At 43.5% G+C, this 72089-nt stretch overlaps 1 protein-coding gene and 1 long non-coding RNA gene across 2 annotated transcripts in view; both read right to left on the bottom strand.

Moving 5' to 3' along the window:
- Positions 1-15155: 15155 nt before the first annotated feature.
- Positions 15156-41269, bottom strand: VDAC1 (voltage dependent anion channel 1). The gene is made up of 9 exons (XM_082211687.1): positions 41080-41269; positions 28941-29010; positions 27820-27869; positions 27511-27663; positions 27362-27414; positions 22003-22230; positions 21268-21418; positions 16859-16916; positions 15156-16163 (listed from the first exon to the last, which is right to left on the bottom strand). Exons 1-9 carry the CDS (start codon positions 41179-41181, stop codon positions 16072-16074), a joined length of 957 nt encoding a protein of 318 aa, XP_082067813.1. The 5' UTR covers positions 41182-41269; the 3' UTR covers positions 15156-16071.
- Positions 41270-67300: 26031 nt separating this feature from the next.
- Positions 67301-72089, bottom strand: part of LOC309525941 — a 5769-nt gene continuing 980 nt past the window's right edge. The window contains exons 2-3 of the long non-coding RNA XR_014216593.1: positions 70915-71000; positions 67301-67711 (exon numbers count right to left, since the gene is read on the bottom strand). This is a non-coding gene — a long non-coding RNA (uncharacterized lncRNA). The remainder of the gene's footprint in view (positions 67712-70914; positions 71001-72089) is intronic.

Below are 72089 nucleotides of genomic sequence, written 5' to 3' on the forward strand. Positions count from 1 at the left end.
TCAGCTATGTGGGAGAGTTATGTAGCAGTTTCCTGCTCCATCTGATCCACCCAGAACTTGCAATGGCTGGACTGGAAGGCACAGAGTTGCAACAATGGGTGGAGGCATCAACAGCCTTAGGAAAGAGGTAGAGCTACAGAGGCAAACTGATGGAAGAGAGATCTGGCCAAGCAGAAGCAAGAGCAGCACCAACCACAGTAGCTGGGCATGCTTGGCATGTCAACAGCATTGGAAATGACCAGAAGAGGAAAGAAACCAGTGATTTCTCCTCCCTCTGGGGGTAAAGCCTCCCTTGCCTGAAGGGGCGGTTGTGTGAGAGAGCTCCTTCATTGTAAGGTAAGAGGAAGTAGAGAGCTGAAACTTTGCCAGTCCTAGATTGACATCTAGTGGCCAGCAATGAGAAGGATACATCTCATTGAAAAATTGCTCTAAGAACCCAGGATGCTGAGCCTAAATCCCCCACATGCACCAGGAAGGTGTTTGAATATACTCCAGAACTTAACCAATGATTGCCTCCTTGAGATGTGAAAGCAAAGGACTTCCCATTAACCCACAGCTGCCAGCAGCAGGGCCCAAGACTTGCATAGCTTTCTCTCGCACACACTTTGCAAGCTGTGACATCTAGACCATGTGCAGTCAACTCACGTGCTAGAGAAGAAACCACCCACCATGGTCAGTGGATATCTGTTGCAGTCCCCCCAAGTGAACAGAAATAGCTGGTGAAATTGGGGGAGGGGGCCAAACTCAACAGAAGAGCACAGTAGCTGTGCAAAAAGTCCCGAGTTCATGTCTACCATTTCCACTTTTTAAAAAAATCCAGATAAAATTTCTACCTGAGGCCATGGTGAGTTTTTGCAGGTCAGGCAGCCTAGCGGTCTGACTCAGCCTAACAGCAGTGAGTGAGCATCCTGTCTGCCTGCTTGGCTCCCCCATGGGCATATCTACAGTTTGTAAGATAGGGAGCATCAGCTCACATGCACAGGAAGATGCCTAGGAGCACAGTTTTGCCTCAAAACCCACCTTTCCTTCAGGACCAGCCTTAGGGGTAGGTGAGTTCGCTGCCCACCCCTGGGCACCAAGCAGAATGGAGAGACTAGCTGAGCTTGGTACTGTCTGCAGTTAGCAAGGGCAAAACTGTTGAGAGGTAGCTCTGTTCGTTGAGATAGCTAGGAAAGACAAAGAGCAGTAGGGCCTGTAGGGTGAAGTTTTGCAATTCTGAACAAGCCATTCAATGCAGCAACACTGCAAACTGGGTGGGTGGCGTTGAAGGCACTCTTCAACCTGAGCACCATTTATCCTAGGGCCAACCCTGCTTTCCTTCTTACGACACACATGAGATCAGTTTCACTGTGGAGCCTGTTTAATGAATGCCAAAGACCGCAGAACTTTAATGTAACTCATTGTCCAGGAATAGCTACACAATAGCCCTTAAAAGGGACGCGGGTGGCACTGTGGGTTAAACCACAGAGCCTAGGACTTGCCGATCAGAAGGTCGGCGGTTCGAATCCCCACAATGGGGTGAGCTCCCATTGCTCGGTCCCTGCTCCTGCCAACCTAGCAGTTCGAAAGCACGTCAAAGTGCAAGTAGATAAATAGGTACCACTCTGGCGGGAAGGTAAACGGCGTTTCCGTGCGCTGCTCTCGCCAGAATCGGCTTAGTCATGCTGGCCACATGACCCAGAAGCTGTACGCCGGCTTCCTCGGCCAATAAAGCGAGATGAGCGCTGCAACCCCAGAGTCGGTCACAACTGGACCTAATGGTCAGGGGTCCCTTTACCTTTACCTTTACCTTTACCTTTAGCCCTTAAAAAGAAAAACCTCTCTAATGCAGGCCTTCTTGTGCTTCAGTCTCTGTTCTAGTTTCACTTTCTATACCATACAATAAGGCCTTCAAGATCACATTTCACTACAGAGCTATCATACCCTCTAGTGATGGGCAGACAGAGAGATGTCCTTGTGGCAGGCATTGAGTCCTCAAAGGAAGGATCAGACACCCTACAGGTTGAGAACCTTGAGGAGCATGCAGGGCCCCCCTCAATCCAACCCTTCAAAGATCCTCTTGAAGGACCCTCTGAATTGGTACCTGGTGAAGAACCCCATGGTATTCTAAGAGGAGGAGTTGGGGCAGCCCAACAGTCCTCAGGAGTGAGGCTGCCAGAAGCTTTGGGTCAAGACTGGAGTGCAACATCACGATATGCACCTACAGACCCATGCCATTGGTTTACTTGTGAGTAAGGGGTCAGCTCATGAGTAAGGCATTCCTGATACTCCTTCACTGCCAGCAGGTGTTGTTGAGGAGACCAGATTCTTCCAGCTTCTGGAAACAACACAGATCTCTGCCTCCTTGGTCCAAATTCTAGTCTTGCTGGCTGCCTACATTGTACCTTGCCTGACCTCCTTGTTATGTTGACTGTTTCCTAACCTTGTTTCTGGGTCACATTTGGACCTAGACTGATTCTCTGTGCTTGTCCTTGTTTTGTTTGAACTGTGCTGCATCAGGCTCTGCCCTCACTGGTGAGTACTTTGGTAGAGGCTTATATTGTCTGTAACTGGGACCCCAGCTCCATCCATTGGAGCATGGCAGGAGAATGCAATACATTCTGTAACCGCTAATCCTGAACAGTTATGATTCTGCATAATCCAGCTATTACTGCCCTGCTCTGAAGCAAGTCTGGGGGCAACCTGCTGATTTTTTGCCCCATTGCTTCCATGGATTGTAGTGGTAGATATCATTGGGGCAGCCCTCTACTTTGCTGTAAGTGTTTTACAAGCAGCATGGGGGTGCACAGCCAAGACCTGACTGCCAGTCAGCATAAATTTACAGTGGCTCCATAATTGAAAAGATCTGTTGTGTTAGCCCAGCAAATACTTTACAAACAAAAAATAACCCATTTTCAAGCAGTGGTTCAATAAAGCAGGACAAAATAATTGATCAGTCAGTAGCTGAACAAATTAATTAGCCACAGTAATTTTAGCAAAGTCTCCCGAAATCTATATTTGCTACAGGACCCAGCAATTATTTGTACATTGCTTTGGAAAATGTTGACTGTCACCGGGCAAGATTCATCGTACTATAATCTCATTACGAGCAACATTCAATCATCCTCTGATTTGTATTCTATCATATGAGATAATAAAGACTGGTGAGAGAGAACTTCACATGAGGCTGATTGAAATCATGTTGCTTCGATAGCAAATACAAATATGGATAGTTCAGAATAGCTTGGAGAACAGCTGGCCCTTTGTAAAAAAAAGGGGGGGTGACAATGAAACACAAAAAATATATGAAGGGATGAATCAATTTAAGGTTGTAAAAGAAATGTGTCCAAGTCAATAAATGGTGCTGAATCACTGAAGAGAATCAAACCTGCCAATTCCAAGGCAATGTACAAACCAGGCTGTTAATTGTGCACATGGGTCACACAGATCTGATTTATCTGTGTGCACTTTTGTGTATGTTTGTCCCACAAGTGATTTTAATTGAACTCTATTTTAGTGTTATCTGTCCACACTAGTGGGCAGAGCTTGATGGGGGTGAATTTGTTGTGTTGTCTCCACCCCTTGATTCCCCACCCTCCCTAAGTCCTGGAATTCTGAGGTCCATTGTGGGCATGTACAGACAAGGGTGCCAACTTGAATAAAATATTGGGGGGGGGGTGCCAGGTAAGCCCCACCCTGCATAATCAATTGCATGATGTGGTGCATGTGCATCATTTGAATGGCAATACCCATCAACTTGGGGGGACAGGCCCCCTCAAATATTTTATTGGAGGGGCTGAGGACCCCTTGGCCCCTAGGAGTTGGCTCCTATGTGCACAGTTATCTGTTTAATTGTGTGCAAGGCTTTTTTTTCTTATAAAAAAATTCCAGTATATCAGGCTTACATAAAAGAGCAGATTAAGAAGAAATGGCTGTATCACAGCCCACCCACCCCCACCTCAAATCTGAGGTTCATTGTGAGCCAGCGTATGTTTACCCATGCAGATGTCCAGGGTTTGGGTTTTTTGTTTTTACTTTACAAAGTTTCCAGTATACAAGATTTGCACAAAACAGTGGGTTAAAAATTAAAATTTAAATATGTATGTGTTGCAAGAGGCTCCACCACCAGCCCACAGCCTTGCTATTGGCAATAGGGGGTGCAGTGATAAGATAATGCCAAACAAAACATCACCACACACGTTGTTGCTGCTTTTAAAAAAAACCAAAACCCCTCACATAATACACTTCAGAACATCCACAGTTGGATAACATGCAATTTTATGCTAGATTCCCCCACCCCACCCCCCTTACTGCATTATCCGCAGATCATAAAAAAATCCAAATTACATTGGAGGGAATGTGTGCACTGCCACTTGGATGAGAAAAAGATATTGTGTGGGTGGCACACACACATCCCACATGGGATGCTTAGAGTCCATTGCAAACTGTAATGTGTACGCAGTCAGGGACGGTACCATGCTTTCTACAACGGCTGACTACCAAAAAATCAACAATATTACAAATGCTGTGCTACTTTGTATGTTAAAGTAAGTGACAGAAATCTTAACAAAGGTCAACTGTAAAACAATTAACACAAGATTCTAAATAGAGTCAAGAACTGGAACAGAATGTCCTCGGCTTGATGTCTGATAATGAACATAGCTGTCTGTATTGTATTCTTAAACAAACTAAACAATGGGAAGTACATGGTTGTGGCTGTAGACACAGGGGTAAGGCCAAAAATACTGGGGGGGGGAGACAAGGAAACGTCCTAGCTGCAGTCACTGTGGTCAGAAGAGGGGCAAATCCCCAGGGGGGGAGAAGGAAATCCCGCAGACTAGAGCACTGCATAGGCACAGAACCCAGAACTATAGCCGTGCTTCTTGTTGGCTAGTTTTGAGGTGGGGGTGTTTCATTATTTAAGAGCACACAAAATTATGCAAATATTTATATTCATTTGAGTCAGTTCTCTCCTATTGCTCCCCAACCTGCTGCTGCTTTTGTGCCTTTAAAACAAACAAACAAACAAACAAACCCTGGGCTCTCTTCTTCCTCAAAAGAGTCAAATGGGTTATCCCAGCCAGTGCGCAGTGTATTGCATCACAACAATGCATAGCCAATAAGAGTTGATTCTGATTTGAGATCACCAAGTACAAGTGTGGCAGCCTCCAGGATAGCTGACAGGTTTCATTTTCTTTTGATGTAATGCCTGGAAAATCGTTGAAAGGGAAATGTTTCCCAGTGCTGCCAAAAATATTTGCACAAAGCACCTTTTCTTTGGCTCAGCTCTAAGTTAAACACTAGTGTTTAAGTGCCTGTTACACTTAACAGTTACACTTAAGGAACCTGGTCACTGCATTCTGCACTGGCTTTTACCTGCAAAGAATCACCAAGGGTAATTCCGCAAGGAATGCATTGGAGCAATCATTCTACAAGTGCTGTGTACAGGATTCTAGTGCAGGGATGACTGTGACTCTCCCAATGGTCTTGGACTCTAGCTCCCATCAGGACCAACCAACATAGCCAGTGGAGAGGAAGGATGGAAGTTATAGTCCCAACAACATCTGGAAAGCCACAGGCTTCTCACCTCGTGTTAGAAGGTCTGTGGAACAAAGAAAAAAGAAGAAAAGAAATTATGGCTTAATAATCAAAATAGGGATCATAACGTGCTATTATATTCAGTCATAAGCATCATTCTACAACAAGAAGGAGAACGTACATGCTTTTCTGTGAACTGCCCTGAGACCTCTGGGTATAAGGAAGTATATAAATTCAATAAATAAATAATATTAACTTTAAGATAATCTATAATCTGGAGTCTCCTTCTTTGGAGGTCTTTAAGCAGAGGCTTGACAAACATATGTCAGGAATGCTCTGATGGTGTTTCCTGCTTGGCAGGGGGTTGGACTCGATGGCCCTTGTGGTCTCTTCCAACTCTATGATTCTATTCTAAGTCAGTGCCTGCCATCAACACCTTTTTTTTGTTGGGTGCAACCAACCACCCTTCTTTTCATTTTCCTTGCGCAACATAAGCTCCACTTCAAACAACTAGTGAACTGCACAGAAAAGTGCCCATGAGATTTGGTTCCTGATAGCAATGTATCTATAGACACACCATCTTCAAATGGTCGTTTATCAAATCCCCGTGGACTAGCAAGTCATCCATCTGTCTTCCCCAGGATCTTGTCTGTCTTAGCACCAAACCTAGATGTTTGAACAACTCCCCAATGGCAAGCAGAAGAATAGTCTCACTGCCTTAACACTTTGCACGTGCTGTTGTATATCTTCGCTAACTGGCCGTCATTGATCTCGGCATTGACAAACGCAAATCACACATTCAACAAGCCAGGGCTATTGCAGTCATAATCAATGCCAATTGTAAAAGACATTTGAAACTTTGTATTCAGTTTGCCAGAACTACTCCTCCGTTACCTGGGCAAACAATCTAGAACAAGAGGGTGTGCTTTATGTTAGCACACAGACTAGCGCACAATGTCAGCTTTTGTCTGAAGGGCTTTCAGTGTTTGTTTAGAAACATCCCTCTTTTTCAGGTTTTTAAAATAGCTGTGTGCTGTGCAGCCGCAGCGCCCCCTGCTGCATATTCAATGGAAATTGGGAGATAACACTCCAGAAAACTGTACTTCCAGGTGGGTGCTTACTTTAACACAGAGAGACACAACTCTCTTTCTTCTCAATAGGTATAGAAGTTTCATAAGAGCAGTAAGTCATATTCTGTCACACTCCCCCAAGAAGCTGCTCAATGAATGTTACACGACTCAAATCTTTCGAAAGAAAGAAAGAAAGAAAGAAAGAAAGAAAGAAAGAAAGAAAGAAAGAAAGAAAGAACCTTCCTGTGATGATAGGGCAATTAATGAAGTGGACATACTGCAAGAAGTAAAGAGGAAGGCTGGAACATCTCACTACACGCTACTACCATTGGGTAGGGTGAGGCAACTGCCTCAAATGACAGGTACTGGTTATACCTCCTGAGTCCCCAAGCTGTTTCCCTCACTTGGAATACAGAGCGGTTATTTATTAGATTTATCAACTGCCCATAAGATCATAGGTAGGTTACAACAATAGAATACACCATTATAAAAACAGGTAAAGCCATTACAATTATAAAACAAAGATGGGTGCCTCGTGGTCTGTCTTGGATTGCTTAACTAGCCTGATGCCTCAGGTGTGGTGAAGGATGCTATCCTGTGGACAGGGTGGCAAAATGTCTTCCACTGGTCCTTACTACACTAGACTTTGCTATGCATAACCTTAAAAAGAGTACACAGTTAACACACATCCATAAGTCTCATCTAGGAACTGAGACAGATACAGTTAGAAAGGTAGCATTTATATATTTACTATCAAATCCCAGGCCTTGGGCCCCTTTTTTCCAGCAGAAGGATGGGTTCAGAGAACTGCTGGGGCCATGCTAAAATGGGTAGAATAAGAGGTTTTCTGCCAACTCTTCCTTAGAAGAGGTCTATAAAGCAGCCACATGGGCTTCACCCAGCTCTTTCACTAGGCAATACAAAATGGACACTTCTGCCTCAGCAGAAGCCACTTTGGCAGGAGGGTCAAGGTCTTGAATCAGTAAACAGAGTCCTTTTCCCCACCCTCACTGAATAAGCTTTAGCACGGATGCCTTTTCTGCAGCGACCCCAGAAACAGTGCCGGTGCCAGACTATTTTTCACCCTAGGCATCCCCCCAAAAATAAAAAATAAAAATGGCTAACCTCAATTTTCCAAAACAGATGTCTTGTAGAAATGATAAAATTATTTGAAATATAAAATAAAAGTATAATGTTATCAGAAATGTATAAGATATACTAAGCAAAAACTAATCTGTATAAAACTGTGCCCCTCATGAGGTCAGCATGGCACTGCTCTGAGGTCTGGGCCCTGGATGGCTGCCTAATTGGCCCAATGATAGCATCGCCCCTGCCCAGAAAGAACCACTGGTTCCTGCCTGAATCAGTACTCCTGGGGTATTCTTGCAGCAAAGGCATCAGGCCCCAAACCCTTTCACAGCAATCCTTTTATTCATATGCCTTTACATACCTCACAATAATAGCAGCCACAAGCTATGCAATCATATAAAGGTCTATTGAGATTGAGAAGTAAACTCCACTGAGCTGGGTGGGACGTACTCCCATGTAATTATGACATTTAAATATTGCAGCCTAATCAGCAAGCAGCTCAAGTCTTGTCCAAATGAGCCATGTAACCTCAGAAGCCAGTCCTGTCTGATACTGATTGGCCCATTGCTTTCACTAAATGAAATGAAGTTCAATTTTCATTTTTTTTATAAAAAAAAGCATGTTACTTTAAAAAAACAACTTTTGACTTCAAAACAATTTCTTAACATCACCACTATTGTGGTTTTCTATGAAGAATCATGTCCAAATCTAGTTTCTATTTAATCTAATAAATAAAACTCTGAGGACTCCTCAGCTTGAACAAGGGGCCTTAATCTTCCCATTTTAACAAAAGACAAAACATAGCTACTGAAGTACATTTCAGTGGTTCATAATTCAATAGGCAATAGACCTTGTAATTAAAAATAAACGTGAAGAACTGTCTATGCAAATTCAATAACTGGACCAATTATGGGGGAAATTCTTTGCTAACCAAATACAGAGAACACTGCCAGTGTAAGGGCCTGAGCTGAATACTTCTGTACTACACAGAGTGGATTTACAAACCATTAAACTTGGAGATCACTAGGGGGTTGTTGTTTTTTACTGCTGGTGGGTTTTTTAGGAAATATAAATTTTTGCTGTACAGGAAAATATTGTGAATTGGATCCTGTGGACGTATTTACAGTACCCTCTACCCTCAGTCTCTCAAAGGCACTTCTGAGAGTCAGGGACCCTTCAGAATTATGTAGGAGGTGGTCCATGGGCTGTGGTTGGATGAGGAATCCGTTACCATCAGAAGAAAACATGCTCCTTGCCAGAGCAGAATCAAAGCAGTCCTTTTGGACTCAAGACCTTGTTTTTCTGTAACTGGAACTGCACCGTCATCTAATCATCTTGCAACACCATCACAATGGTGTCTCAAAGTACTTCCCTTTGCTTTTCCTCATAGGAGTGACTGTCAACCATGGGTGAAAGAGGTGCATTTGGGGATATCAGCGCCATGGAGATGAAGCCTACTTACAGTTCCAGCAGCTGCAGGCGTTGACAGCTGAGCCTACTCATATGGAGTAGGCTCAGCTATTTCCCAGCTCCCTCTTCTCTTTAGCTACATCCAGGATTATATTGCTGAGTCGTGGAGAGACAGAACTGTTGTGCACTTTATGTGGGGCTTCTCCCAAAACTGTCCTGAATATTCAACTGGTCTAGAATAAGACTGCTCCCTTTTGGGGGGACACAGGCCATTATGATTGATTGGTGTGTCAGTGAGAGTATACATAGAAGCACCCTTAAAGACCCAAAAAGAACCCAAAGTGTTCAGGTCAGGTCAAAACCAGCACCTTGGACTGGATCTGAAAACAAACTAGTACCCAATGAAGTTATTTCAAAATAAATATTATATGTTCATAGAATCATGACGGCCTGTGTAGATAATGTGTATGCTTTGCTTGGAGTTGGCATGCCTGTGTAGACTTGTGTCCACTTCTAAGGTCAGCACTTGGAAGTTATATCTTCAGGACCAAAGAATGTCAAGTTCAAGCATCTTTTACTTTGATTCTCCATAACTGTAAGCCTCCAAGCACTATTTTAAAAAATATTGTTGCTCTACAAAGAGTTACTTTTTTAAATCAGGCCAGCTGCTATTTGAACCCTTCCTTCTCAGGATCTGTAAAGAGGCATGATCCCTCTAGAGCAGTGGTTCTCAACCTGTGGGTCACGACTCCTTTGGGGGACGAACGACCCTTTCACAGGGGTCACCTAAGACCAGGGGTTGGCAAGCTTTTTGGGGGGTGGGCTCCTCCACCGATGACAGCCTCTGCCGCTCGTAAGGGCAGGCATGGGAGCTGCGCTTAGCAGAGCAGCAGCAGCAAACAGCTTGCTCCGATGAGGGACTGGTGGAAATGTGCTCAGCCAGCTCAGCCCAGCCCCCTCCCTCCTCTCAGCCATGCGCAGCTGCCGCTCGCCCATTGGCCAGGGCCTCAAACCTTAGCAGGCGATTGGCCGGTGATTTGCTACACTGGGAGGAGGGGGAGGTTCCATGCAGAGCTATGCTAACTAGACATGTTCAATGACAGGTGACAGAAAAGGGACAACATTTTGCTGTTTCCACAGAATCCATCGGTCTGATAACTTCAGCTTTCAGTTTTAAAGGGCACTTTTTAAGCTTTTAAACTACAAAGTATTCAATATTCAAGACTAGCAATGACATTCATGTGGAAGAATATTACTCCTTTGCAGGGAGATTGTGGCACCTTAAAGACCAACACATTTACTATGGTATAAGGTTTCACAGAGTGCAGTCTACTTCATCAGTTGCAATAAGTGCAATTCTTGAATAACATATATTTGTGCACGTGGGCGGTGAGAATAAAAAGTGATATCAGAGAGAAATAAAATGCAGAAAATAACAGACAGTGTTAATTACATACTTTCCTGTGATGAGAGACTTGAAGCCATCCTGCAACCTTGAATCTTAAACTGTACTGAGCATCATTTGCTTGAACTGTTTCATTCCTACTTTTTATATTCTACAAAAATCAAGAAAGCTTATATCAATAGGAGTTCTCAACTTTCATCTACTGAAAACCTCGGAGAATATTTTATTCCTTTCACCAGAACACCGATGAAAGGCATAATTCACTTTCATAGGAGAAAGTTCCTCACTTCAAGAGATGAATTCATCCTTGCCTCTGGTAAGCTAAGGGGGTTTTGATATTAAATTGATTTTTTTCCCTGTTTATCATTTCTCTCTTAATTTGACACATTTGATTACCTCTTACTAAAGTTTCTGCTTAAAAGGTATAATTAAGCAGAACGAAACAAAACCTTAAAATTCAATTCTGCTTAACTGGTCCCATTATATCACATTAAATAAAACAACCACTTTTAAAATGCAGTAAAGGCACAATCCTGTTCCGAAGTTCTACTACAGGGGTAGGCAACCCAAGGCCCATGGGCTGGATGCGGCCCTATCGCCTTCTCAATCCAGCCCACGGGCGGTCCGGGAATCAGTGTGTTTTTACATTAGTAGAATGTGTCCTTTTATTTAAAATGCATCTCTGGGTTATTTGTGGGGCATAGGAATTCGTTCATTTTTTCCCAAAAAATATAGTCCAGCCCACCACATGGTCTGAGGGACAGTGGACAGGTCCCCTGCTGAAAAAGGTTGCTGACCCCTGATCTACTAGCTGAGCAGCCTTAAGAATAAATGATTGGTGAATGTGTCAATCTTGGTTTCTGTTTCCAATCTTAAATCCAGTTCCAATTTCAAAGAATGTCTGTGTTTCGTTTCACGTATTGCTTTGAAAGGGCAAATTAGGTGGGCTCACCTATAAATATGAACTGAGTCAAATTTCTCATCTCTTCCTACTTAGGAAGCAGTGTAAGTGTCAAACACCAGTGGAATGATAGATATAGAAATGTGGGCAGACTGTGGGTGTGTTGTGCTTATCCCATAGCCTTTAATTTCTTTAATTTCTGCAGCACAGCCACAAGGATGATGCAAATTTACACCACATCGAGGGCTGGTGTGTTTTCCCTCCCAGGAAAAGCAATAGTTTTAAAAAGCAGTGCCAACAAAAGCAATAGAAGATTTAGCAAGCAAAGTTCCAGGTGTGGAGCTGGATTTGGCAACATGTACCACAGCGGACAAGGGGACGCGGGTGGCGCTATGGGTTAAACCACAGAGCCTAGGACTTGGCGATCAGAAGGTTGGCGGTTCGAATCCCCATGACGGGGTGAGTTCCCGTTGCTCGGTCCCTGCTTCTGCCCACCTAGCAGTTCGAAAGCACGTCAAAGTGCAAGTAGATAAATAGGTACCGCTCCGGCGGTAAGGTAAACGGCGTTTCCGTGCGCTGCTCAGAAGCGGCTTAGTCATGCTGGCCACATGACCCGGAAGCTGTATGCCGGCTTCCTCGGCCAGTAAAGCGAGATGAGCACCACAACCCCAGAGTCGATCACGACTGGACCTAACGGTCAGGGGTCCCTTTACCTTTACCTTTACCTTTACCACAGCAGACACTGTGCATGAACTGTATGAAAAGGTTCTTCCAAATAATAATAATAATAATAATAATAATAATAATAATAATAATACCTTTATTGTCAATGGACTTGTGTACAATGTTGAAATTAACTAAGCCTCTCTCCCCTCCACACACACACACAAACACTCTATCTCATTGCACTCTGTGTGCTTGTCGCACAACACACCAACCCCAAAAGTCAGTTGCACTATATTATTTTCCATTCAGCAGCCTAACAGCCCACAGATAGAAACTGTATTTTAGCCTGTTGGCATGACTGATTATACTTCTATATCTCCTGCCCGAGGGTAGAAGATTAAAGAGGTGCTGGCCGGGGTGTGAATCGTCCCTGAGAATTTTTCTTGCTCTCCTAAGGCATCGATCCCTTGTGATGTCATCTAGCGGGCTCAGGGGACAGACCTTGATATCATGAGCTGTGTTCACCACCCTCTGTGAAGACACTGTAAAAACATTGTGGATGTTGCTCTGTATCCTGGATGTTGCTCAGTAAAGGTCTGAGTGTTGCCAGAAGTATTCACCTAGAGGATGAGAGAGATTCTTCATCCACATCCTAGTTTGATTTGACTCCAGGATGGGAGAATGGGGCAGGCAGCTTGTTAGACTGCAGGTTGGCGTCTTTCTGCTTGATATCCTCTGCAAAGGCCTCTCAGTGGCCTGGGTGCTGCCTCTGGGGTGTACAAGGCAATCAGAGGAGGGAGAGTTTTTGCTTGCATACTGCCTGCTAGAGGTGGCCTATGTGGCACCATGTGAGTAGCAACTTGATTACGCAGGTTACAATGGAGGGTGCTGAAAGGACTTCTTAGTCCACGCAAAAGCCAAGCCACGCAGCAGCAAATCCTGACCAGATGGGGGCATCAGCTCACAAACTCTTTCAGATCTGATATTTCTGCACGCTCTATTAGCACACTCCCTTTTTTTCCAGTCACCCTATTGATCCCTGTTCTGCTGCTTGCTGCCTGCCCCAGAATTGGGCAGAAGATATTCAAAGTACAATCTCATGTGTAGCTTTTGTTCCTCTCCTCAAACACTCTTCCCTCAGACACCTTAGATGATTAGACAGCCATCAGTTTGTTCTTTTTTAAAAAATAATAATTGTGCAGTTCTGATTTAACAGACTTGTGCAAGATATGTAATAATAAAAACAAAATGCAACAACTTAGTGCTCCAAGTGGGGCTTGTGTGTGTGCCAATGCTTCTGCTAGTGAAGATAATTCCATTTTTGCTGCCTTCTCCAACCATTAAACTTCAGCTTTAAGCATCCAAGGATCTGGTCACGTTGCTGAGGCAGGAGGTAAATCAATTCAGTCCTCAGCCTCTCACTGATATTTTTTTCAAACCTCTCCACTACTGAAGGATTTGGGAGGTGGGGAAAACAGCAGGAGGCAGCAAGCGGGGTTGCTCTCTTGCCTCTTCTTTGTTTTTCCACCAAACCTTTCCAAAAGCCTGTTGCAGCAAACTCAGGGTTGATTTGATTCCCTTTCACCAGTCTTAGCACCACAGTTCGATTCGTGCGTGCTTTATGCTGAAGTTGAAAACTAGTCTGAAAAGTCCAGGTGGTGAGGAATTACCTTAATTTACAAGGGAAACAGCACATAAAGCAGCCCCAAACTTTTTACTATTATTATTACAGGCCTTGCACAGGTGGAAGGGGGCCTGGGGCAACAGAAATGTCACCACACATATGACAAACTGACCACTCACCCAAAAAATGCATTAAGCAGCTTTCACATCAGCAGTGATAGCAGATGGATAAGGGGTTTACTTACTGGATTTTATTGTCGTAAGGGGAAATCCAGATTAAAGGGAAATAAAATGTGGGCTGAAATTTTGATGATGTTGTCGTGCACGAGTCTGAAATAAACAGCCATGTGGAAACACCTCATCGCAGGTAGTTTGACCTGTCCCACTCCTTTTACTAGTGCCAGGTTGGCGCATGCACACACACACACAATTCAGACTGGGTCTTCAGTAGGGGTGGGGCTTGCTGCTCATCTGTGCTTGGTTAGTGCTTATGCTTCTCATCACATCAGCTTGGTTCATGTTGATGCTTAGATGGCTGTACCAGTTCGCACTCAGTGCATAGCAGGTATATCAAATGTGAATTTCTCTCTGCTGTCAAACTTTAGCCTGTTGAGCTGAAAATGTCAAGCTCTGGCTCAGCCAAGATTTGGACAGAGAGAACGTGTTAATCAGATTGGCAAATGCAAAACATTGAAAAGAACAGGAACACTGTAATAAAGCGTAGGATCAAGAACCAATGACAGACATCTGTCAAGGTTATTCATTTGCTGATAAGGCTATAAACAAACTCCAAGGAATGTACTTTTTTCCATCATGTGCATTGCTTGTGATGAAAGCAACTATAATCGTAGTGCAGGGGAAAGGGTAGATCTCTCAAACAGATGTGCAGTCCAATATGCATCTCTTGTGTCATCCAGGCTCTCGTTCCTTCCATTCCTCCATCTTCCACAATGCCTACCCCATACCAAAGGTTCCTCAAGACACAGACCTACATTTTTTGTGTATATTAACTCCATGTACACTGGGGGAGATATTGGCATGCTTTGGGGAATCCCAAGGTTTGCAGAATTCTTTTAAACAACTTAACAAGGAAAAAATGCACACACACCCCCCCAAAAAAACCAAAAACCTGAATCCAAATGAGGGTGGATTATCCCATGAAATGTTGAGGGTCAAACTGGAAAAGAAACCATGGAAACAGTGGGGAGTCATGAAGTGTCCTAGAGGAGAATATGACTGGTTAGCATACCTGTTAGAAAGTGACTGCAACATCGGTGGGTCTCATTTGTTTCCATAATAACCAAAAGCTTTCATACTGAGGACTTTACTGGGATATTCACACATCTGTTTGTTCTGTCTTACAACAGATGGGGGGGAAACACCTATAGGTTGTCAAGAGAAATGCAGCCATTGCATTTTGTAAGAACACAGATGGGGATGCTAAACCGTTTAGGAAAACAGACACAATTAGAGATGAAGTTTCAATGTTTTATTCAAGTTGGGTTTGCTTGTTTGTTTCATTTTAAGTGGTGTCCAGTACAGCATTTTGGGGTCTAATGCCACACAAAAAAAGATGGAAGACTGAAGATGTAACCATTAAACTGCTAAAAAGAGAGAGAAGAAGAAGAAGTGATAGAAACAAAGTCCATCTTGTTTAATGCAATGTCACTAGGAGATTACAGTTACAAAAGACTTCCCTGCTTATGGCTCTGTCGTACAAGCTTTTCCATAATGAGTGCAAGGGAAAGAACCACAACACGGGGTGTGATTTTTAAGTGGTGTTGGCTGAGTCACATCAAACTTTCTACACGCCAAAGTTATACGAAGTGAACACTCTAACGCACTCCAAGGACAAGCTGTTGGTGTAGGAAGAGAGCTGAAGGTGTAGGAGGGAGAACTAAGTAAGACTTAAACGTGTGTGATGCATCTGCCTGAGCAGCCCCTTATCAGACAAATTTGAACACTCCATCACAGAATGAAAGCCTGCTAATTCAAGTGACAGGAAAAGGAGCTTCCTGAGCACTTGGGTGGATTGGCATTCTCATAGCATGAATTCCAAATGTTTCAACCATTTCAGGAACCGTTATCTTAAGAAAAAGGTTCAAGACAAGAATCAGGCCTTCATATTAAGAGCTGGTAAGGATGGCGTTCTAATAAGCAACATTCCCCCAAAGGTCTGGAACTGGGAAGAAAAAATCCTCACCGGCCTTCTCTGAAAACACACACTTTGAAGCTTAACCTTCTTTAACCAGGTTCAACATGACTGACACATGGCAATAATTGCATCCCAGACATAAAACATTGAAAAGTACACTAAATTCGGAAGGTAGCTATGCTGTATAGTATTTCAGAATTAATCACCAGAAATAACGGTGGTACAATTCCTTCTTTCATGCTTCAAATTCCAGTCCTAGACCTAGTTTGTGGCCACCTGCGTTGACATTCTTCCCATCCAACAACGCTGACAATGTCAATTTAATACCTGCATAGCAAAACAGGGAGAGAGAAGATATGAGCATTCATACTTAGGAACATAAGGGCAATGCATACAATCTGACAGCGATTTCTGGCCGGACACAGTTTCCGACTGCCGTGTTCTGGCTATGTCTGGGAAATTCTGGACATATAGGAAGCCTATCTGAGAGATGTATGAGAACTAGACATACAATGGATATAAAGGGTTAATTAATACTTTCCTGATATAGGACAGTGGTTCTATAACTTCCATACAACTACCAAAACACCTCACTAAGCTATTTGCTCGCCATTCCTTGTGATGTCAGCATTAGCAACACTGTCCTTTGACTCACCCTCTTTTAGTATTTTAGATTTGACCCAAGCAAATGACAATAAAGCATGATCAATTATCCATAATTCTTACATAGACTGATCAGTTTCTTCTGTCAATTTAGATTTAATGTTTTTGGCGATTTATCTGAGGAAGTACAGGAAAAAATATAAAAACCAGATGGAGTGGCATTCAGTTGCCAGTTGCCTTCACAAGAATTCAAATTTAGATAAAAATAAAGCCTGAAAGAATTGATCACTAGGGTTGAAGAATAATCAGGCTTTCCACACAGCACAAGCATACAACAAAATCACTCATGTCATTTTCTACCATAACCATTTGGACAGAAAAGGTCAGCAGAATCGAATACAATTCTATTCCATACGTACCTGGCTTCAGAGTCTGAGTATATCCTAAACCAATCAGACTGGAATTATTCACTTTAGCCTGAAAAACAAAAGTGAAGATATCGTTCAAAGTTCTTGTTGCAGATCATAAAAAGAATTGTGGAAAACAGAAATGACAGTTTATTTGCTCAGGGGAAGAAAATTGGGAATTCGGAAAGCATGTGGATGTTTATTTGAAAATGCAGATCTTGTTGAGTTCAATAGGTCTCCCCCCGCCCTGCCCATCCCCATCAGCTAAATTTGCAAAAGACTACTCATGTATTTCCTAACAAACTCTTTACTTTTGCTGAACAAAAGTTTTCTCCAGGTGATCAGTACAATATTGTGGCTTGCAGCTCAAATGGCACAAGTAGAATGAACTTAGGATGTCGGCTTACTGCCAGTGTAAAAGGAAAGCAAACTGAAACTTATACCCCACCCATTTATAAATTTGAACCTAAGGCCAAGCATGATGTTTTGCTGCCAGGAATCATTTTAAAAGCTCTCTGCAAGTCATCCCGTTGCCAGTCAGCCTCTATACTGCAGCCAAAACACGAAGGCTGGCCTTGAACGGGAGAGCCCTCGCTTTCCACTCTCCAGAATAGCTACTGCAGGTGCCTCATGCATTATTCCAACCAAGGAAATAATTAATGAAAGGGGTCGTCAACTTCTACCACAGCTCTGATTGCCTATTGGATCCTGCTTTTCACCCTGCCCTCGTGCCTCTACTGCCCTTTCCCATTGCCCTCCCCAGTGGGGCCATGTCAAGCACCTGTTCACAAGTGGAACGAGCAGGATAGAGCCACAGCCACCATAGTAAAGACCAGTGTTTTAAAGCATCAGTGCCACTGAGGCTACATGAGGGGCTATAATAATGATGATGATGATGATAATTATTATTTATACCCCAACCATCTGGCTGGGTTTCCCCAGCCACTCTGGGTGGTTTCCAACAGAATATTAAAAACACAATAAAACATCCCCAGGAAGGAAAATGTTGAGGTTTTTTTCAGGTGCAGAGATTTAAAATAAAAATTAAAAAATGTTATTACTCAGATGTGTTTGTAGGGCAATGAGTTTTACCCAATTAAATTTTACATGGAGTAGTGGGCTTATGTTAGCCATGTCTATTCATTTCAACGGGGCTACTCAGAGTAGAACTAACATTGGACACAACCCTATAAGTCAGGCATGGGGGACCTTTGGCCCTGTAAATAAATAAATGTTTGTTTGTTTGTTTGTTTGTTTGTTTGTTTGTTTGTTTCCTGCCCATCTGGCTGGCTTTCCCCAGCCACTCTGGGCAGCTTCCAACAAAAGATTAAAAATACATTAAAACAGGACTTCCGGGGTTGGCGCGATCTGGGAATGGCGGATTCCCTCCGAGCTCCGGAGGGAATCGGCTCAGCGGGGGACGGGTCTTTGCCGTGCCGGCGACACGGGGACCCTTAAAACCGCAGGCACGAAAGCCTGCGGACTGAAGACTCGGTGGGTGCCTTAAGCGCCCCCCCTGATTCGCAAAGAGCCTTTTTAAAGGCTGCGGAGGGGATACGGGGGGTGGCGTGGCACCGAGAGTCCATCGCTACCTCTGCTGAGCGAAGCCGCGAGCCATGACCGGAGAGCGCTGACTTCCTTCCTTGAAATTCGGCTGAGAAAAAGAACCCGTGAGTTAATTGAATTTGGATTCTAAGAATTTTACCTATTGAATTTGAGACGATCGGGGGATGTGTTAAAAGGAAGTCCGCACCCCCCCCTTGCAGACGATCCAGAGCAACGATAAAAGAACCAAGCTGGAGTGCCTACCCTGTAAAGGGTGAGTTTAAAAAGACAGTAACTTCCAAGATTTCGAAAAGGAATCTCTTTTTGAGCAGGAGAGAGGAGTGTTGGAAGGGGTATATTTCTGTTGTAAGCAACCCCCCCTCCCGGGCTCGGGAGTGTCCTACTTTGGAGCTGGTATAAGAAGAGCAGAGTTTGACAGCTGTCAAAGCTGTCAAATGGACTGTTAATAGTAGAAAAATTGCTACTTAAGACCCCTCTGGATTAAAAGGAGTTATAATTGAACTAAAATTGTTGGAAACAAAGAATCAATAATAAGACAGAGGACTGTTGGAGAAAAGAACACTAAGTAACCAGATTCCCTCTAGGGGGAAATCTGTGGAATTACAATGGCTGTGGATGGAAAGATACTGGGAGAAATCGAAAGGATGTTTTATTTGGTTGGAATCTTACAGGAACAGACTACGGCTATGAGTGAACAATTGATGACCTTGAATCCTGAAACAAGTAGTTCTGTTCAATGTAATGAGAACCTGGCTGAGAAAGAATCCACAGCTGAGCCGGAAATGATAACCAAAGAAGAGGAGAAGACAAAACAAGAAAGAGAAGAATTGAAATGGGAAAATATTGTCCAGAAGCTGACATCTGTGGAATATAAACAAGGAGACTATTGGACTGAACCTACTACAAATCTACGAAAGATCCAGAAGATGAAAGTGGAGGCCCTGGGAATTTATGAAATTAAGGAATTTAAAATAAAGAAATATAATTGGGGCCTCCACATAGACTCTGACTTTGATTATGTTCAAAATTCATGCCTTGTGGAAATTCCTCAGCAGTTGCTTGCAAATATGGGAAGAGATTTTGGACTGATTGTGAAAGAACTCTTTCGAGACGTGAAGACCGACATAAAGGATTGCCAACTAGGCCAGCGGAGAGGGACTGAAAGAGATTTGAGAGCCTCGGACGTAAGGAATCCGGGCTAATAATTGCTATTTTGGACATGTTTTCGGAAGGGACACAAACCGGGGAAGGGAGGGAGGGAAGAATCTAGTTTTAACAACACTTAAGACTATGGGATTTAGCTAACAAGATTATTAATTAAGACAAAATGGGAAATCGTTGGAAGGGAATTGAGGTCCAACTTAGAATAAATTTAATTTTGCTTTTTTCTTATATATATATATATATAAAGGACTAATATTAAGATGGATAAGGAAATACCAATTTGCTGATACAAATTTGGGAATAGGGATGTAAGGGAGGGGGTGGGGGGGAAGTCAATGACCAGGGTTAGAAAATAAGTTTTTTTTTTGGAAACTATATATGTTTGTTGTTTTACTTTTCTGTTTGTTTGTTTTTATGTTTTTTGTGTTTTTGTTTTTGTCTTTGTCTATATAAAATGTGAAAACCCAATAAAAATTTTATGAAAAAAAAATAAAATACATTAAAACATCAGTCATTAAAAACTCCCCTAAACAGGACTGCCTTCAGATGTCCTCTAAACGTCAGGTAGTTGTTTATTTCTTTGACATCTGACGTCTGATGGGAGGGCGTTCCACAGGGTGGGAGCCATCACCGAGAAGGCCCTCTCCTCCTCCTTGCCCAGTGGCAGACTTTGGGCTTTCAAATATCAGCAGCGCCCTGCGTGACACCAAAATTCAGCGCCCCCCTTGCTTTCCATTCTAAGTCATTGTTGCGGCACCCTCTCAGCTTGGCGCCCAGTGCAGGCGAACGAGTCACACTCCCCTAAATCCGCCTCAGAACTCGAGTCGTCAGATGGAAGAGAGAATGAGTCAGCCGCAGGTGCAGCAGCTCATGCAGTACTGCCAGTTCAAAACACACATAAGTTAGGTTTGTTAAACCTTTTTGGCTCATTCTCCCTTCTACTCTTTAGCCAGTAGTTTCATGAGTCAAAGGAAACGATGAGGAGATTGTCTGCGCAACTGCCATAGCACAGCACTGAGTGAAGCTGCATACACATCTCTGCCCAGCAGCAGCGAGAAGGCATGTGGTAGTGATAGTTACTCACTATGAGCAACTAGGCAAAGTGCTAGATCTACAAAGCTGTATTGCTCAGATACAATCTGTTTTCTTGCTTCTTATTGATGTGTCCATGTTGTTAACACCCAATGTATCTGAATACAGCTAAATAACTAGGGGAAATAAATTAAGAAAGGTGACGTTACAGGGAAAGCAAATGGAAACAAAAAAGAATTTGTATTTATGAGAGGTGCTGAGGTGCAAGTGTCTCTTTTCTCTCAGGGCCGCTTTCCTTGCCTGGACTTCGCTTGATACGTGAAGCAAGAGGAAGCAGTGATTACCAGGTGAGGTCGGTGACCCAGCAGATGGGTTGCTGTTGCTCTCCAGGAGGGGAGGCGAAGGCAGCAGGAAGGTCTGTGCAGTGGCAGAAGTGCAGGACTGGCTCTGCTGATGCTTTTGCACTGCACCAACCTCCCCACCACCTTGCCCTATGCAGGAAGCAACAGAAACACACCTGCTGGGAAGCTGGCATAGCTGTTCCACCCCACCTGCTGAGCTGCTTCTGTTAAATGGTCTTGGAGTCCCAGGAGAATTAAGCAGTCAGCTTCTGTAACAGAATAAATCTCAATGAAAAGGAGTGTCCACATGTTACTCACAGAGAAAGATGCATCTGGGTCAATTTGATATTTGGCAGCTATTCCAAAGCGGGTGTTGCTATTTCCAGCTGTCCAAGCAAGATTGACAGCGGTTTCCAACTTATTATTCACCTTCTGATAAATGGAACCTCCAAATTCTGTGCCATCATTCCTGTAAGAACATTTTTCATACTTTATTGTACAGTAATTTGTGGGAAGAGTGCAAGCCTAGGCATGGTTATGTTTATGATTTGCTGCTGAACTGTTCTAATGGTTGGATGCTGGGCTTTTACTCTTTTTTAATGTTTATATTGTTTGGCTTTTCATCATTTGTATACTGCTGTGAGATCCTACAGGATGAAGGGCAATCTAAATTACAATCTATATATGGTGCTTAAAAAAACACATGAAGGAAATATATTAACAACATCCTTTCACATTTTTTATTTCTTCAATAAACTAGTGTGAACTTAAGTCTGTCATCCATTCCAAATCATTTCTGAACCCAGGTCTCCAAATCCTTCATCTGGGTTTTGGAGATTTGGATTTAGAAATGATCTGGAAGGTCCTATATAATTGAATAAATATAAATTTGGATAAGTGAAAATACAATCTCCCTCCTACCAAAACACTTAGTGATGTTTAAAGCATCCAAGTTATTCATAAAGAAACAGTACCACCTTCCTTTTCACCAACTTGACAGGCTCTTTTTTTTCTTACAATACTTTCCCAGTATGCAGTCTTCCCAGTACTTACACATTGGTGTGAAGCTGAAATTCGTCGGTCTTGTAACCAACAGCAAAATTGCTCTGAGTTATTCTGGACTTAGCAGTCTCAAAAGTCATTTGGTAACCAGCCAGCCAACCTTCGTAGCCAAAGACAAAGGCACCACGTATTGAAGGACCAGCGATGTCAAAATCCATGTCACAGCCCAAGTTGATATGTTCCCGCTTATATCCAGACTTGACTTTAGCATTCTTCTTCCTAAAAGGAAAACCATGCTTTACATTATTCATTTTCAATCACGCATTATAAAGCTATTTTCCCCTCACTGCTATGTACCAGTCCCATGCATTCTCCACAGTTGGAGGCAGAAATGTTTCTGAATATCAGTTGCTGGAAACTACAGGAGGGAAGTGCTCTTGCGCTCAGATCCTGCATGTGGTTTTTCCAGAGGCATTTTGGTTGGCCACTTTGAGAACAGAACACTGAACTAGATGAGTCATTGACGTGATCCAGCAGGCTTCTCTTATGTTCTTGCCACCACCAGAAACCTTTAGCGGTAGCATGGAGACTGCCAACACAAATTAACCTCTTTCTTTGTATGCTGAGCCGCTTGACAAGCTATAGTCACCATGCATAAGCTATCTTAAGATGCTACCTCATCATGCACCTGGTGGCTGAAACAAGTAGGCCAATTTTTTGAGCCTCTCCATTATTAGAGCTTTTAAAGCAAAAAATGGATGGCCACCCATCATGGAAACTACAGCAACAAATTTATTACATCAGCAGGGGACTGAACTAGATGGTTTTGAGGTCCCAATTCTATGATTCTAACCAGCAATCAGTCTTGTTTTGAGCTGTTGAAATAGGCACTACAATATTACAATACAGGGGACTAATGATCAATGCAGTAGGTTAGGAAAATTATTTGGAACATTATCTGAAGATATTGACTCAAAACTGATGGTTGGCAAACATTTTACTTGCAATGCCTTTATCACCAGGCACCCTTCCACATGCTGGTTAAATTAAGGACCTACTTTTTTACCTGCTATTAATCAACCGCATTATTTCCTCTCAATTCCTTCAGCCTTATTTTAACCTGGATATTTACACCGAAGCCAAATGGAACACTGAGATGATCCAAGACCGAAACCCCAGGTATAACAGCTCGTGGTTCGACGTGACATGCACCCAGTGGCGTAGCGTGGGGGGTGCAAGGGGGGCAGGCCGCACCGGGCGCAACATCTGGGGGGGGCGCGCTCGCTGCCTCCGGAGTCGCCGAAGAGCCTCGGGCGCAGGCTGTAGCAGAGCCGCATGTCTCGCGGCGCCCGGCTGAAGGCGCCCGGCAGGCAGCGGCTCTCAGCGCTCGCCACGGAGGACGCGCCAGGCAGCCCCTCCTCACAGCCCCGCCTCCGCCGCAGCTGCTGCAGCTGCTGGGCCATGTTGCATTTTCCTCGCCTCTCTGCCCCCCTCCTCCTCCGGGCAAGCGGCGTCGTTTGGGCAGCAGCGCCAGCGGCAACTCGCAGGTTAGGGGGTGGGGGGCACAAATTACGTGCCTTGCCCCGGGTTAGGGGGTGCAAATTACTTGCGTTGCCCTGGGTGCTGACAACTCACGCTACGCCGCTGCATGCACCCCAGGAGGTGACTGCTACATTAATCGGCAGACATATCCCTCTTTCACATTTCATTTCAAGCTTGGAAAAGAAGCAAACCTCAGAGCCACCTCAAGAGATCACAGTTCAAGGTTCACTGAAGGCAGGCGCTATCAGTAACGCACACAAGTCCTTGTCAAGCAACACTTTCAATACTTCATTTATATAAATGGTGTCACTTAACCACATAATTACCGTATTTTTCGCCCTATAGGACGCACTTTTTCCCCTCCAAAAATGAAGGGGAAATGTGTGTGCGTCCTATGGGGCGAATGCAGGCTTTTGCTGAAGCTTGGAGAGCGAGAGGCATCAGTGTGCACCGACCCCTCTCGCTCTCCAGGCTTCAGGAAGCTATCCGCAAGCCTTGGGAGCCCGGCGGGAGTTCCCACCGGGCTTGCAAGGCTTGCGGGCAACAGCCTGTTCTGGGGGCTGGGGTCGGGGAAGCTCGGACTTCCCCCACCCCCAGCCCCGCAAGCAAGCTCCAGGAGCGATGGCAAGGTTGCGCAACCTCGCCATCGCTCCCGGACCCCCAGCCCCGAGGCTAAAAACGAAGCCAGGACAGCTAGCGGGATCCATCCCGCTCGCTGTCATGGCTTCTTTGCTCTTTGGGGCTCAGGGGGGGAAATATTTTTTTCCACTTTATTCCCCCCCCAAAAAAAAAAGTGCGCCCTATGGGCCAGTGCGCCCTGTAGGGCGAAAAATACGGTAATTCAAGGGATGCTGGCATGCCTCCATTTTCCCTGGGGTTAATTGAAAGGACATGCGTATCTGACATTTGTGACTCCTGAACAGTGCAGTGTGGGTTTTTAAAGGAGCTTTATATGGGCAGGAACCTGCCCAATATTAGGCTAGTATATTTGTCCATCTAACCCAGAACTCATTAGACTGACTGGCAGTGGCTCATCAGAGTCTCAGGTAGCACTTTCCCATTACCTGTTATCTGATCTAGCTGGAGTTTGTTATGCATGCAAGGAACATAGGAAACTGCCCTATACTCAGATCCTTAGGCCAGTGTTTCTCAGCCTGTGGGTCCCCAGATGTTGTTGGACTACAACTCCTATCATTCCTAGCCAGCATGACCAGTGGTCAGGGATGATGGGAGTTGTAGTCCAACAACATCTGGGGACCCACAGGTTGAGAACTGCTGCCTTAGGCCATTAGGTTGGTGCTGGGCATTCATCTGGGTCCTTCTGCATGTGAAGCACAGGCTGTACCTCTGAACTATACCCCCTCCCTAAAGGATGCTTGTGTGGCACTGATGGAGAAAGGGACAGTCATGAACAGTCTCAACTAGCATCTCAGGAAAGCTGCCACCTTCCTTCTCTTCCCATCCGCCCTGCGGTCTTGCTTGGAAGCCACTGGGGAAACTTCCTTAGCCATTCCCCAGCTTTCTTTGCCAGGCATGTCACACACCCTCTCTTTCAACTCCCAAACTCCATCAAGGGACCCAGCTATAAAAGGAGAGCAGGGTCTTTCCCCACTGAAGCCAGTGGCTATGCTGGGGTGTTATCCCAACATGCAGGAAGCCAGCCTCCTCTGTGCAGCTTTCCTTAGCACCTCTGCAGAAATCAGGGACAGGTTATCCCATCCCAATGTGAAAGATGGATTGGGGGGGTCTCTTTTGTGTTAGCAAATCACTCCTCTGTTGCTGATATATGACTGGTAAGTCACATGTCTGTGTTTACTTTCCTGAGCTGGGAAAGTCTGAGGATGGAAGTTACATCTTATCTCTTGTTATGTAGTGCTGTTGCACTATGTTTTTTCTCTCTGTATCTGCTGCTGAAGAAGAGAGCAGACACCATTATGATTTGTCCTGTAAATATTGCAAAATAAATCTAAGAATGCTCACAATTATGCTTCCAGTCATCACTGCAGAATCTGCTGATTAATAGCGTGCACAGGATCATCCGACCTGTGTCGTTGAGTGCTCCGGGATGAAGACTGATGTCCATCCCGGGGGAGCGCAACACCGGACAACGCCCGGAGAGGCTTGTCTCATATCGGGGGCAGTGGGGGCCCCCAAGGCATGTTATGGACACTTTGACCTCATATTGAGCTTCAGAGGCGCTCCAAGTACCAGGTCAGGGGAGAGGTGTGGCTGGTGGTGACATTTTGATTGGTTATGAAGGTCAGTCAAAGTCTGCAAACACCTGCACCAAGGGAATGACAGGACTGAGGTTCATCGCTCCCTTGTGTGGTTTCTGCTGTGCCACCAATGAGGCAGCAGGAAGGTATCCAGCCAAGACAGAATGGAGGACTCCTAGTGGAAAGGATTACCTGTCGCTGGAGTCCAGTCCACACAAGCATTCCTCTCAATACCCACTCACTTGGAAAGGGGATTTATGGCTCTGTGTCTTACCTGCCTTTAAAATGTAGCCCTCCTCACTCTGCTATCAGTAATTCAGCTGTTTTGAAAATGCAACTTCTGAAACTGGGTTGCGAAGGGCCACACATAATGTAACACTAAACACACAACATGCTGTGGCAACTTTTGTCCTTTCACTGCTAATGGCAAGTACAGGGCAAGTTTTCATCAGGACTGTGATGTCGGAGTGGGGAGGCGATTCTTTTCTTTGCCACTGTGGTTCTGATGAAAATCAATGTTCCCTGTGTCTTGGGTGAATAGCAGCTCTGCAGAGAGGAATTTTATTTAGCACAATGGTGGAGGAGGAAGGAGTGAAACCACTCCTTTCCTATATTCCGCAGTCCCCAAAGCGAATCACACACACCCCAATTTGAAACAATAAAATATGCAACAACCAAGAGGTGCATTTAACACCATGTCTAAATTGGGTCTTAAAACGGCTAATTCCCAAATGGACATTTTAAAATCACACCAGTAATTAAAAGGATCTATTTAATTTAATAATTTTAGTAGATCTCTGATTTAGAGCTTCATGTCAATGCTAAGGTGGATGCCACATTAACCCCTGGTGCTTTTAGCAAAGGTGCTCTGTCATTTTACATTTTTCATTCCCATCCAGGTAAGCACTGCTAGTAAAACCTGAGTTTGTAATGATGCTGCAAAGCCAAATCTGGAGGCTATGGAGCAGATACTCAGTAATCATTCTGAGACTGAACATCCACAACTCAGGAAAGGGACACCATACCTAATGAATGCAGCCCTGATTACTAGAAATGCAATGCGCTACTTTTAGCTGTGCAACATTCTGACATCAAGAGCATTTAGAAAGGATGATAAAAATGAAGACGCGCACACACACAAATATTAAGTACGTATAATCTCCCAGCTGCTTAATCCTCCTGGCCCACATAACATGCAGGAAACAACCACAGCATCAAAACCTTTCATCCAACCAAAGGCATCTAGCGTTACAGCCTGCAAGAAGGGAGACCAGAAATCCAGCTGGGGCAGGGGAAGAAGAGGCGTCCCAAATAGCACAACTTAGTGGTAAAGAGTGAGACAGTTATTGTTAAGTAGCACTAAATAGACCTTGCACTACAGGCTGTTGGAAGATGTATTTTGCATTTATAAGACCCACACGTGCATCTTAGGCCAAAATTAGCAGCAGTTATGACTACTGGCTCAAGTGATTAACTATTTTAAATAGCACCACACTTAAGTTTGCAAAAAAACCTTCATGAAAAGAGGAGAGATGATCGCACACAAAGGATAATCACTAATGCAGCCCAGATTGGAAAGATAAAGCAAATTAAGCAGGCAACTAGCAACAACAAAAAGGTTATTCTACTGGATGAATGTACCCACTCCTTACCCAGTGTTAGGAGAGAATGAGGAGTCAAAGGTCAGCTTCAGTCCATGTGCAAGCTGAACAGAAAAAGAAATTCACCAATTGCATTTATAGTTTGAAAAGATGAGTGCTTAAAGAGTTGAAAAACTGCCATCTTTCAATGTAACACTCACCTGATCTTCTAAAGTTATCTCTGTGCCTAGTGTGTTGTCTGTGTTCCACTTCTCTGTGAATGTCAAGCCATATTCTGTCCACCTGTACTTGGTTTCCAAACTTCCAGAAACTTTGGTTGTTTCTGTATTTGCTGAACCTGAGCTTGTAAATTCCTAAGGACAAAATGCAGGGTGAAAAACTGTTTTTCACAAAGTCACCTTACAAAGTTAGAAAAATATACAGGCCCCTGTCCAAGTAGACAGGTGGCTTTATTAGAAGGGTCAATTAAAATGACATGAAAAAATCATGTTTGGTCTTTCTCTACTCACCAGTCCATTTTCAGATTTTGTTTTCAAATCCAACTTTATTAAGCCAAATCCTAAGAAAATATAAGTAAGCCAGAATGATGTCAGTAACCATCTGGGGCAGAGGCAAGCAGAGATTCTGATTGAACTTTCATAAAATGTAAGTCTTCTGTGCAGGAAGAAAAACATTTAAGAAGCTACACTAATTTCTGCAGCTTGCAGAAAGTTGGGATATGATTATATTCACATAATATATTATCTAGCCACAGGACAATCAGCATAAACATGATAAACTTTTGCTGCTGCTCTTGCAAGAAGTAAAATGAGCAGCATTTTTATATATTTCAGTTGATTGGTGTGTTTTCAGTTGTATCTGTTTTAATTTGTGTTATGAGGCAGTACTGGAAGAAAGATAGGATATAAATGAAATGAATAATGGGGAAACACATGATGAGATCCATGATTCCATGAGATATTTAACAGAACACAAACAGTTTTCTTCAAAGGATCAGAAGGCAAATTGCTGAAATAAATACTCCCAAGTAAAGGCCCAAATGCACAACACCATCTTTAGTATACAAATTCAAAGGTAGCTAGGACTTGGCCCAAATTTACTCCCTTCCACAGGTTGCAGAGTAAAGTGACAAGACTGATTACTCAGGCTGACAGCAGCTGGATAAAACTGTTAATTCAGTCTGGTCAAAAAAGGGACAAGTCTCCCCTTGTCTTTGCCACTGAAAAACAATTTAAAAATACACAATTGCCAACAGTGCCTCCAGATATACAGTTAGATGGGCTTAGATAGGCTTTTACAAAGTGGAGCTACATCCGAGAACTATTCTTTGCATCCCTCTGCTGCAGTTTACACCTTGAAGGACATGAGCTATACTCATAAATACATCTGGACAGAGAAGTCCTGTGCATCTTTAGTCAGAAGGTTTACTAAGTGAGCTAAATGATGCCCAGAAGCCAGTGCATACTGGGAAAGACCTATTCTTAGGGCACAGTTTGATCTATGTATATTGACTGTGATCTATAACACACACAACTGGCCAGAAACTGCAATTATAGTTGTGTGAAATCCTAGAAATCAACAACTCAGATAACCAGTGAAACACCACCCATTTCCTTGTGGCAATATTTACCATATCCCTTGGTGAAGATGTCTCGAGCAGATTTTCCTAGGTCAGCATAAGCAGGGGGAACAGCCATTTTCTGCCAAAAAAAGAGAAAATACACTTGAGTTATGGTTTTGTGGAGAATCCAAACACCACGGTGCTTTGGTCATTCCAGAGGTCCAGCCACCAAGTAACCAAAAAGCGGACCAATTAAAGCCTTTTTCATGTTACATCACCGAGATGCCCTCTCACTGGTCGCTATAAAAAAAAACCCCACAATCAAGAACAGAGGTGAGTTTGCCGTGACCTTTATTTGTAATGCTGAATCACCTAAAAAAATATATTGAAGAAAATCCAGACAAGAAGAAAAATCCTGGGGCTTTAATTTACCTCTTGATCCTTAACAACATGAACAGATCACAATGATCTGGGCTGCCAGGTGCATGTGAAACATGTCACTCTGAATCTGCTGAGTTAACAACATCTTCTCTCCTCCCCCACCCCCGATATAGAGCTCACTATTTATGTTTTCCCTTCTTCTAAATCTTTCCACAAAGGTGGGAGATAGTATCATTTAAGCATTTTTATTCTCTTTTCCAGCTAGCCTTGAAGCCCAAAGCATCCATCAGAAACAGATGACAAAATCAAACAAAGTCATCAAAGCTATGCAATATTAGGATCTGGATCCAGCACCTTGTTAAATGTCAATACATAAAAGTTATTCTAAAAACAATCATTCTTTAGGAACAGGATCCATTTCATAGCAATCAAGTCTATAACCACATGAGGTTAACAAAGCTTATAATTGAGCTCAATGAAATGACATTTTAAAGCATCTTCTCCTTCAAGGCCAGTATGTTACACATAAGTAGACTTGCCTTGCAATAACTTGCAATAACAGACCCAACTCATGAGCCCTTAAATCTTTTACTCTTCACCCAGATGAATATGCACCATGCCTTATGGCTTATCTGACTCATTACACATGGTGCAGGATTGTTTATTGTAGAAACTGAAGATTCCACCCTCATTTCTTAAATGGATTAGAAGATCCATTAGTATACTACTAGCTGCACACCATAGGTTAGAAGCTTTATACAAAATAATTTATTTTGCCAGTAAGCAATAGGCATTGAGGATCTATTTCATATTTCACAGACAGAATGATTTACCATAATTCCGCTAAAAAGTAGAACGCAAAGTAAGGATATGCTGAACACCAAATGGTGTGTGTCCCTAAACCTTTTTGGAGCAAGCACCACTAAGTTATTGCTTATTTTGGCTCCAGACCAGAAGCAATTTGCTTTTACAAGAGAACTACCAGAGCACATATGTCAGATAGGTATTTTAGCAGTTATTCACAGCCTGAAGCGCTAAGTGCAACAAGCTGTTGCATGCCAAAGTTGGATACTACTCTTAAGAGAAGTCAAGAGTCTCAAGAGTCTCTCTTCTGGCTCAAATTGAACTGCTACATCAAGCAAACCGAGAAAACAAGCTACAAAGAATCTTTCTGACCTAGTGACATAGTCAGCATTCTTGAGGATACACTGATTGAGAGATACAAACCCCAGGTGATACTAACTTAACTATTCTGTGACCGTCTCCAGGGTGCTCCAAGCCTGCCACTCAACTCAGTAAGCTTAAAATGGATGCTCCTCGACTAATCAGATCTTTATCAAAATGGAAGACCCGAAGGCCAAGAATCATATTCTCAGCAGCATAACTAGCCGCTCATGTGCCTGGTGCGGCGCGTGCATCCTGCAGCCGGGGGCAGGGCAAGCCGCCCATAGGGACAGGGGGGTGCTACGTGGAGCCTCTCCGCCACCTCCCCTTCAGTTGTAGGGCAGCTGAGGGACAGGCGGAGGGCAGACACAAGCCCCAAGCAGCTGTTTGAGGCAGTGCAGAGCCTGCAGGCGCCCAAGCCACCACGTCACTCCCAGGCAAGACGCGTGGCTTGGGCACGCTGCAGGCCCCGCAATAAGTGCCGGCCCATGCGGTGTGGCGCCCAGTGCCAGCCACATTTTGTTACGTTTGTTGACTGAACTGAAAGGTTCGTGAGCCGACTTCCGGGGTTGGCGCGATCTGGGAATGGTGGATTCCCTCCGAGCTCCGGAGGGAATCGGCTCAGCGGGGGACGGGTCTTTGCCGTGCCGGCGACACGGGGACCCTTAAAACCGCAGGCGCGGAAGCCTGCGGACTGAAGACTCGGTGGGTGCCTTAAGCGCCCCCCTGATTCGCAAAGAGCCTTTTTAAAGGCTGCGGAGGGGATACGGGGGGTAGCGTGGCACCGAGAGTCCATCGCTACCTCTGCTGAGCGAAGCCGCGAGCCATGACCGGAGAGCGCTGACTTCCTTCCTTGAAATTCGGCTGAGAAGAAGAACCCGTGAGTTAATTGAATTTGGACTTTAAGAATTTTACCTATTGAATTTGAGACGATCGGGGGATGTGTTAAAAGGAAGTCCGCACCCCCCCCTTGCAGACGATCCAGAGCAACGATAAAAGAACTAAGCTGGAGTGCCTACCCTGTAAAGGGTGAGTTTTAAAAAGACAGTAACTTCCAAGATTTGGAAAAGAATTTTTTGAGCAGGAGAGAGGAGTGTTGGAAGGGGTATATTTCTGTTGTAAACAACCCCCCCTCCCGGGCCCGGGAGTGTCCTATTTTGGAGCTTGTATAAGAAGTGCAGAGTTTGACAGCTGTCAAAGCTGTCAAACGGACTGTTAATAGTAGAAAAATTGCTACTTAAGACCCCTCTGGATTAAAAGGAGTTACAATTGAACTAAAATTGTTGGAAACAAAGAAACAATAATAAGACAGAGGACTGTTGGAGAAAAGAACACTAAGTAACCAGATTCCCTCTAGGGGGAAATCTGTGGAATTACAATGGCTGTGGATGGAAAGATACTGGGAGAAATCGAAAGGATGTTTTATTTGGTAGGAATCTTACAGGAACAGACTACGGCTATGAGTGAACAATTGATGACCTTGAATTCTGAAACAAGTAGTTCTGTTGAATGTAATGAGAACCTGGCTGAGAAAGAATCCACAGCTGAGCCGGAAATGATAACCAAAGAAGAGGAGAAGACAAAACAAGAAAGAGAAGAACTGAAATGGGAAAACATTGTCCAGAAGCTGACATCTGTGGAATATAAACAAGGAGACTATTGGACTGAACCTACTATAAATCTACGAAAGATCCAGAAGATGAAAGTGGAGGCCCTGGGAATCTATGAAATCAAGGAATTTAAAATAAAGAAATATAATTGGGGCCTCCACATAGACTCTGACTTTGATTATGTTCGAAATTTATGCCTTGTGGAAATTCCTCAGCAGCTGCTTGCAAATATGGGAAGAGATTTTGGACTGACTGTGAAAGAACTCTTTCGAGACGTGAAGACCGACATAAAGGATTGCCAACTAGGCCGGCGGAGAGGGACTGAAAGAGACTTGAGAGCCTCGGACGTGAGGAACCCGGGCTAAGAACTGTTATTTTGGACATGTTTTCGGAAGGGACGCAAACCGGGGAAGGGAGGGAGGGAAGAATCTAGTTTTAACAACACTTAAGACCATGGGATTTAGCTAACAAGATTATTACTTAAGACAAAATGGGAAATCGATGGAAGGGAACGGAGGTCCAACTTAGAAAAAATTTAATTTTGCTTCTTTTTATATAAAGGACTAATATTAAGATGGATAAGGAAATGCCAATTTGCTGATATAAATTTGGGAATAGGGATGCAAGGGAGGGGGTGGGGGGAAGTCAATGACCAGGGTTAGAAAATAACTTTTTGGGAAACTATATATGTTTGTTGTTTTATTTTTCTGTTTGTTCGCTTTTGTGTCTTTTGTGTTTTTGTCTATATAAAATGTGAAAATCCAATAAAAAATTTTATAAAAAAAAAAATGAAAGGTTCGTGAGCCCCATTTTTTAAAAAAAAAAACTCACCTTTTGTCATTTTGTCACATCCCTTCACTGATGACACCCGGGGCGGCCCACACCCTTCCTTCCTCCGCCACTGCATATACTCCAGAGGTCCCCAAACTAAGGCCCGTGGGACTCGTTTATCTGGCCCGCAGCAACCCCAACTGCCCGCTGCCGCCACCCACTGTTACCGGCGCAGCGCTGCACGGCTGCCCACTTCCAGGTTGGAGGAGCACCAGAAATAGCTTGTGCACAAGTGCAAGCATTATTTCCGCATGCGCAAGCATTATTTCCGGTGCACATCCGGGTCAGAGGAGGCCCATGCACACAAGCTATTTCTGGTGCTCCTCCGACCCAGAAGTGCGCCAGAAATAGCATGTGCGCACGCGTATGGGCACGCGCTCCCCCGCCCTCCGGCCCGCCATGCGGTCAGCGCTGGAGACACCAGCCCAAGGCGCGGTAAGTTTGCTGACCCCTGATATACTCAATAAGTGTCACTGTGAAAGGCTAAAAGAGAGCCATGAAATGTTAACAGGTCTCAAAAGCAGTTGACCTGAATGTGAGCACTAGGTCAGAAAAGGGACCTCTCAGGATTCGACAGGTGTCTGGAGTGACTATATCTGCATGCATCTTTCCATGCGGCAAGCACTGTCTCTGCTCCAAAACCAGAAAATTCCTCTCAGAGGAGCTTGTCTTCATAGGCCTCCTTCTCCAGTGCTGTACCTGTCCACTGCTATACTAGTGTGAGCTGAAGGAAACAATACCTGGAACAGCTCCTTTACATCCTTAATGATGTTTTCGTGGTGCTCAGGTGTGACAACTATCAGTCAGGACAACTTCTATTTCAACTGGCTACAAATCCATTCTAAAACTCCAGCAGGTAGCACTGAAGAAAGCCACGTCACCAGGATCAGCTCTGGGGGTTTTCAAGAAAGCCACCACAGCACGGGAAACGTCAGCGATGGCTGTGTGATGGATCATGACATGCCGGCTTAATGCAGCAGTCTAAACTATGCCTATGAAGCAGTGGGAAGTGTCTAAATCCCATCTTATGCAATTACTGAAATTAAGGAATATTAAAAGATAATCCTGTATCTAATGAGAATTGAGTTCTAAGCAACTATTAACTTCACAGGGGATCAGGTGTCTGAAACAGACAATATCACAGCGTTTTTTCTGTGGTTAACCCCCATTAAGATATGAATCATCAAGGGGAGGAAAAGTTACTTGCTTCCTCTGTGCAAGAGCTGATCAGTCATTTTAGGTCTGCGGTAGCTCAAAGACAACTGTCAGCCTCCACAAGTTGAAAGTTCAATGAGCTTAATGAGTGGGGCTGCGGGGTCTTAACAGGGCAGCCTGTAAATGCCCCTGTATATCAGTTCTGGGATCTCAGAATGTGAACTCCGAGTGGGTCATAAGTGAAACTGCATGTCAGTGTCTGATCCCAGCCTTGAAGATGATAAAGCTATCACATGACTCAATCCCTGTTCAAGGATATCACCAAGACTGAAATAGCAGGGACAAAATGCAAGTCAGTGTTAAGCGCTCCTGACTTAGCAACACTAAACTCTGGCATCTGTTGTCCCACCTCATGATTCTGCAATTTATAGGATTATTACATTTTTAAAATATGTTGTGGAAGCAAAGTCAGGTAGCAAGTCAGGTAGCAAGCTTTAGATGCTAATTGTTTTAGGAAACACCAACTGGCAGGAATAGGTTGGAGTTCCTTCATACTCGGGCTAAGAAACCGCCCTCTAAAAGAAAAGTAAGTTTGTTCTTATATCACTGATGATATAATAACAATAACAATAATTTATTATTCACACTCCACCCATCTGGCTGGGCTTCCCCAGTCACTCTGGGTGGCCTCCAACAAAATATTAAAAATACAATAAAACATCAAACATTAAAAACTTCCATAAACAGGGATGCCTTCAGACATCTTCTAAAAGACAGGTAGTTGTTTATTGATATCTGATGGGAGGGTGTTCCACAGGGTGGGCACCACAACCGAGAAGGCCCTCTGCCTGGTTCCCTGTAACTTGGCTTCTCGCAATGAGGGAACCACCAGAAGGCCCTCAGTGCTGGACCTCAGTGTCCAGGCTGAACGATGGGGGTGGAGACGCTCCTTCAGGTATACTGGACCGAGGCTGTTTAGGGCTTTAAAGGTCAGCACCAACAAAACGGCATAAGAACTTTCACTTAAAATAAATACAAGTCTGCATAGCCACAAAGGGATGACAAGTTGAAATTGTTCTGGACCCTTGGGCATGGAACAATTCATTTTTTAAACCAAAAGGAATGATTTGCTGTCTTAAAAAAAAACAAAAAACCTCTTCATATCTTATTTTAAGGGCACAAGAAAAGCCCTGCAGGATCAGGCCAAGTCCAGCATCCTGTTCTCACAGTGCACAACCAGATGCCCACTGGAAGCCCAGAATCAGGCCCTGAGTGGAACAGCATTCTCCCAACTTGTGATTCCCAGCAACCAGCATTTGAAGGCATAGTGCCTCTGACTAAGCGGGGAGAGAGATGCAGTAGCAGCACTAAGGCCTGTTCTGCATTTGTAAGAACTCATTTGTTCAGTGTGGCAGCACCGTCCCATTGGAACTCCCTGCCTATTGAGACCAAGCTTAGAAAGTTAAGATCATTTTAAGGTGTTTTAGTATTTTAACTTTTGTATATTTTAAAGTATAGTTGCAAATTTCTCTTGATTTAACTGTTTTATCTTTCATAAGCAGCTGTGAAAACCAATGTACATTAGGCAGTCTTAGTTCCAGCTTTGGTCAACCTCTGCCTTGGCACCCATCTCCATGCCACTTTCTGCTGATCCATCTCTCTTGCCCTTAGTTAGTGCCTCTTCTGCAGCTGGTACAGAAGCTGTGGAGCCTGCTTCTGTACCAGCTACAGCATGGGTAGGCAAACGAAGGCCCAGGGGCCAGATCAGGCCCAATCGCCTTCTAAATCCAGCCTGCGGACAGTCTGGAAATCAGCGTGTTTTTACATGAGTAGAATGTGTCCTTTTATTTAAAATGCATCTCTGGGTTATTTGTAGGGCATAGGAATTCGTTCATTATTATTTTTTAAAAAAATATGGTCCAGCCCCCCACAAGGTCTGAAGGACAGTGGACCGGCCCCCTGCTGAACAAGTTTGCTGACCCCCTCACTGCTGCCTGAGCCCCAGATCGCTTGCCGCCACCACACACCCCAAGCAGGCAGGAGGAATGGACTTTAGACCCCCATCAAAAGAGTTAAAGAGTAACAAGTAATGTATCATTTTCACAGAATCTGGAGACGGTGGCAGAATCCTAAGGTACCAGCAGCTACAGAATGTCAGGGCTGATCTTGACACAGTGTTTTGTACTAAGGCAATCCATCCCAATAAGAGGAGCTTTGTACAAAGAAGTTTTCAGGTTTGGTCTTAATCACATAATATTGTGTTTTCCTCCAAGTAATTCAGCTTTCCTTGCTGCATTTGGTCACCTCCTTGCTGCTGGTTAGCAGTAACCTCCCCAAACAAGATGTAGCACACAGTGCTAGAAACTCAGATATATAAGCCAGGTGCCAAATGGCTTCTTAAACCAAGATTGCCGTAGCCAAAACAGAATGTCTAGTTGCTATTTTGGGATAAGACAGCTCTAAAGTCTTATTTTTCAAATGATGGACTGACTGTGATTGAGTCCCAGTTAAACATCTGGCTAGTTCAGATGTCAACCTTGAGCAAGGTTAAGAGCTTTGAGAACTTAAATAAGAAAACTGACTTAACCCAGGGACAGTCACATATAAGAGGGCCATTACAACCTTTTTTTCCTTAATGGTGACTGCTGCTGCTCAGGCTGCACAGAGAAAGCCATTTGATTCCAGAAAGTCATTCCAATTGTGCAGATAAAATATACCGTAACTGATAGGATTCTACAGGATGGGGTATTAGTGTGTGAAAACAGTCCATCTTCACTTGGTTGCAAGTGGTCAAAAGCCAGCTGGGAAATGTGGCTGGTGCCTGACCAATTTCAAACACTGGTAGCATGCCTTGCCACAAAGCTACTGTAAGCAAAGAATTTCTACATACTTTGAATCCTACCTTATTCTCCCTGACTTACTGTGTGAACAGGTCAGAAAGCAATCAAACCTAAGCCCTTCAGCCCACAGAACATGAATGATATCAGCCTCAGTAAGATTTACACATTCATATTACTAAATACAAAGGTGATTCAAGAGACTAATATTTGTTCTGACTTCCTGCTCCACGGTCAAACCTCCATAAAATTCCAGCTCTAACCCACATGCAGACTTCACAGTCATACTGACTGAAGTGACATTTTGCATGGGACTTGACCTGACCACACAGAAGTGGTAGGAAAATGCCTTGCTACTCATTTGCTGATAATATTTTTACATAAGAACGTAAGAGCCTGCTTGGTCAGGCCAAGGGTCATCTAGTCTTGCATTCTGTTCTCACAGTGGCCAACCACATGCTTATGGGAAACCAACAAGCAGGATTCAAGCATAAGCACACGCTCCCCTCCTGTGGCTCCAGGCAACTGGTTTTTAGAAGCATTTCTGTCTCCAGCCACTGGGGCAGAGCATAGCTGTGATGGCTAGCAGCCATGTTAGTGACTCTCAAACTAGATACATAACCAGCTGAGGAAGAATTCCTACATCTGCTAACTTGGTCCACATACTCCAGTGGTGCCCAGGCAATTATTCACACTGTATGAGGTTCTGTTCAGTCACCTGTAAATGTTTCCTATTTCAGAGGAATTTCTCCCAACTATTATAGGCTGGAATCCATACCTTTTACATAGGGAATGTCTAAAGCACAGAGATGTGGCCACCACAGAAGTCAGAGCCAAACGTATCAGACTGCAGAAGTGGAAAGTCGCCAAGTCTCATGATGAAAGACCTCTTAGATCTTGCAGCTCACAAGCAATAATACATTATATTAAAAGAAGGGTGGAATATACATTTCAAAATACCCCACATAATTTCTTGGAATCTTGCAGACTGAAAAGACAGATTTTGCTCCCTCTGCACCACCAATGCTGATTTGTTTTATCTCTCTCTCTCTCTTAATCTTTTTTCCATTGTAAAAAAATGATTACCAGAATAGTCAAATCAATATATGTAGCAACTGTAAATTGTGCCTTATTTAAGTCACAGACCTTGACACATCAATGACATGAAAGGCATGGGGCAGGGAGAAAAATGGGACATTGGAGATTTAATGCTAACTGTCCATTATCACTAACTACATTGATGGGAATAGGGGAGGGGGGGTTCTTTCACTGTATCTTTTTAAAACATTTCAATAAACAACAAACAAAATGGACCAAATTTCTTCTCTATATATCAAGCCACTATCCCTCTCATGTGTCTATATAAACACACACAACCCATTCCTAACAGCGCTAGCTTTATCTTATCTCCACTGTCACCTAGGTCATGTCTATCTCATCTTTGCTACACTCAGTCAATATCTGACTTCTACCAATCCTTGCTTTTTGCATCTAATGTTCCCTGGTGAGAAACAGTTTGCACTCAGCTCCTGCTTTCCATAGGTGGTAAAAGGATAGTGAGTGCACAGTTCTCTGGCTCTGTGTTTTTATGTTGTGCATTTGAGGATTTTCTTTTCCTTCTCTCCAGTGATATCCATCCTGCAATCTTGATGTACCTTTCATATACTCATTATCAAGATCTGAATGCAGCATTGTGAGCACTCAGTTCTGACTCCACCCCCTAGCTGGACGAAGATACGGGAGGAGAACAGGAATGACAGATGTGCCCGAGTGTATCATTTCCGCAAGAAGCTCAGGTTTGGAAGGAAAACACCTTCTTCTTTTGTGTTTTAAGAATTAGATTTTGTTCTTACTTTGCCTCGATGTGTCTTTTTAAATGTGTTGCTTTGTTTCTGCCACAGGCTTTATGAAAACTGCTGGGAAGCCTTTTAACAGGGCGTCTTGGAGAAGATTTTACCAATGCGGCCCACACATGAACAGTTCTATTGAAATAATTGTATTAAAAGGAAAGCACATCACTAGTGTATGGCTTGCTAAAAGAGCAGAGGCATATGCAAATAGAGCAACCGAAAAACAATAGCCTCAGTGTAACTTCCCACTGAGATCAGTATCTGCTAAATATAATATGTGAATGGCTACATGAGCCTGTTTTGCTCCTTGGACACTTGTCTGGAAGTGTACTGGCAGCCAGAATATTTACATATGACAGTGTACATGCACCTGTACTGGCAGCCAGAATATTTACATATGACAGTGTACATGCTTCTTTCATACAGTAGCCTTCAGTCCCTTGGATTTCCAGTCAGTCAACTTGAACCAGTTGAGGATATTTGACTTCTGCACATGTTATCACCTGCCAAATCAGGAACCTGTGGACATATGTCTCATATGTATCTGAAAGTGGATGCTATCTCTCTGTATTGCTTTTGACAAAGAATCTGTTTGCAACCCCGCTAAACAAAATAACAAAAAAATAGCAGGAGTAAAATGATGAAATTATTTTTCCTGCCATTTTCATAGGGGAATCAAGTTGGAACAGAAGCACACATGTGCAGAAAGGATGAGGGAGTAGCAACACTGTCCAATGAACACTGTAGCCACTGGTGTGAATGAAATTTAGCATGTCATGGCAAAAAAAAAAAAATCACAGTTCCATACTGAAGTGTGAAAGAAACATTAGTCTCACATGTACTTTTAAAAGCATGTTTAGAATTGGATGTCATGTGTCAGTTTTGCTCAATACCAAAGCACATTTTCAAAATACACATTTATGTTTTATCCCCATACCTTTGGTTGTCAATGGCTTTGAATTTGTGCTAGTAGTTAATATTGTGTTTAATTCTATTACAAACAAAAAGGATTGTGACAGTATACATGGAAAATTAGAAATATCCCACATATAATTAACTGTCTATTTGCTAGATATATGTAATGTAATAGGCACTGTAGAATTCTATCTACTTAGCCACTATATTGGCCTTATGAATGGCACTAGGCTTCTGCCTAGGGCAACAAATACAATCTGCATCCAGCCATAATGGTTGCAAAAATCAGCTGCAAAAACAGGTCACGTTCAGATAGCCCTTTTGAAACACATCAAAATCAATCTGAGAATGAAGGCATTTCCCATTGCAGACAGTGGAATTTGATGTAGCCATGCTCTTGAATATTGAAAAAACCCTTGCTATTTATTTTTAAAATGACATTCCTTTAGAATTATCTACATCCATTTGAAGACATTCAAATACACCCAGCCCTTTGGGCAAAACCTCATGACTCCATGTTCTCCGCCCACTGAACTTTTGCCTTCATCCAGCAGATATAAGAACAAGCAAGGGCATTAGGGGCATTTAGAGGTCAAGGGGAAGATCCTGAAAAGAGGATAAGATGAAGAAAGCAGCACCCACTAACAGGTAACCAGAAAAGGCTACGACACTGTTACCTGTGCGCTGCATCTAGACCTTGCCAAACCCACGTTAGCGTGCCTGTGGCCTACCCCGGGGTTACACCACCTGGCCTCGCTACTCCTTGGGTATGCGCTGCCCAGGAGCGCAAGGAGCATTCAGCTCGAGGCCTTTCCAGCCAGGAAGAAGAGCACATGGAGTCGGCGCGAAGCACGCTTCGCGCATAGAGGTCACCTACAGCTCGGTGCTGCTGAGCGCGGGGAGAAGGGAAGGGGAGCGGCAGTCTCCCCTCGTCCCCGTCTTCCAGGAGCCTCCGGCGGGGATGGGCTGGCACACAGATGGCGCTGGCTTGGAAGAAGAGGTGTCCAAGGGCCAGCCGGGCACGTCCGGGAGGGAAGGATGGGGAGACGGGAAGAGCTTTGATGGGAAGCAGATGCGCACGAGGGAGGCCCGCGAGAGGGCTTGTGACGCCCGCGGCGGCGAAGCGAGGCGGCCTCGTCCAGGGCTTTCCGGGGCCTGCGGCGGCGCGCCGACCAGCCAGCCTTCGCGGCCTTGAAATAGAAAGGGCAAGGCGCCAGGGGTCGCGCTGGAGGGCAAGGCGATTTCTCCTCGCCATCCTCGCGACGGCCCCAGGCCTGCCGTGGCGCAAAGCCTTCTCCTTCCCCCAGCATCCCTCTCTCCGGCTGCGGCGGGCAGGGGAGCAGTAGCCGCGCCAAGGCCGCCGGCGCCGGCTCGCCTTCCCTCCCGATCCCTGCGGCGGCCCGGAGAGAGGCTGTAAGCAGCCCCGGCGCCGCCAGTAGCGGCCGATCTGGCTCGCCCGCCTTACCGTGTCTTTGCCGTGGCCGCAGCAAGGCTTCTGGGGAGCGGCGGGAGGGGCGGCGGCGGCGGCGTGGAACGGGGCGGATCTTGCAGGCGCCGAGGCCAGCATCGCGGGAGAGCCACGGGCAGCAGGCAGGCAGACAGGCAGGCAGACGGACCCTCCCTGCCGAGCAGAGGGACGTGACTGCGCCGCCGTCGGACGCTGGCCGGCCGCGGATAGGCTGAGCGCCGGGGACGGGAGGGGGGATGGCAGAAGAAGCGGGGCTGGGCTTTCCGGGCGAAGGGAGCGGCTCGGCCAATGAGCCAAGGGCGGCGTCTCTCGCGTCTTAAGCCGCACGGTGGTTGCCAAGCGCCACACTGGAGGCGGCGCCCGCGGAGTCGCCGGATCGTTCAGGTTTAGCGCATCGCCTTTTCTGCCCCGAGACAGGGTGGCGAGGAGATGGTGTTAAATGCCTCGTCTCCAAATGAAATCGGTGGCCCTCGCTTCCAAGCGGAGCTCCCGCTTAGGAATGGCCGTCTTTATTAGTATTTATCCCTCGCTTTGCACACACAAGTCTCCAAGCGAATAGAACACTCGAAACAGCTAGAAATCGGTTAAAAGCCAGAGAGCAGAGATCGCTACACCAGATCATCCGTGAGGATCGTTCGCACGTAGGCAGCGGAAGGCTGGTGTTAATTCCGGATATGCTAAAATGCATGGCAAGAATGCCCGGTGGGGGAGCTGTCCAAAAACGTAAGCAGCATCTGCTGAATCAGGCCAGTGAAGCCTCTAGACCAGGGGTCAGCAAGGTTTACCTCGCCTGGGCCTGTTCACTCCAGTGGAGACCCCTACGTGGGCCGGATCGCCTGTGTGTGAGCGCGCTCAATTTCCAGCATCTGCATTTGTACAGACGCAATTTCCAGCATCTGTGTCTGCGCACATGCGTTTTTCAGCGTCTGAGCATGCACAGACGCAATTTTCGGTGCCACAAAAGCAAGTCCCTGCACCGCGCTGTGCTGGGACTCGCTGAGCAGGCAGGTTGGTTCGGGGGCAGCTTGTGGGCTGGTTAAATGACCCCGTGGGCCGCTTGTGGCCCATGGGCCTTAGGTTGCCAACCCCTGCTCTAGACCAGCATCCGGCTTTCGCAGTGGGCAGCCGACATGGACTCACAGCTGTCCATGGAGGCACAGGTTAAATCCGTGTCCAGGGCAGCTGTGTACCAGCTCCATCTGGTACGTAGGCTGAGACCCTATCTGCCCGCGGACTGCCTCGCCAGAGTGGTATATGCTCTGGTTATCTCCCGCTTGGACTACTGCAATGCGCTCTACGTGGGGCTACCTTTGAAGGTGACCCGGAAACTACAACTAATCCAGAATGCAGCAGCCAGACTGGTGACTGGGAGCGGCCGCCGAGACCATATAACACCGGTCTTGAAAGACCTACATTGGCTCCCAGTACGTTTCCGAGCACAATTCAAAGTGTTGGTGCTGACCTTTAAAGCCCTAAACGGCCTCGGTCCAGTATACCTGAAGGAGCGTCTCCACCTCCATCGTTCTACCCAGGCACTGAGGTCCAGCACCGAGGGCCTTCTGGCAGTTCCCTCACTGCGAGAAGCTAAGTTACAGGGAACCAGGCAGAGGGCCTTCTCAGTAGTGGCACCCTCCCTGTGGAACGCCCTCCCACCAGATGTCAAAGAGAACAACAACTACCAGACTTTTAGAAGACATCTGAAGGCAGCCCTGTTTAGGGAAGCTTTTAATGTTTGATGTTTTAATATTCTTTTGGAAGCCGCCCAGAGTGGCTGGGGAAACCCAGCCAGATGGGCGGGGTATAAATAATAAATTATTATTATTATTATTATTATTATTATTATTATTATTATTATATACAGGACTAGCACTAGGAATATCTGGAGGTCTTGGAGGCAATGGGAGCCCTGCATATAGACACAAGAAGACGGAGTGCATACAGGAACCCACCACATTAGTACTGGCCATCAGATGATGAGGAGTAGCTATGATAGGCCTTAGGGACATAAAACAGGGCGATTCCAACTAAACATCAGGAGGAACTTCCTGACATTAAGAGCCACAGTGAAAAGGACTCCCTCGGAAGGTGATGGACTCTCCTTCCTTGGAGGTTTTTAAGCAGAGGTTGAATGGCCATCTGTCAGGGATGCTTTAGCATTGCAGGGGGTTGGAGTAGATGAATCAAGCCATTGTTCCATTCAGCTCAGTATTATTCACACTGACAGTAGAAAATACAGTCTCTCTCCAGATTTCAGACAGGGAGTCTCTCTCCCAGTCCCAGCCCTACCTAGAGATGTTGAGGATTGAACCTGGGACCTTCTTGTGTACAAAGCAGATTCTCTACTACTAAATGGCAGCTCTTACCCATGGGACTGGAATAGGGGAAAGAAAATGGTGACAATTGCTCAGGTGGTAGATGACTAGTGGGAGTGGGAAGGAAGGGCCATATTTTCACCATGTTTGTATAGAGGAAATCAACGAAGAAAGAAACACAAACTCAGGACGAAAGGGAGAAAGGGAGAAATGAGCTAAGAGGAAGGCACATTTGGCAAACCCTCACCATGATCAACTCCTGCCTGGAAACCTATGTCCCCACTGTGGAAGGATGCGTGGATCTAGAATTGGCCTCCACAGTCACACCTCGTAAGACTGTGTTCATGGAAGACAATTTTTTTTCTTTTTTAAAAAAAAAATTATTAACAATTTCAACATAACAATATATCAAAGCACCATGTTCATTATTTTCCCCCTTTTTCCCATTTCCCATCAACCCCCCCCCGAGACTTCCCTCAGCTCCTCTCTCTGATTTCTCAGCATATGTTATTCTCTAAATATTATAAAATTATTTCAATCCTTATATTATCTATCTACCATGTTATCAATCACTAAATTTGTGTATGTTTATTCAAAACCTGCCAAGGAGTCCAATTCATTTTGTTGTCTTTTTAAGTACTTCGTAAAAAGTTCCCATTCTTCTTTGAAGTCACAGTTGTCCTTATCTCACAGTTTGTATGTCAGTTTAGCCAATTCTGCATAGTCCATCCATTTTTCTTGCCACTGTTCCTTTGTCGGAGTTTCCTCATTCTTCCATCCTTGTGCTATCAAGACTCTTGCAGCTGTTGTAGCATAGATGAATAAGTTCTTTGTTTTCCTTGGCAGGTCTTGTCCTACAATCCCTAACAAAAATGCTTTTGGTTTTTTTACAAATGTCATTTTAGACATTTTCTTCATTTCATTACATGGAAGACAATCTTACTCGGATGCAAGTGATCGCCAAAGAATAGAGGGAAGTTGCCTAATGGTGATGGAATGAATACTCAGGGGAAGCAGGAGAGAGAAGCTGCATGCCTGGTTGACAGGGTGGGTGGTAACAGGGATGGATCTGGAGAGAATAGGAAAGGAAGGGAGAACGAGAAGTTTTGATCATATTGAGTTTGATGCTTTTTATGATCCAAGTAAAAATCTCCATACAGGCAAGTTAGAGATGTGAGGTTATTATAGGGAGGTTACTATATCAGTTGTAAATCACCTTGGGTTGCCCTGAACAAGATAAAGTGACTAATGAATTCAATAAGTAATAATAATATGGAAAGGGAAAGCTGAGAAGCAGAGCAGGATCTGGTGGCCTACAGAACCATGAAGAGGTGGTTCTGTAAGCCATGAAATTCACGGAGGTCACTCAGGGACAGTGTGGAGAGGGGGGGGGGAATACCAGAGGGATGAGAAGAGATTCATTCCTAAGGGACCCTGGCAGAGAGGAGAGAAAGCAGAGAAAGAGCTTCCTGCTGTGGGGGCAGGGGGAGGGACCTGAATGAGCAGTGAAGTAGAAAGAGGAATTTAGGCCCTTCCTTCCCAGCCACCTTGTCTGACCCCCTGCCCCATGATTTCTCAGTTCTGCTGCTGCTCTTATTAAATTATTATTGTTATTATTATTCCACCCTTTACCCTACAGTCCCTGGCTGGGTTCTAACAATGAAATGCAATGTTAAAAACATTTTAAAACATTTGGTTGTTTATTTGATTTTCATTTGATTTTTATTGTTGAAGTGATGGGTTGTTGTAGTTTTAAAAAAAGTTTCTCAGTCACTTTTCCTGTGGGACCTTTTCCTTCCTCTTGCCAGGGGGCCAGTCTCTTGCTTACTGGGTTGCCGGTTTTTCAGGAGTCTGGACCACTGAGACAACTCCTTCTATTCCCCTCTTCTTTTTTCCCCTTTCTGCAGAACGGGGAAGAAGGTACAGTATGGTGTTTTCTGGCCTCTTGCTCATGCAATTGCAGGATGCTTTGAACTACAGAGGCCAGTTTTTGCTTCCACTCTTTGTTCTTTTTCTCTTTCTTTCTTTCTTTCAAGGCAAAATGATTGGGAACTGCCTGCTTGGCCCCTCATGCATCACTGGCAGTAAAACTCTGTGTGAGAGAGAGAGGGGAGGGAGGGAGAGAATGAATGCCTGAGCCAGGTTCCTCAGGGTACTTTGTGGCTGTCTGTGTGTGTGTGTGTGTGTGTGTGTGTGTGTTCATTCCTGTGTTTTGAACATGCTGTTCATTATGTGTTTGTGTTGAGGTAGGAGTCCCTGCAGGGCTGTTTTTAGCTTTGTTGGGTGACTGACATTCCCCTGGACTTGAAACAACAGCCTACACATTGCAGATGACATTCTGCTTCAACCATCACACTAGTCTAAGGGCATTGTCACTACACTGGTGAGATGTCTCCAGTGAGCTCTTCTTTTTTATTCTCTGTTCCTTATTTTTGTAACTAAAAACTTGTACATGCAATTGCTTACTATCTCCTGGGGTCAGGGACTACCATTTTTGTTTTTAATAATCTGGATGGCCACTCTGGGAACACGGGATAAAAAATATTTTTAAAAAATATTATAAAGATAATAACCTTTAGCCTCAAACTCTTTCTTTCAAAGCATCTTTTGTTTAATGCAGATTCAGAGATGTCTACATTCTGGTTCTTTATGTGGCCTAGGGGGCAATCCACTTAGGCACACGCCATGTATAAGACACCTTCAGGACATTCACATAAAGGAACTCATAGAAAACAGACTTCTGCACGCCCAGAAATAAGACAGAAAAGGGGGGGGGGATATACCCAATGCTCTAACTCTGTGTAAGGCTACTGCAAGTGCTTCTTATGGTTACAGTTGGAAGCCACCCCCAGTCTCTAACAAGCTGTGACAGGATTCCAGGAAGTTCCAGGTGCTCACTGAGGGTCTGTGTTCCTGTGAGAATTCGGGCACAGTGGAGACTGCCTTGCCTTTAGAAATATGGTGTAATTACACATATTTACACCTTTTGTCTTTGTCTTTGTCCATGGAGTTTTCTTGGCAGCGATACTGGAGTGGCTTGCCGGTTCCTGCTCCAGGTGGATCACATTTGGTCAATACTTTGGTCAAATACTTTGGCCACCTCATGAGAAGAGAAGACTCCCTGGAAAAGACCCTGATGTTGGGAAAGATGGAGGGCACAAGGAGAAGGGAATGACAGAGGACAAGATGGTTGGACAGTGTTCTCGAAGCTACCAGCATGAGTTTGACCAAGCTGTGGGAGGCAGTGGAAGACAGGAGTGCCTGGCGTGCTCTGGTCCATGGGGTCACGAAGAGTCAGACACGACTAAATGACTAAACAACAACAACACACCTTTAGTCTACATACAGAGAGTCCAGATCTTACAGCATGCTCATCTCAAGAGGGGCTTCTTCCCCACAGCAGTACAGCACCTGACTTTCCAGGGCATCTCTCCCAGCCAGCTTTCAACCAGCCAACCAAGATCATTCTGTCCTTTTTTTCAGCTATTGCAAGCCAAAGGCCCCAAACCCTTCCAGTGATATCATACCCCGTTACCCTAGCAACTTTCCAAATCTGTGTCTGTTCACACCTCAGGTCAGGGAAGGAAGGAGAGTTTTCTTGCATTGCCAATGGCTCTTAATGGCCCTCTATTTTTTCTTAATGGTCATAGCTCATTCAGGTCTTTTTGCATAGGTTAGTCCAGGAATTCCTCTGCTGTATTTTCCCTTCTTACAACAAATAATCAAAATCCTACCATTTATTAATTTCTGCTATTCACTGATAGACTCTGTTACCTCATATCTGTGACAATACATTCTTATGATGGAGCCAGGAATATCCCTATAATGACTAACCTGCTCCAGCAATCTTGTTTCTGTTGTGGTGACAGCACTCAATGCTTCTATGGGAATTAAGTCATCTTCTTCTTCTTTGGCGATCACTTGTAGCCAAGTAAGATTGTCTTCCATGAACACAGTCTTAACAGTGAGTCCATAAGTGACTGTGGAGACCACTTCTGGATTCACATGTCCTTCCACAGTGGGGACATAAGTTTCTGGGCGGGAGTTTATCATATCCACTGAGTATGCTTGCTTTATTTTTTATATACATCTGCCAGAAGATGGCAGTAAAGGTCTTATCAATTTAGCTATATACTATTTATGGCTTTCTTCTGTTGTAATAAACAGATGGTGCTATAAAATTGTCTGTTGAGTTGATAACTGAGTGTGATATTGTCCAATGAGTGGAATGGTGTGGCCCATACCTACCTCTCCCTTGCAAAAAGCTCTTTAGCCACTCATAGGTAGCAAAATTAATGTGTTGTGTGCTGCATTATGGAAATGGTGTGCTGCATCAAGGAAGCGCAGTTTCCATAGGAAAACTCAGAACCTTCCCTTGGGAAGCCTATGGTTTCTCTGTCTACCCACAGCATTATGGAGCACATGCAAAAGGGTCTCTTTCTTGGGCTACAAGTTTAGGTGATGCACTATTACATTGCATCAGGTAACATCATGGAGCCAGCTTGGCCATTGCCATGCATTTGTTGGTGACTTCTATGCACTGCTATTTTGGATGGTTATGAAGTAACATGTTGACTGCTGAATGGTGACAGAGTTACCAGGGATGCTTGGAGGACTGCCTGTCACTGTTGCTATATTTTGTTACAAGATTACTGATGGTGGCTATGTTACACCAGTGTCGGCTCTGGAGCCATGGCTGCCTAACAGAGTAGGACTATTGGATCAGCCTGCTGGGCAAACAGATGTACTACAGCAAGGGAAACAAATTTCTGTAACTGCGAATCTACAAAATGTCATCTTCTGTTGTCTTTTTTTTTAAAAAAGTACTTACATTGCATTTATTATTCAATGTAAACTTCCTATCCTTCCCTCTAAAGGAGCCCAAGGCAGCAAGTGATAACACAGTAAAAAATCTTAAGAACAATTCCAATGCAGATGCAGACTGGGAGAGTTTTCAACTGAAATGGCCTGTTGAATGAACTAGGTATTCACTAGGTGTTTAGTATTCTTGGGGAAAGGGAAATTCCCAAGGAAAGATGTCATTGGGAGATTGCAGTCTCTATATCATATATACATGTTTACAAACTGCAGGTCTAATACAACCCATCCCGCTAAAATAGGCCACCAGTATGCCCAATGCCCTCTAAGTGACAGGCCGAAAGCCAGGGTCAAAAGAAAGGTTTTTGTCTGGTACCTAAAAACAGAATGTAATCACAGAGAAAATGTAACTTAAATTTTCAAATTCAGTAACTCCCCCCCCCAATGCATGCATTTTTTTAAAAAAAGGGGGGAGTATTGCCATTGGGGGGAATAAATTGTACTTTGCTTAAAAGAGCACATTCAGTAGCAAACAAAATTTAGAAAAGTCAAATAACTGAATATTATCTCCTTTTTCACTGTCATCTGGAAAAAGCTAAAATAAGAAATAAAAAAAAGTGTTTCACAAAAGTGAGCCAAGTGAGCATCTTTTGATCATGATAGATGACAAAGAAAGTCAGCTGACATTATTGTTTCCCCTCTCCCCCTTGTTTTGGGATGTGTGTTTTGACTTTGCGTAACAGGCAGTGATCAAAGTCAAAGCAGTTTTTCCGTTACTTTATATTTTCTTCTTTACTCTGAGCGCAAGTTGTTAAGTTTGCAACATTCTCCCTCTTGGAAGCACTGGACCAGTAGTCTACTTCAAACAGGACTGTTTAGAAAAGAGAAGACTCCTGTGGATTCTGTAACCCCATCCCCATGCCTCAAAGGTAAATGTATGCAGCTTGAAGACACAACTGGGAAATGAGTGTGGAACAACCCCTGTAGCTTTGGAGACAGGTTTCCAGAACCAAATACAAGCTTAAGACTTCATACCCCTTGAGAGATTAAAAGAGGGATACATGGATCTGTTGTCTTACTTTATTTACCTACGTCGATATTTTTATGCTGCTTTTCAGGCAACAACCCCCTCTAAAGCAACTTACAAACCATTATCTTACATTGTTAATTTAAAAAACATATAACCCAATTAACTAGAACAGCCTTCTTTAGAAACAGGTGGGGGGTGTCTCAATAAGACAGGAGTGATGTGGGTATGATACCCACCCAAATGTGACCATCCCCAATAAATCTCTAAAATTAGGGAACACAAAATTAAATACTATGGGGAAGGAAATAAATAGACTCCAATTATCAGGTAGGTTTGATCATTTTCTGGCTTTGGTTTAAAAAACAAAACAGGTTAAGATAGAAATGATGGATGCTGCTGCTAGCTATGTGCCATTTATATCAGGGATGGGGACGCTCCAGCCAAAAAGGCAAGATGTGGTACCCACTCATCATCATCCCACCACCAGTCCCCTGGTTCTAAGCCTTCTTCCCTTGGGGCTGTTCAGCTAGTGCTTCCCACCACTCCTCAGCATCTAGCCAGTCAATGACACCCCAGTGGCATATCACACATTTAAACATCATCATTTTCAGTGATTCCACATCGAGCATAAAGGACAAATAAATGATCCCAAGGGAAAAAAAAGATTTGAAACCCAAGGAAGAAATCAATCTTTGAATGTTAGCTGAAAAGTTATTGACCTAGGTAGATTTTTTTAGATTTGGACTTAAGCTGGAAACATCTCAGCTCTCCCATGTATCTAAGCAGGAGGTTACAATGGATGTGCAGCAAGAGGAAATTCATATAATTATTTGGTGTAATTTCTTAGGTTTGTAGATAAGTGCATATGTGGTTTGAAGATGCAGATACAGTATGTGCCCAGAATTAGGATCTAGATTTCCCCCTGTTATGCCATGAAAATAACTGTTTTTTAAGTTCCCACAAAGAACACATCAAGGTTTTCACAGTAACCTCATCACATTAAGTCTGAGGTCAGTGTCCAGGGGCAGAACATATGAGCAGATCAAAGCCTCAGAACAGCATAGAACTAGTAGGGCAAAGTCACTCCACTGGAAACAATAAAGGCTTTCATTCTGATTACCATTTTAATTACTGAAAGCTGCATCTGAAAGCAGAGAATGTGAGGCAATCCCTGGGCACAGTTTAAAGACAGATGTGTTAATTAGCATTAAAGGGACATGAAAATATTTCATGCTGGCATTATTATCTTTCTTGTTGCAATTTGAGTGGATAACTAGGACATATGGTGCATCCCATCAGAGCTTTGTGGTACAGGGTGAGTTCCTTACTGCAGTGATTCCTAGAGTGTTTGGAGCAGATGTGTTTTCCTACAGCAGACACTCTTTATATCATTCTCACTGTTTGCAGAGCAATGGAGAAACCAGCCACAATTCACCTGTTGCTAAGTAATGACTAAATAATACTTAATAGTTCATGATTGCAATCCTAGCCACATCAACAGGACTTTCTTCTGAGCAGATATGGTTGAGATTGCACAACAAGGCATCTTTTCATAATACTTTTTGCCATTGATAGTGTTGTCTTCTGTCAGATGGGTGATGGCTGTCAAAAAGGCCTTTTTTGTTGATATGGCCAGCAAACCCTGATAACTTCCTGGTGCCAAATTAATACTTTTTTATTGATATTGTGTTGCTGTTTTTAAATAGTTTTCAAGGTTTCAAGTGAGCATGACTGGCCACCTTCCAATCACATGACCCATTTTTGTCCAGGAGCACTTTGAAGTCTTGACAATCAGCTAACTGTTGCGGCTTCATGGCATCATGCAGGGATCTGTGCAATAGCCACTGGGTACTAAGCACAGGGTCTAGCAGGTACCACCAATCAGTTGATTGATGCCTGCCCCAGTCACAACTTTAGCTACAACACACCTGATTTGGGCATGGCTTGGCCAAATGGACTTGTGGGACAAATGGGAAGTCTGATGGGCCTAATTAAGCCTGTGGGTGAGATGTTTCCCCACCCCGGTCTAGTTCTACACACCTTGCGTTTGGAATGGAGGAGAGCTCCAGAGGTTTGACATACACTCCCCATTGAAAATAAAAGGGCTGAAAAGGGACAAAGTGCTCTGGTTTCTGCATGACAGCTGTCAGGAGTCCAGGTTCCCAGCTTGGTAACACAGTAAGCGTAGATAATTAAAAAGGAGGATTTATTGCAAAAACAAACAGATAGCTCCAGATGGCTCTAACAAAGCCTCCGATATCATTACTCAAGATGACCCTTCTGGAGACTTCTTCCGGCATTGACAGAAGATATTGAACTTACAAGCCTTATGTCTCTTGTTTTGCTTTCTATATAGCAGCCCTCCCATTCGCTGTTTCTTCAGACTTAGTGGATCAGCTCCAACCTCCTCCCGTTCTGAGAGGCTGTCTCTGAGTTTGTTCGCGCCTGCTTGTGCTTCCAGCAAGCTTTCTAGCCTGCTCTCAGCTACTGCCTTATTAGCCTTCCCCTCAAGGTCAGGAAGAACCAAAGTCTGCAGCTGCTGGCTCTCCCCTGCCTGACTAACATCAAAGCCTCTCTGTTCCTGGCTGCTTTCTGCAGTTGGCTGCAAACCTTTGCTTGGAGCTGGCTCATTCCTGACAATAGCTCTTACAGCTTCCTTGGGGAGTTTATGTTCTCTCCTCCATTTTGGAGTGCAATCAGAAACATATTTTTGTGGGACGGGTGAGGTTTTTGTTATTGTGTTACGTAATTTCTGTTTTATACTGTAAGCCACCCTGCAAGTGAAGGGTGGTACATAGTTCTATAGTTGTAAAAGATGAAACAGTGAGTGTGCCTCTCCCACTCCTATATGTTTGCCTTCAGCCTGCTGAACAGTTGGAATTTCAAGATGGTTGAATGCAACACTTCCTTGGGTACCATTGGACATGGAAGCTAATGTGCCCTATCCACGCCCGCTGGATGGCTTGAATTACAGAACATTGTTCTTTTGAGCCAAGAGCTCAGTATGTTCAAGCTGCTTTCTCCATTGACCAAGGGTAAAGCCTTATCTATAGGGCATTCAAAGCACCACTCACTTAGTGTAATTACACTACGGGTCATATAAATCTGGCATTGCTGTAAAATATTGGATGTAGCCATGTAAGTGGAATAAGATTTCTTATTAACATTTTACAGCGTTTCTAATTTGTAGCAAAGAGAGTTATTGGGATTTAATTGAAAGATTCCTCTGTTGGGACTATAATAATTTTCCACGAAAGTAGTTAAAAAGTGTGTTATGCTCTTTCAAAGAGTAGCAAATATTATGCAGTTGCCGGGGCAGACAGCTTGGCATCTTCCTGATGCACTTGACCTATATCCTCCTTCCTTCCACAAACCCTTTCATTTCCCTGTATTCAAATTAAAGGGGCAATCAGTTTCATCTGTGCTGAGCTGTAAAAGCAACATTCTCTAATGAGCTGTCAGCCTGGATGAAAATTTACATACAGGCTGATCCCCCCTTTTATGACCTGTAAATGTCTACTGCATGATTTATGTATAGCAGCACATTTAATTATTCTTTCAGAATTATTCCTTCACCTGGTCTATGCGAGAATAAGTTCAATGGAGAATATTAAATGTGCTGCTATTCCACCATGGAAAATCCTGTGTAGGGAAAATTTAATCACAAACACAGTGTAAAATACAAGGAAAATATAGTCTGATCCTATAGTCCAGGGATGGCCAACTCCTAAGAGAGAATAAAAAACTGGCAGTGATCCACCCCTTTTGGAGGGGATTCAGGTCAAAGCTGTTGAGCTTTTTTTAGGGAGGAAAGTCCCTTTTTTGGAGGTTCAGGTCAAAGTTGTTCAGGGGTTCTTGCTGGGCTTTTTGGGGGGAGAAAGGGGAAAAGTCGCTCTCCAACGGATCGCTTTCCTGGTCATGTGACCAGCATGACTAAACCACTTCTGGCACAACAGAACACTGTGACGGAAACCAAAACGCACAAAGCCGCCGTTTACCTTCTCACTGCAGCAGTACCTATTTATCTACTTGCACTGGCATGCTTTCAAACTGCTAGGTTGGCAGAAGCTGGGACAGAGCAATGGGAGCTCACCCCATCACGGGGATCGAACTGCTGACCTTCCGACCAGCAAGCCCAAGAGGCTTAGTGGTTTAGACCACAGCACATATAGTCCTTGTAAGATGGCGGCCACTATGCTGCTCTTGTGTCAGTACCAACTATCCTCTTCATACATTTTCCAGTAGCACATCAACAATGCTCAAAATACATTCAGCATAGCAGGTGTGAAAAGCACATCCACTGAGTCAAAAGGCTCTCCTGACCTGCCTAGATGGCAGTGTAGCCCTACACAGACATTACAGTGACCCCATTGGGGAAGAGGTGGTATAGAAGTCTCTGTGTTCTCTGCTTTGAACTTCTATGCATTTAGCTATCTGGAATCCTGACACCTATTTGTATGGTTTTTATCTTTGCAGATTTTAATCAGTAAAGAGAACCAGATGCAACTCAGTCCTTTCTGATGCTCTGCGACCAGAGCTCCCTCACTGAGCTCCAAATGCACAGCAGAACTTCTTGATCCTCCAATGGAACTCAGAAGCTGATATGCAGAAGCAGGAGGATGTTAAGATATGTGCAATAAATGTGGGTGCCAAATATCTGTCTGAGTGGTATAAGATACTCACAACGTTCCTCTACAGAAGATGTTTTTTGCTATGCTCATCTTCAGTAGATTTTCCTCTCCACTCAGCAAACAAGGTACTGCTAAACATGCCATCTCTCCAACTGCATTCCCACCCCCACCCCCACACCTTATATTAGAGGTGCTATCCAGTCCTTTGAAATGTCCAAAGTCACAAGTTTTCTTTGGCTACTTCAGTGGCTTCTGTTCCAATACAGGTGAGCATTTTGTCTCCACAGGCTCTTAGTGGACAAGAGAGGCCTGTTGTCTTGTCAAGGGGCTTATTATTATTATTATTATTATTATTATTATTCAGGTAGGCAATAAAAGAGACACCAACTTGATACAGTGGTACCACTGGTTACGTATTTAATTAGTTCCAGAGGTCTGTTCTTAACCTGAAGCACCACTTTAGCTAATGGGGCCTCCCACTGCCGCTGCGCCACGGCAGCACTATTTCTGTTCTCATCCTGAAGCAAAGTTCTTAACCCAAAGTACTATTTCTGGGTTAGCGGAGTCTGTAACCTGAAGCGTATGTAACCCGAGGTACCACTGTACTTTATTTGCCAAACTGCAAGAGCAAAGCATTAAAAAAAGAAAGCCATCTAAAGTTCCTCCAGAGCAGCGGCACACCCTCTCACTCCTTCAGTCTATGGCTGGCATTGGACTCTCCAACTAAGCAGGGTGCACTGCTGAGTTTATATACTTCTGATGTCTCGAGAGGAAGTCACCAAAATATTTCCACTCTCCTGGTTGTTGACTGCAATGTTGGTTGGCGACTTCAAAGGACTGGCCGGTGGCCAAAGGTGATGGCTCATTACTCCTGTGCTAACCTCGGGCATCAGTGATGCCTGGGCAGCTGTCCAGGGCCTTATCTTGATGGCCTTTAAGGGAAGCCCACCACCCTTACATCTGTACTTTCCCACGCTGTGGACTTAGTGTAAGACCACAGCCCTTTCTCATGACGTCATACATTTCTACACAATTAACTCCTCGTGTAAGATGTAGGCAAGAAGGATTCTGTTATTAGCTAAGCATTTTCAGATTCGTAAGCCTAAGACCTCAGAGAGAGAGCCTGTTGAAAGGCCACTCTTTCCTCATGATCATCATATGTCTTCTGCCATATTTCCCATACACCCATATTCTGGAACCCCTCTGAATCATATCCCTACATTCACAGACATAGGTGGACCGGCCTGCGTGGAAATGAACCCTGCCTCCATTTGTTGTGGTATAGAAATCATGGTCATTCACTATCGCCAAGTCAATGAAATATATAAAGAGGATTTAAAGGGAAAAGGATTTGATGATAAAAAAATCAAAATTTGAAATAGAAATATTAAATAATGAATGTAAAACAATGTCTAAAATGTATAAAATACTGTTGGAATGGCATTTGAAAGATGAGGAAGTGAAATCAGTAATGATGCATTGGGCAAAAGACTTTGGATATAATATAGAGCTTGAAGAATGGGAAAGGTTGTGGAATGAAAGGATAAAATTTACAGCCTGTAATGCTTTGAAAGAGAATATGATGAAAATGATGTATAGATGGCATATTATACCAGTGAAATTAGCTAAAATGTATAAGACAAATAATAAATGTTGGAAATGTAAAGAAAAAGAAGGAACATTTTATCATATGTGGTGGGAATGTAAAAAAGTAAAGAACTTCTGGGAAATGATATATAATGAGATGGAAAAGATGTTGAAATATGCATTTTTTAAAAAACCAGAAGCATTTTTACTTGGTATTATAGGTCAGGACATTAATAGGCAAGATGTTAAATTGTTTTTATATGCAACAACTGCGGCAAGAGTATTGTTAGCCCAGAAATGGAAACGAAGAAAATCCGACGAAAGAAGAATGGCAGACAAAATTAATGGACTATGTAGAATTGGACAAAATGACAGGAAGGATTCGAAACCTGCAGGACCAGAGATTTACAGAAGATTGGAAGAAGTATATGAATTATTTGAAGAGCAACTGAAGAGCAATTTGAAGAGCTTACACTAGTAGGACTACAATAAGTTTTATAAGGAGAAATATACGAAGTGTTACAAAGCAGAAAAAGATATTGGTTATGAGTTTGAGATGTAATAGGGAAGATAAGAAATGCATACTGAGAGATTAGATTAGAAAATTTTCAGACAGGATTGTTGGAAGTCAAAAAATTGAATAAGATGTAAAAGTATGTTTAATTACTGTTGAAAATGATATGTTAAAAAAACTAATAAAAAATTAAATATATATAAAAAAAGAAATCATGGTCATTCTGCTCCATGGACAGAAGCAACAACAACATCCAGGAATTAAAAGGAACTCAGGCATAGAGACTAACCCCGCCCCCAAAACAAAACAAAAAACACCTCAGAGAGCTTTGTGGTTAATTCTCTTTAATGCAGCCTCAATTCATATTAAAGCTTGGAGGAAAAGTTAAGTTACATATGTGGATTCCCACAGTTGTGGGCTCTCAGAAGTACCCGAGTTTTATTAGAAGCTATTCTCGCAAACAACGCTAGAGGGTGACTGCAACTTTCACTGGAAAGAAACAACAGTTTTTAAGAAAACAAATCTTCCTTCACCACAATACTTAACAAATACTTAAATTAAAGCTAAATAGTTTAGGGCAGGAGTACTGGGCAATTTTTACTATTTGCCTGGACTTGAATATGTATTCTGTTTCAAGTAACGAGCTGACACTGAGCAGCCATGTATTTTATCTAATTTCAAGTCATCGCATGATATTAATCTGGTAACTTGATTTTGACATTTACTAGGATTTAATAAAAATAGGGTTCCTTGGTGTGTAAGCTTTATTGTGGAGCATTTTAAGATTTCTATTAAACAAGCTAAATTCCACAAGATAATAAAATTAAATTCATCATAGCCAGGAAAAAAAATTAATTTCACTTTAACCTTTTTAAATTTCACTCATTGCTCTCAGAGTGCCCCAAACAGCTTCCTGAAATAGATGTTGACATCATTAAATAAGTCATATTTCCTATTTATACATTCATTTTTGAGTCTTTGGTAAGATCAATTGAAGCTCTTTCAGTAGAGTGATTGACCATCCCTAAATTCAACATCTTTCTGATCTTCCCATGGGTATAATAGCACTAAGAAATAATTAGCTATATTTGTTAATATTTACATTTAAACCAATGGGCATTGCTGTTTTCCACATCCCTCTAGAGTTCTGTGTATCTGTGTACAATAGTATTACATTAAAATAAAGTTTTGTTTCTGCTGAGGGCAAAACCAGATGTTTTTCTTTACTTCAAAGCAGCTTCCCTAATTTCATTGGGGAAGAAGTGGGGGGAAGGACGGTCAATCCCTTTCTCCAATCCCTTTTCCCATTCCACATTTATTTGCTATTTTAGTAATTTATATGCTGCATAATAACATAGTTTTTAAGCAGTGTACCTTTAAAGCACTATACTTTTAAAGCACATTCAAAGCACATTCTTCCCCTCAAAGAATTTTCGACACTGTAGTTTGTTAAGGGCTGTTGGAAATTGTAACTCTGTGAGGGGTAAACTACAGTGCCCAGAATTCTTTGAGGAGAAAAATGTGCTTTAAAGGTACAGTGTGTACACAGCCATCACCATCACATATCACCTGTAACACGTTTGTTTTAACTGTCAGTACATTTTGGAAAATAACACCCTTTTCCTCCGAAAACTAAAAAGCTGTTCAAATTCTCTGTCGTGAAAAACAATTGAAATACAGTGTTAAGGTTAAGAACTTAATTCATTCCAGAGGTCCGTTCTTAACCTGAAACTGTTCTAAACCTGAGGTACCACTTTAGCTATTTCTGGGTTAGCGGAGTCTGTAACCTGAAGCGTTTGTAACCTGAAGTGTCTGTAACCCAAGGTACCACTGTATTTGAAAATACCGGTACTTTAAAAGTTGGATCAATGTGGGAAAATTGTTCACCTGCAGAGATTACCTTACCTTGCCAAATCTGATCAGCTATGTGTGTGGCACTGAGACAGTCATGTTACCTGGTTTTCTGGTATCACACTGGCAGGAGGAGATTTGCTAAAAACTGAAGGCACCAAAACAGTTACCAGGAGAAGCAGTAAACTTTTGGGAAGCATTAAAGCCAGGATAGGTAAGGGAAATCCAACAAATTGCTTGGCATGGGGACATAACCACACAGAGGCCTGGGAAGACAAGCAAGCTAGAGAGTTATTTACCGGGAACCCAAAACAAGACCATTCTTCCTGCCTCTAGCATTAGGAACTTGCAGCACTCTGATATAGAAGCTCCTGCAGAGCTGGATTTAGGGAAGCACGACTGGTTCAGCTACACTGGACACAGAGCCTTGGGGACACTGCAGGGGTCGATGCAACTATGATGTTGAATGGAAGGCAAGAGGTGGGACGTGGTCCTCAAATGGCTCCTTGGTTAAAGCTCCACTGAGTCATACAAGGGAGAGGAGGAGGGTTAATGAGTGACAGAAGACAACATGGACTCAGCCCTAATGTTTACCTTTTTTCTCTTTCTACTATGAGCAAAACTCCCAACTGCAGAATGCTCTAAATATTTTGGACTTGATATTTGTGATGTCATTAGAAAGCACATTTAAGATCTTGAGATTAATAACCCAGGTTCTTTTCCAGAATCATGTTGTGATTTATTGATATATTACTGTGGCTTGCCCAGACAGGAACAAAACAGGTTCTCAGTTAAACTTTAATGAGCTTTCCTGCTGCGACCACCACAGAATAAACATGGAAGCAATTGTCTCTTCATGATTTGATTGGAATGGTGAGCAGACACGGTTTCCTCCATGTGTACACAGACAAACTCATGTTTTGTTCTTCCTCTCCATTTTATGGAGACGGAAACTTTTGCTGAAACAGACACAGAAAACAGAATCAGCAGGTAGATTATTCAGAGATCTTCCATTTCCTGTGTATGGTCATGCAATTAAACTCATTCTCACCTGCCCCTTCATTAAAGCCTGTAAATAAAATTGTAGCCCAAATGGGGGTCCGTCCCCCTCGTAGTCAACAGCTAAATGAAAAACAAATTGAGAGCAGAACATGAGAGCAATCCATAGAACTTCCCCATCAGAATGGCAGCTCCAAGTTCTTGCGCTAGCAGAAGCCAGCACAAGAAGTCCTTTCAGTGCAGTAGGATTCCCCCCTTCCTTCTCCCTGCCCTCCCTTGCACCTTTTCCAAATCTCCTTGGGATGATGGGGTGGACCCAGAACAGCACAAGAGGAGAGGGGAGATCATTCCATCCACCAAGAAGAAATTCTGGCATTGTTTGAACCATCATCTGAGCAGAATGCTGAATTCCACCCAGACTTATTCGTCCCTCCTTCTTTAAGAAATTTTTGTTTCTGTTTTGCTAATTTATGTTCCACTACTACTACTACTATTTTACCTTTTTGCCATTTTTTGTTTGTTTCCTTTGGGTTGTTTTATGCTCATTTTGATATTACTATATCAGATACCAGAGGTTTTCAACCTTTTTGAGTCCAGGGGCCTGGGCAGAGGATGCCCCCAGCCTTAGTGGCCCAACAGAGACTGGCCAAAGGTGATTGTGAGGCCAGCATCTTACCTTGGGAGACAGCAGTGGCGGCAGCAGGGCTGCTGCAACCAACAGCTGTGCAAGCCTTTGGGAAGCAGAGATGTGAGAGGGCATTAGAGGAGGGAGGGAAGGAAAGAGGGACAGAGGCCAGTGTTGCCTGCTGCACCCCGACCATCATTCAAGGTACCCCAGGGTGCCACGGCACACTGGATGAAACCCACTGTCAAAAACCACCACAAAACCAAAAGTCGCAGGTACCAACTGAGTCTGATGAAGCAGAAAGGCCACCAGGGCATAGGACAGATGGGGGCAACTTATTGTAATTTTGCCCCCATCTTCCTCCCTACAAGGGGCAGTATTGAGGCAAAGCAGGAAGAAGTTGACAGCTGGGGTCACCCCCTTTGGCTGGTTGTAAGTTTGAAGGCAGGTGGCGTCTAGCTGATGGCAAACTGAAGTTGATGGGGCAGTGCCCCATATGCTCTAATGAACCAGACTCCACTGCATGAAACACGTGGTTTTTTGTGTGTTGTTGTTGTTTTGTAACCTTACAAACTTAGTAAAATACATACATTTATACATGGTGTCTCTTTTAAACATTTCAAGTACATGTGGTGTTTAGTTGTTTCCATTATGCTTCCATTGTCAGTCGTGCTCATTAATAAATCTTGCTCAGTAAGAAATCAATTGTCTTTTCTGATGATGTAAGTTTTGTTGTACTAATATTATTGCCACATGCTTGACAAAACAGCAGAATGTGTTTCTGGGTCTGCAACTCATCAATTCAAGCCTAAAGTTAAGAGGAACAGAACTTTGAAATCCAAATAAGACATCCTTCAGGCTTCATAAGATTTATCAATATTTGGCCATAGTATGTGAAAATTATGAACAAACCACATATTTAGGGCCTGATCCAGCCAAAGTTAAGCACTCGAATTCCACATTTCCATGGAAGAATTAAGCAAGCCTGCTTCCCCCAAAATATTAAACTTTTTTGCAATAAGGAAAACGTAGTGGAAAGTGTCATGGGTTAAACCACAAAGCCTAAGACTTGCCAATCCGAAGGTCGCGGTTCAAATCCCCGCGACGGGGTGAGCTCCCGTTGCTCGGTCCCTGCTCCTGCCAACCTAGCAGTTTGAAAGCACGTCAAAGTGCAAGTAGATAAATAGGTAGCGCTCCGGTGGGAAGGTAAATGGCATTTCCGTGCGCTGCTCTGGTTCGTCAGAAGCAGCTTAGCCATGCTGGCCACATGACTCGGAAGCTGTAAGCCGGCTCCATCGGCCAATAAAGCGAGATGAGCGCCGCAACCCCAGAATCGGTCATGACTGGACCTAATGGTCAGGGGTCCCTTTACCTAGTGGAAAGTGTGGGCTCAATGCAACATCTCCATTTAACAATTTGGAAGGAAAACTCAAAGGATAGATAGCCTGGAAGCATCAAAAGAGTAACTGGCCCAAGGTCACTTCTTGAAAGGAATGCAGATTTAAGGCAGGGTCTTCTTGCTTCTTGGTCTTTCATCCTCTATCTTCTACATCACACAGGTTCAGCCTAACTGACCTGTATACTAGATGTACTGAGCTACTTATCAGTGCCATGGAACTAACAGGCCTTCCCTTCCATTCACTAGTGGCTGAAAAAAGGGCCTCCTTAGAAATACATCTCCAGCATCTGGTGGTTCAGAATATTTGTGAGGAAAATATCCTAGGAAGTGGTCCTCATTCTTGCTTCTGTGCTCAGTATGTCACAAGTAACAACAGAACCAATCAGTTAGTTAGTGATGTTAACTAACCCATGCTTGCTAGACATTTCCAGGAAATATAAATCCTATCTTACAATCCATTTTTCCTTCAGGACAAGCTCTTAATAAGCCTCTTATACATTGCAAGACACACACAAAAACTGTGTCAAGGAAGCAATTTGTTTTCTAACTCAATATGAGCTACAACCAAGAACTAATTGGCTTGAAACTGCTTCCCCTGCCAGCCATCTGGGTGACACTTGTGGTCTTCAGATGTGGTCGCCTTTGTTTTTCTAGATGTCCTCCTGGCTCCACCCTTACGTTCACTTTCTTCCTCCTCTTTGCCGATCTTTTAGCGAGACAGCTGATTAAGACAACTCAGATAATGTATTTGATTTTTTTATATATATAAAAGAATTAAACTGTAAACCACAGAAAATCATCATTGCTGTCTGGAGTGGAATTACGCATTATTTACTATTTAAAGTTAAAACATTAATCAATAAGCAGATGTCTCTGATGGAGCTGACAGTTGCTTATGAAGTCCCATGCTGTAGTCCACCAGTTAATCATCGTTTCTCAAGACTCTTATTCTGATAGCACAGAATAACATAGCGACTCTTCTGGAGTTCATCCCCAGTGAGAGATGGTCGCAGTCACTGAAGGAGATAGGAACACATGAACTTCCATCAATACAGGACTCTTTCTATGAAGTTTTTAAGCATCTGCAAAATGGAGGGTGAACCTGAGGGCGCAACTCGCACTGCTGTCTTTGTAAGTCATGTCCCACGCTTCCTTAGCAGATGTTCCACATGAGTTCTGCACAACCCATGAAGCATCAAACATTACATAACACAATATCAAAATGTGGGTGGGAGTTTTACCAGGATTCCAAGTTCCACAGGTTGTATTTGCAACCATCTGCATGCAAAACATATATTCAGCCAAGAACCTTTGATCCCTGCTTTAAATAGTGTAAGACCCAGTGAAACCTCCATGCATTGGGTCTAGTTTAGTTGCTTCAAGCTTCCATATACTCATTTTCAATTTTGCACAGCATCTGGAATTGCAGGCATCTTATAAAATAAAGCGAGAATAACAAGTTGACGTTTCTACTTGCCATCTGAATTTCTGTTGCCATGGATGGTTTTATTTGTAACTGAATTCTATATTTTGTTTTACACCATTTTAATCTTATCATTTAGCTTTGGGTTTGGACTGTGCAAAAGGCCACCCTGGGACCTTCAGCTGAAGGGTGGATTACAAACACTTTTTAATAAAATAAATAAACAATAAACTAGAGCTGCGCTTGCATGTTGATATTTGGGAATATTATGACCTCCCAAGCCAAGCAGACTTTGATACACATATCTAACAAACTGGTCCTACTAGGCAAAAATTACTGGTTTCAATGGAACTTTCTCCTTGGTATGTATGCATGTTTTTGTTTAGTCGTTTAGTTGTGTCCGACTCTTCGTGACCCCATGGACCAGAGCACGCCAGGCACTCCTGTCTTCCACTGCCTCCTGCAGTTTGGTCAGACTCATGTTGGTAGCTTCGAGAACACTGTCCAACCATCTCGTCCTCTGTCGTCCCCTTACGTGAGTGAGCCCTCAGTGGGACTTACTTTTGACTCAATGGCCTACGTTTGAGCTCCTTCTACAGTAGGACTGTAGCCATATACATATTGCACAAATAGACATTCATACAAGATTTGTTCAGGATTTTGTAGCAGCAAACCTTTTTTCTTCTCTGGACATTTGGCATTGCAGATCAAGTAACAACAGATAAAAGGGGTAATTTACATTGGGCTGTCTGTCTTGCTACGCTAGTTTTCTTATCTAAACACCAGCTAAACATGAGTATGAGCTCAGTTTGAAAGGCAACTACAATATTCAGATTCTTGAATAATCCATATGCATGATGTGACCTGCTGTTTATAACGTTTTGAAGCTGCAGATTAGAGATGTACTAACTCACAGCTTGTCCTGATTTAACACTGAACTACATTGAAGTGATGAATCATAATTACTGCAGGATAGACAGATAATCCTCATTTCTGGTGATGGGATTGAACAAAGCTTCAGCGTGTCTGTATACAGACAGTAAAGAAGGGGTTGTTTAAAAGTTCATGTACACACAGAATCAAGCCAAATTGGATTGTAACTAGAACTCAACCAAAACTAGTAGACTTTGTGTGTGTGAGAGAGAGAAAGTATTTTTCAGCAGCATGGAAAAACGGCTCTCATTTTCTTGGAGCCTTTTGGCCTTCTTTGCTGAAACGTTTGTACTTGCGATTTATTCACTCTCACCCTGCCCAACCCACTCTCAGTGGCATCATCATATAGTTATGGTGTGTGGCCATCTCTGACTGCATGGTCTTACCCATGGAATGACTCCAGAAAGGAGGAAGTGGCAGATAGAACTATTTATTTATTTTTATTTTGTAACATTTATTTCGTAACCACTTGATTGTTAAGAGAAACATAAAACAACAAAGCAGTTTATGGGGGGGATGACACAATAGAATTATTAGTAGAAACAGTTAAATCATTCAAAAAAATAGAATCAGCAAAAAACCAAATCATAGAGTTCTGGAGTTGGAAGGAGCTGTGAGGGTCACCAAGTCCAACCCCCTCAGCAGTCTAGATATCTGACTAAAAAAATTCCTTCCAGTAGCACCTTAAAGACCAACTAAGTTAGTTGGTCTTTAAGGTGCTACTGGAAGGAATTTTTTTATTTTGACTATGGCAGACCAACACGGCTACCTATCTACTTCTAGATATCTGGTTAGGCTTGTCTAAGCAAGAATGTTTTTAGCAGGCGCCAAGCAGTGAGATCACCTGCCTGATATCAATAGGCTATGACTATGAAGGCTGCCTTGTATATCTCCCCCCTCCCCGTACTACGTCCCTGGTTGGGATAGTGCACCACCATGGACACAATTACCAGTCCCGTTTTCAATGTGGGTGGCAGGAACAGATCTTTCCAACTGCTCCACAGAACAACAAATTATTTTGCCAAAGAAAAATGTATACAATCAGTTGTCAGATATTGGGCAGTATGTCATGCTTCAAGGAATTCGATCCCTCTCCCTCATGGCTGGCAGCTAGAAATGAGAAAACGTCCTCCCTGTGCCAGCTGATCTGTGCATTCTGCCTCTGACCTTTCTGTTCTACTACTCTCAATACATGCTGGGTCCTGGGAGTGCGTGGGGTACAAATGCTGTCTAAAGACACTGAGTCTGTCAGCTGTCTCTCCCCTGGTGCTGCTTCTTCCTGCCGCTCTCGCAATATTTCCCAGCTTCTCCCTGCTACTGTCTTTGAACTATGACCTTTTGCAAACTACTGTTCTAAATCTATACTGTCCTCCTCTTCTCAGGAAGGTTCAGGAAGGGAGGGGCGGTCCCCACCATTCCTCCACAGTCCAGTCCCTGACACCGTATCCAGTACACTTGCTCTGTCGGTGAAAAGATTTATGCTAGCACAACAGACCTTTCCTTCTTCTCCACCCTCCTGCACCTTCCCCAGATCTGCTCCAGTGGCTTTTGAGAGGAGAACAGAGAACAGATTTAGGGAGCACATGGCGGGTGGAGAGAGATGGGTGTTCTGTTGTGCAAACATAAATCCTTGCAGTAACAGAAGAAACCCATTGTATCTGATATTGTGTACTATTGCATCCTAAATCCATGCAGAGTTTATTTAGGGGAGGGTGTTAGGAGTTCAGCCTACACTCAGGTAGGACCTTGGCAGAGACACACGTCCGACTGGCATGTTCTCTTCCTCCTGGTCGATCATTCAGGAGCATCATAAGCTTTCTTCAGCCCGAACATCACAGCGACCGATGCCAACCGACACTGGCACACTTAGGAATCTGCAGAGTTTGTGCATCTTGCGTAACAGACTCAGCATTTTGGCTAATCTACTTTATTTACATATAAACACACACGGAGCACTGCAACATGGCTCCCTCTCTCTCTAGCATCAGACAGCAAAGAGAAAAAGAACAAAGGACAAAAGTCCCACTTCACAGAACACAGTAACACAAACATCCTGTTACCGTCACTTCCCACTCTGTGGAGTCAAAACATATACTGTCATGTGATAGACAAAAATCCCATGACTGCAATCATAGATCAAGAATTCTAACAGAGGGGTGGGAAATCAATAAGGAATTAGAACAGAGCAGATGTATGGGTAAATATGAAAGGAGTATGACTGATCCATTCATCCCTCGTCTGTTCAATCCTTGCCTTCCATGACTGAGAAAAATGACCGACAGAGTCCAAAAGCCTCTTAAGGAGAGGGATGGATGGAGGGAATGAGGGAACTTGCATCATGAGAGGAACAGGAACAATGGAACCCTGTAATTCTCCCGAACCAGTCAGAGGCTTCTGTTACCACAACTGCAGTGCCTTACTGAGTGTCTATCTAGGTTGCGTGCAGTTTGTTAAGGGCACTGGGAATAGCAGCTCTGTGAGGGGTAAGCTACACTTCCCAGGATTCTTTGGGAGAATAGCTATGTGTTTTCAATGCATGGTATGGATGTGAGCTGTGCCAGGGGCACATGGTTTACAAAGCAGCACATGGCTTGGGCACACTGAATTAATGTAATCATAGAGAGTTACGTATGTTCATCCAGTTCTGTCTACTCTGACTGGTAGGGGTCCTCCACTCAGAGTTCTTCTTAAGCAGGGGGAGCCAGGGATCAAAACTGGATTCATCTGCATGAAAAACATGTGCTGTGCCACTGAGCCTTGACATATAGTGTTGTTTTTTTAAAAAAAATGTTAGATAGGGGTTTGGGGGGTTGAAGTTATTATAAACTCTTGCGGGAAAGGCAAGATAGCCTGGAAGGTGACAAAATAAACAAGGTATCCTACACAAATAAACAAGGATTTCTTGGTACCCAAATGTTCCCGTCTGGAGGAGCATTTCCCTGCATTGTTTCACTCAGCCTAGCACTATGTGATGTCTTCCTCAAAGAGTTCTGTTGCAAAGTAGGCACAGTGTTTTCGAGAGCTCCGCTGTTGACAAGCTGACGTCTCTGCCTGGGCTGGAACAACTTCAGCTCTTTGTCGTGGTAAAGCTGAATTACATGGGCAAGCATTTCCCCCGGTCCTAACACAGCTTCATAATGCTTTCATACACAGAAAACAGAATTATTCAGCAATGACTTCACGAATATGATTTGGTTCCTAGCCACTTGTGCACTTAATTATTCTTCAAAACAGATGTTCAATAAGAGCTGACAAAACAAAGAAAAAGGACCACCAACCGAATGTTTCCACAAGTAGAGCTTTTAACTTGGCTTCACAATAATTCACCCACCCAGTCCCAACAGGGGATTCTCTTTCAAATAGATTCAATTGCTGAAATTGTAGTCTAATTCAATGAAAGCCCACTTGCTCCAAGTCATATTCATCCATAGTCCACACCACACCATTGCCTTCGCTTATTTAATATGAGACCTAACGTGTCCTAATATTTCATTTTAATGTTTGTTTCTTGCAGGTCATCTCCATAATTCAGCTGCTGTGGTTGATTCCCTGTATGATCTTTTTGGACTTTCTAGACACATGAGGGGCTCAAACATGTATTTCCTCCTCACGGAACAGCCTTTGTTGGGAATACAGCTACATGGGGAAATGATCTAATACAGTGCATGTAACCTCAAAGCTGCATTTCTGTAATGCACCCTATGCAGAGCTGTCCTGAAGATTGGTCCCAAAGCTACAGCTGGTGCAGAATACCAGGGTTAGGCTGCTGTTAGGAGTGACCTACTGTTAGCATGTAACACTGCTGTTAAGAGGTCTATGCTGGCTGCCAATTTAGCTACTGTGCCAAGTTGGTGTATAAATTCTTCATCTGTCTAGAACAGGGGTCAGCAAGCTTTATCTTGTGTGGGCTGGATTGGTCCCGCAGAGATCCCTCCGTGGACCGGATCTCTCGCGCGCATGAGCGCCCATGATTTCCAGCATCTGCACATGTGTGCCCGCGATTTTCAGAGTCTGCGTCTGTGCAGGTGTGATTTCTGGTATCTGCGTGTGCGCAGATATGATTTCCGGTGCCCCAGAAGTGAGTCCCTGTGCCACGCTGTGCTGGTTTAGAGCAGCACGCGAGCGGGCACCTCGGTTCAGGGGCCGCTTATGGGCCGGTCAAACGACCTCCATGGGCTGCTTCTGGCCCATGGGCCTTAGGTTGGTGACCCCTGGTCTAGGACCCATTTGCCCTATTTACCTGTCTTTTCTCATGTCCTCCTGCTTGAACCCTTAAGCCATCATGTGAGACCTTGAACACTTGGGTCATTAAGTGAGTTTACCCTCAAGACCACATCTTCTCTCTCTGCCTCAGTTTTCTTCCCTCAGAGAGCCCCTCTCTAGGACCACAATACCTCCTCTCTGCCATCTGTTTCTGTTTCCCCTCAGGACCAAACAATCTCCCCTCTTCATGTCTCGGTTTCCCTCCCAAAGACCACAATGTTTCTTCCTTCCTCAGCTTCTGAACCTAGAAAAGAGTCACATATTAAAAAATAATACGTCATAATAACATATACAATCCATAAAGCCTTAGTCTAAAAATGTTATAACAATATTACAGTAGCAGTCAAAAAAATCCCAGCAGAATAAAGCAGTATAAATATTTTTAAAAGAATTTTTTGTTAATGGATAGTTATATACAGAGTATTAAAATGTCAATTAAAAGCTGTTTGAAAGCGGGGGGAGTCATCCATAGCAATCTAAAAGTCATAAGAATAAACTCTAATTATCGTGCAGGTTTTTGGGGCCTGTAGCTTAGTGTCTGAGACTATGCTATGTGTACACATCATATAAAACACCCCATTTTCAATCCCTGGAATTTCTATTCTAAACAAGGAAACATAACAAGAGAGCTTTATAGGACCAGATTGCTTTTCCAGCTCAAATCATTCAAGAACAAGAATCAGTACATAATAATTCCAACTGAAGCTTTTGCTGTCAGGCCTCATCCCACATTTTCTGATATAGAATTCACTGTTTCCCTTCAGGCTGACCAGTGAGGGTCCCTCTGAGCTTTAGCCGAGTCCTTACCTCTCCCTTACTACTTTGTAAATATGGCCTATAATCATTCTGTGACTGGGGCCTTCTATGCAGACATGAGCTCCTCTCTTTCGAGCAGTAGATTAATTTGATATTAGGCTGTGCTTAGCTCTAATTTCATGTGAAACATTCCCACCAGCATGGATCAAAATTTACATCAGGAGTTGATTTCCCAACAGCAAAGGCATTTCTCAGTGATGAGGTAGTGGTTCATTTCCTACAGAGCCATCAAATTAATTGGGCTGAATGAGAAACTGAATGGATTTTGGTCTGAATCTTGCAGTTGTTCTTACTCTTTTAAAACTAAATGAAATGCTTGTAGTCTGAGACAGACACCAGGTAATATGAAATTAATCTCATTTCTTCCAGTAATCCGGAAAGCCCAGTATAGAGCTAGAAGCAGAGAGTGGCCTAATGCCGATGGATTCCCATTACAAAAATGAGCTTGCATGAGCCTTAAACTTACATGGCTCCCATCAGTGGCTCATTTAGATCATTCTAGACTCCGGATTTCATGGTCTTGTGAGTGGTGCTCTCTAGATTGCCAAGTGCATTTTTTCCTCTGTCTTCAAAACGTACTAATCCAGCCCTGTTGTGTTTGCCTCCCTTCTAAGTGTTGTTGTGAGGAGCCGTAGACTTATGCCCCCCTGGGTCCAGCCCTCATGGTCTACCTCCCATCCCCACTGATCCATCTCCCACCACAACTCCTCCCTATGTGCAAGGCGAAGATGAAAGGCTTTCACTTTTCAGCAAACTACGGTTCCCTATTACAACTGAAGTCAGGGTTCTATGGTTTAGCCTAACTAGCTAATAAATAAGTTTGATGCAGTTTGATGCTGGTTTGCTAACGAGAGTTAGAAGAAACCACAGTTCCTTGAGTTCAGGCAAAGAACAAAGAACTATACCTTGTTGCAAAGCGGAAGCCTTTGATCTCTACACCATCATAGATCCAGCCATGGCAGCACAAGTCTGCATGCTTCCTATATCTGACGACATAAGGTTTGTGAGCAGGATTGCAACTGACATACAGCACAACAATATGTGCCTGTCCCTAAGCACAGCATGCAACTGTAGCTGTGTCAATGAATGCACTCTATGCCTTGTTGCAACTCTCAAAGTCTGAGGTAGCAGAAACAAGTCAAATGTGTTATTCATACAAGTAACAAAGCTAATCTGTTATGCATTGCAGCTCACAAAAAAGAAACCCTCCTTGATCTCTGAAGAAATCAGCTGATGTGTGTGGACCATTTGGTCTCATTCCTGCTGCCTCCACATGTAGTTCTCCCTATGAGCATTATTAGTATTCTTAATGCCAACCAGCTGTTCTTAAACAAGCCAGCTGTACAGCTGAGCTCAATGGATTTGATGTGATTTTCTTTTTTAGAATGACAAGGTTTTGCCATATGGTCTGCCTCTTGATTATGCACACTATAAAAATGTATTTCGGAATGACATGTAAAAAGCAAGATGATAGTAATGGAACTGCCTGTGTGTCCTTTTTCACAATGCATTTTTTCATCTGTCATTCATAAATCATCAAGGAAAGTTTTCCCAATCAAGCAGTTTCCCCATAGGCTAATTTCCCCCCTTTATTCATTTTCAGTCAGTGTCAAAAATGGTCAGATGTTCTTCATTCTCCCACCACCCAGTAGCACTCTAGGAATTAATTCCTTCAGCCAGCCCAGTTCAACGACACAATGACCGGAAGGACAGGTGGGTTCACACCAAGGGTTGCCAAACACTACGTGACATGGAGTCCAAAAAGTACCTGGGAACAGCAGGTAAAAGCCACCCATAAGTAGAAGCACTAGGGCTTTTTATCAGCAGGAACTCAACGGAACTCAAATCCAGCACCTCTCAGGTGGGCACCATTGGCATTCTAACAGAACAAGGGAGGCGTGAGTCCCAGCACCTCTTTTTCTAGAAAAGTAGAAGCGCATTTGGAATTACTAGTCAGAGTGGGACTCCTGCCGTGTAGGTTGAAAATGGAATTGCCTAGCCTGGCTTATATAGCCAAATGTTTCTTTATTTTATTTATAAAATTGATGTTATGGTGGAAAACATTTGGAGAAACTAATAAAAATTATTATAAAAGGGGGGGAATCAAACCTGCATGTTAAAAAGAAGAAGAAAGAAATGGAATTGCCAGTGCCCTGAACTGAGGGCATCTCATAATGTGTCATTGCTTTCAGAGAGACACTTTGGGCTAAAACATGGCAGCTAGGGTATTTATTTTTAAAAGGATGGGAAGTTTAAAATGTAGCTCTTGAGCCAACTCATTGAATAAACTGTAATTAACACTTTTACAATAATTTTATGCCAATTTTTAAAAACACGCATCTCACTGTACTCATCCACCTATCCCTGCCCTCCTAGAAAATGAACAGCATGGATTTTATGATGTCTCATGGGCTAACTCCAAATGAAGGCCTCCAGCACAGGACCTGGTAAAGCATTTATTTATTGCCTTGTGAAATGGATGCAGTAGCCTCATCTGCTTCCGGATGTTGGCAAGGGTGAAGCAACAGTCAACCCTGATTGCCCACTCAGGAAGGAAGGAAGGAAGGAACATTGGGGTCTTGGTGTTACAAAAGATTAAAATAGGTCTGAAAATAATCTAAAATTCCTCACTTTTAACCCTTGGTGTCACAGCTGTTTGTGACGGAGATTTGTTCTGTTTTCCTGACTGGAAATAGTGATTGTAGTGCCATCATCACCTGTCCAGCAAAGCCAGCAAAAGGCATTAGCAGATATCATCATCTAAATGCTACATGCCCTCAAAGAATCCTGGGAACCTTAGTTTGTTAAGACTGTTGGGATTTGTAGCTCTATGAGGGGTAAATTACAGGCCCCATGATACTTGAATGGAAACTATGACTGTTAAAGTGGTATAAATGTGCTTTACATGTATGCTGGGATTGTTAATGAAATATTTCTATCTTTAAGAATGCTGCTGTGTTTTGTGAGTTCAGGGCAAAAATGTCCATTTCTGCTGAAGCGCCCAAGAGTGCACTTAATATCGCGTCAAGAATGATACAAAAATAGCAGCTCACACCAGCCCTGAAAAGCTGCAAGACAGTTGGCCCCTTACATTGTGACTTTTACCTCAGAGCAACTCGTAAAAAATAATGTTGTTGACATTTGAGGAAAAAGCAGGTTTCCTGTTTGAACTCTGACAGGTATCGGAAGATGTGAGTAATGTCAAATCTTGGGTTTGCTTTAAAGGCAGTCTGTGGTCATGGGTTTCTCACATTTGTTGTGTGCCAAGCAGCTTTGAACTGCTTGCAGTACTTTGTCAAAAAAAAACACAACACAACACAAACAACAGAAAAACCTCTTGGAGATTCTTATCGAGAAGAGAGACAGGATCCGTTATGACATATGTGCAGTTGTGAACAGGTTACTGGAGATCAAAACCGTTCTATATTACAGGCTTCGCTTGCTGTAAAATGTGGTAGATGTACCTGATACCCCCGAGCAAACGTTGTATTTCACTGTGTTTGGCCGGAAAGGGATGCTTTTTTGAGACCAAGCTTTTATGTTTATTTTCATTTAATATTATTTTTCTGAATCAGAGGTTAACACTTTTGACAAAAAAAAAACCAGTCCAGGAGGTTCCTTGTGAATTGTTTTTTTTAAAAAAAAATATTATAAGAGCAGTTTTAACATGTGTTTACTTTTCCTTTTTCTGAGCAAGTCTGAGCCCTCGGTGCCCAGTCGAAATCAGGCAGGCACAATCTCTAAGTTTCAGGCAACGGGTTAAAATGGCTTTACTTCAAGAGGCTTTTGAATAATAAAATAAAAAT

This window comes from Podarcis vaucheri (assembly GCF_965113315.1).
Source record: "Podarcis vaucheri genome assembly, chromosome: 2".
NCBI lineage: Eukaryota > Metazoa > Chordata > Lepidosauria > Squamata > Lacertidae > Podarcis > Podarcis vaucheri.

Bases quoted from the DNA above. Each gene is read 5' to 3' on its own strand.
- VDAC1 (XM_082211687.1), bottom strand. From the start codon at position 41,181: ATGCTGGCCTCGGCGCCTGCAAGATCCGCCCCGTTCCACGCCGCCGCC. The intron at 27,664-27,819 runs GTGAGTAGAGAA...TTTTGTCCTTAG, and splicing joins CAAAATCTGAAAATGGACTG to GAATTTACAAGCTCAGGTTC. The intron at 22,231-27,361 runs GTAAGGAGTGGG...TTTTCCTTTTAG, and splicing joins TCATTCTCTCCTAACACTGG to GAAGAAGAATGCTAAAGTCA.